Source organism: Aegilops tauschii, chromosome 3 (genome assembly GCF_002575655.3).
Source record: "Aegilops tauschii subsp. strangulata cultivar AL8/78 chromosome 3, Aet v6.0, whole genome shotgun sequence".
NCBI classification, from domain to species: domain Eukaryota; kingdom Viridiplantae; phylum Streptophyta; class Magnoliopsida; order Poales; family Poaceae; genus Aegilops; species Aegilops tauschii.
In genome coordinates this window covers 225,535,511-225,607,599 of record NC_053037.3, presented here as the reverse complement: position 1 = coordinate 225,607,599, position 72,089 = coordinate 225,535,511, and the positions used below count along the sequence as shown (strand labels likewise).

Here is a 72,089-nt window from a genome sequence, read left to right as displayed (position 1 = left end):
CTGGGACCCCTGGCCCACCTGTCAGCCTCTGGTACACTTCTGTGTACGCAGAGCTGGGTGCACCTAGCATTTAGCTATTTAATTTCGAATTTATAATGATTCCAGAATATTACTAAAACTTGGAAAAATCATAATAAATAATCCGTAACTCGGATGAAAATACTTTGTACATGAAAGTTGCTCAGAACGACGAGACGAATCCGAATGCGTAGCCCGTTCATCCGCCACCCATCCCTAGCATATCAAACATGCAACTTTCCCCCTCTGGTTCATATGTTCGAAAACGTGAAACACCGGGAATACCTTCCCGGATGTTTCCCCCCTTCCCCGGTATCACCTCCTACCGCGTTAGGGCACACCTGGCACTGCTACTTGTTATGTCATGCATCGATATGCATTGTATTCATTGTTTCTTCCCCCTCTTCTCTCCGGTATACTATGAGACTGACGATGCTGCTGGTACCCCGATCGACTACGGTGTTGACGACCCCTCCTTCTTGCCAGGGCAACCAGGCAAGCCCCCCCCCTTTGATCACCAGATATCGCCTATTCCTTCTCTCTACTGCTTGCATTAGAGTAGTGTAGCATGTTACTGCTTTCGGCTAATCCTATTCTGATGCATAGCCTGTCATTGTTGCTACAGTTGTTACCCTTACCTACTATCCTACTGCCTAGTATAGGATGCTAGTGTTCCATCAGTGGCCCTACACTCTTGTCCGTTTGCCATGCTATACTACTGGGCCGTGATCACTTCGGGAGGTGATCACGGGCATATGTTATATACTTTATACTGTTACATTACTTATGATACTGTTCGGAGATGGGGGCTGAAGGGGCAGGTGGCTCCATCCCGGTAGAGGTGGGCCTGGGTTCCCGATGACCCCCGACTGTTACTTTGTGGTGGAGCGACAGGGCAGGTTGAGACCACCTAGGAGATAGGTGGGCCTGGCCCAGGTCGGCGTTCGCGGTTACTTTAATAACACGCTTAATGAGATCTTGGTATTTGATCTGAGTTGGGTCGTTGACCTTATACGCACTAACCGCCACGTGGGACAAGATATGGGCAACCGGCGTCGTGGTATCAACCGAAGCTCTTTTTGACGTCAGCGACTCAGCAGCGCGCGCCGGATTGGACTGGAACGCGTGCTAGGCTAGGTCTGCTTCCGGTGATCGCTCTCTCACAGGTCGACAAGGAGAGGATCGTCGGGTAGGAGTATGCTATACGATGCTACTTGCTGAACTTCAATCTACTCTCTTCTACATGCTGCAAGATGGAGGCTGCCAGAAGCGTAGTCTTCAACAGGACTAGCTATCCCCCTCTTATTCTGGCATTCTGCAGTTCAGTCCACCGATATTGCCTCTTTACACATATACCCATGCATATGTAGTGTAGATCCTTGCTTGCGATTACTTTGGATGAGTACTCATGGTTGCTTTTCTCCCTCTTTTCCCCCTTTCCATTCTACCTGGTTGTCGCAACCAGATGCTGGAGCCCAGGAGCCAGACGCCACCATCGATGATGACTCCTACTACACCGGAGGTGCCTACTACTACGTGCAGGCCGCTGACGACGACCAGGAGTAGTTTATTAGGATCCCAGGTAGGAGGCCTGCGCCTCTTTCGATCTGTATCCCATTTTGTGCTAGCCTTCTTAAGGCAAACTTGTTTACTTATGTCTGTTCTCAGATATTGTTGCTTCCGCTGACTCGTCTATGATCGAGCACTTGTATTCGAGCCCTCAAGGCCCCTGGCTTGTATTATGATGCTTGTATGACTTATTTATGTTTTAGAGTTGTGTTGTGATATCTTCCCGTGAGTCCCTGATCTTGATCGTACATGTTTGCGTGCATGATTAGTGTACGATTGAATCGGGGGCGTCACAAGTTGGTATCAGAGCTGACTGCCTGTAGGAATCCCCCTTTCCAACTCCTTGGCCAAAGTCGAGTCTAGTCATTGCAAAACTTTTACTAACATGGATGTGTGGCTTACGGGCCCACGTCGCCATTTGGGTGGTATTAGGATCTTTTATTCCTCGTCTATACTCTGGGACTCTGATCTCTCTTCTATTCGGGTTAAATGATTTTACTAATTCTGACTCTAGGTTCTCGTAAATACTTTCTCCCGGAGAGCTCCTTCATTCCAGATGATGGCCGGCTTCACCAGAAGATTCCGAAGATACTCTTCCGTATTCTCTCGAGACCTTGTGCCCACCGCTTTTGCTATTCCCGACCATCGATAAACCCTTATGGATAACTACATACACTTGTCGTCCATAGCTTCACTTCCAATTGTTCTTGTTATTACAAGATACCCTGAAATACTTTGAATATTCCGAGAATACTTTGTGCCTACTGCCTTGCAGTTAGTAGCCACATAAATACCCCAACGGATAATTCCTGGCACTTGCCGAGTATCTGCTCATCCCTAGCCGTTCATGTGTTTCACTTAAGTCCTTGAAATACCATTAGATTTTTTGAAAATCCTCACCAGCCCATTGCTCTTGATTTCCTTGCCTTCCTGCATTATGGTTAATTCCATACTTCTATTAATCTCCATTGACATCCTCTATCACTATCATTTCGAGTCACTTGATTCGATATGTTGCGAATGCTCGCAATCCTCAATCAGATCCTAGAATTCATCCTTCCAGCTCAGACGTCATTTTGAACAGGAGCTGGTTCTTGACCAATCAAATTGCCGTCGATTGTGCCCCTAAGTCTATTCAACTTATCCATCCTTGATCAGAGCATCTGCTTCTAATCCTTTGATCTGGAATCATAATTCCTTTGCATTGAAGCTTCGAATTATTTAGATGATTCCATAAGCTGTTGCATTTGCATTCTTCCCTCTTCTGGTTGAGTACCGATACTCACATCAGATCCTTTGTTGACCATCAAGTCCATTGTTGGATTGTTATCCGACAGTTTCCTTCACATTTGATCACCTTGTGAGTTCTTTCCCTGATACATAATGTTTTTTGTAAACTGTATCCTCTCCCTTGGTCAACCATGCTCTGCTTTCGAGCTATTGTTCATTACTCCTGAAGCTCGTGCTATATGTTCCTAAGATGCCCCGATGGGTTGAATCAATGCCTTTCCTAATCTGTGTGAACCCAAAAGATTTCACGGGTCATACTCCTCTGGTAATTCACCAGGTAATTCTTCACCTCAGTTAACTTTAACAGAGCAGTGAGTGAATGGTTATGCATTGGAGAAGTGGGAGTCGACCTTGAACTTTGTGTTCATGCCCATAGACACGATGTAGATCTTATCATGAAAGCTTCTCTTAAAAATAAATTTTCCCCTTGGTATAAGTTCATCTTACATCCGGGATTTGGTCCTTTACAATTGTGGTTCCGACCATATTGTTCTTCTTTGATCCCATTTCTCGGACAAGTTGAAGTACTTGTCTTCTGCAAAGCAATACCCCAGTCCACCTTCTACTTTGGTTTGTCATCGAGTATTACCCCTCTGGTATCTCGAGAGTATCACGGAACTACATAATTCCTTATGAGTTCTTCATCTACTATTATTCTCAGCGATTCCAATTTTTCCTCGGGTTTTGAGTTGTTAGACACTCAAGGACACCGATAACGGAATCGAGTCTGCACTACGATTCAACGAGGAATAGAGATCTTCAATGCTTACAAGTTTAATACTCCATCATGTCTTTTCTAGCCTGATTGGCTATATTCATTATTGTGCCAAAATTTTAAACTGTGCTACCTGGTCCTTCTTCCCGTAGCACAATTTTGGACGATGAGATAACCTTATGTCGATCTTCCTCGTCGTATCATTTTGCCTTGAACACCAAGCTTGATTTTGAGTTTGTGTAATACCCTTGGTTCCAATAACCTTTCGCCTCATCATTCCTTTGACTTGATGTCGTCGCCGATCGATTACATCTTCATGAAATCTCTCGACAAATGTGTCGTGATCATCATCAGCATTCAGAGCTCTTCCAAGATATCAATCAAACTCATTATGACAAATACCTTCCTTGCCCCTCGATGATTTGTGTTATCATCGACAACATTATTGCCTTCCGTCCGACACAAACTTGTTCGTGTTTTGTGTTGTACCTTGAGTTCCTTGATATCCAGCTTCTGTTGTGTTCTACCTTGGAGTATTACCATCTTTGATGTCAAGGATGTTGTGAGAATTGCTCCACCCATCATTTCTTGAAATACTATTACTTCTCGCCATCTCTATTCATTTCTTGGTCCCCGTGTTGTTTCTAACCGGAATACCGACAATTTAACTATGATGTGTGAATTCGAAACTTCTAGCAGCCCCATTTGCTTTGAAGTGAATGATCGATAGTTTCATTATAAATTCTTTTGTTCATTAAGTCACCATTCTAACATTGTTCGTGCGATCCAGCCCATATTTTAGGTGCACCTTTCAACCAATGTTTAAATTGGGTATGTTTCCTCTAGCATACCGCATTGTATCATTGTATTTGACAATTGTTATCTCCTTGTTCACCTAATTGTGGAGATCCATCTTTTGGAAATCTCAATGAATTGTCACTGAGTTCATCAGCCACCCCTTCATCCTCTCCTTGGTTAAATGGTGAACTCATGATTCGGAACTTGCCTTCATAGTTCATTTCCCGAGAATCTTGCAACGCCATCTCGTCAATTGTGTTGCACCTCTTCTTCTCATCCTGTGTCTGAGTTATCTTGACACCAATCAGATCTGAATCTCGGTCAGATATGATGGTTAGAACATATTTTCAAGAGTTATAACATTGATCCTCATATGACCCGGTAAGGTGATGTCATGCACACCTGACCGGAGGACCAAGTGGTAAAGTTTCCTTTTTAACAATGTTAACTATTTTTCCATGAGGAAATTGAATGCCTTGTTTAATAAGTTTATCCCGATGGATCCTTTGTGTATCCAAAGTCCGACCTTTGCTTGAAAACCATGTCAATGCTATCTAGAAGCATGTCACTTGTACTCCGATTTTGAATAAGAACTTTTGAAGCACCATGCTAAATTTCCTTTGTCAATTATTTAAACACCGTTGTATGGGTAATGTCATGAAATTTCTCTCCCCTTACCTAAAGGGTTTTCTACATTATATCCTGTCGCGGATATCATGCTCTGTTTGTCCTTGGGAAGGAAATACCCCTGAAATATGTGTTTTAACACATTTTCCTTTCCATTGTTCTGTTTAATATGGTAATCATATTTTACTTTCCATTGTTTGTTTGAACCTTTCTTGTGATCTATACGATCTAAGCAGCAATATTCTCCTGCTTATGTAAACACCTCGGTGTACAATTCTGTCAGCAAGAACCTGTTACTATTGTTGATGACATTCCGGTAGCCACCGATGGACGAGAACTTTGCCTATTGGTCCGCCTTGTTCAACGAGCAGGAAAGTGGTTCTCTTCGTCCCTCGCCCTTGGAAACCGACATTGTTGCCGACATAACTGATAGGCTATCCTCTGACATGGCTTGCTATCGTGACCGTGCAAGATGCCAGCGCCTTTTCTACTTTTAACCCACAAGGTGGGCCCATAACCCACAGGTCCCATGATCGAAACCTGACTCTCCTGTACACCCCTGTTCCCAAAGTCAATCCTCACGTTTGGCTTCGTATGTAATTCATGGGTCACCTTCCTAGTGATCTATTCTAGGATCTGCACAATACTTATTCCCGTTGTTTTGAACCCCTTTCACGCCCTGTTTCAGGCACCAGACGATTGCCTGCCCGCTCAAAACTTCCCACGATACCTCCTTTATTTACTCTCGATATTTTCTTAAGTTTCAATTCGAGAGTTACTTTCTACCACATTCCCTGAGTTAGCCAACCTTGTAAGGTCCATTCTTCCGAAGTTATCCCTTCTCCTTTCGTAAGTACGATGAAATTTCCGAAGAAAGGATGATGACTTCATCATGATGACCTGAAGCAGAGAAATGAAGACATCAATGTAATGGATCGACCTCTTCGAGAAGAGCAGCCAAGATCGAGAAGATCTGTTAGAATATCGTAACCAGACCTTCCCCCTTAGTCTACCTCTTAAATCTCGGGACGAGATTTCTTGTAGTGGAGGAGAATTGTGACGCCCGGATAATTAAGCTACAGTGAACCTCTGCTAAAGATGCCACGTCACCTCTGTTACTATCGCTAATCTCACGTTAGTTCGAAACCGATTCAAATTCAAAATCAAGCAAACAATAAAAATTTTCAAAAATTAAAACTAAAATGTTCGGAGTGAACCAAATAATGCATAGGTAATCATGGTGGAGAAACCACACCTTTATAAAATATTCAAATACTATAAAATGAATAAAACAGGGGCTAAATCAATTATTTAAATGCTTTTAGGATAGTAAATGAATACAAGCTAATTAATTAATGTGCCAAATTATTTGGGGCAGGGGTATGTTTTGAAACACTAATTTAGGTGCTACTGTGGTATTTTATAAAACTAAGTTTATTGGAATATAAATAGAAAACAGTAAAAGACAATAAACAAAAGAAAAATAAAAAACTAAAACAAAAGACAAAAGGCCCCCCCTCCTCCTGGGCCGTTCGGCCCAACTAGGCCTCCGGGCGCCGAACCAACCGGGCCAGCTGCCGGACCAGTTGGCCCAGGGCCCACCTAACTCCCTCTTAACCCTAGCCTGCGCCGACCCCCACTCTCTCTCGCTCGATTCCCTCCCCATCTTCCTCGCGCCGCCACACACTCAGCGGCGAGGGCCCTCGTGCCCGAACCCCCCTCGCAACCTCTCCTCTCCAGTGCTCCCCCGCGGCTCTCCGGTGCTCCTCAGGTAGGACGCAGTTGCCGTTCATCGGCGAGGTAACCACCGCGCTGCTGGTCTTCTTCTCTGCTCGTTCTGGATCGGGCACGACCCCGCCGACACCAGGACGTCATCGCCATCCCCGGTCGCTGGAGCCGCCCCCTCGTCTACCTCCACCTCGTCGGACGCCTCGCGACCTCGACCTCATCGCCGACCGGCCTCCTCGAGCCATGTCGCCCCCGCTTCCCTCCATCGCTGGTGAGGCCCACGGCCTCCCCTTTTCCCTCTGCCAGCGCCTCGCACCTGCCGTGCTGCTACTGCTAGCGTCGCGCACGCGTTGCTCCGCGCCCGCGTAGGCTCGCCTGCCGTTCATTCCCGCTCAAACCGCGGCCACCGGTCAGCTCGGGCCACAGCGCCCGTTCGATGGGTCGTCTCCACGCGGCGTTTGGTCGTCGGAGCGACGAGATCGGTGTACGCCGCCCCGTCGGGTGGTTGCCGGCGTGCACCACCGCGCGGGCGTGCGTTTTGGCCGCTCGGTTCCCCCCTGACATGTGGGGCCGCCCCCTGAGAACGTTAACAATACATATAATAGAAAGAAAAAATTAAAGAGTTAATTAACTTAATTAACCTGTGTTAGTTAATCTAATAACCTAATTAGTCTATTTAATCTGTTAGGTTAGTAAAACAGTCAATGATAGGGGGGCGCCACCCCCTGTTGACCATTCAAACGTTGACTGGTCAACTGGGACCCCTGGCCCACCTGTCAGCCTCTGGTACACTTCTGTGTACGCAGAGCTGGCTGCAACTAGCATTTGGCTATTTAATTTTGAATTAATAATGATTCCAGAATATTACTAAAACTTGGAAAAATCATAATAAATAATCCGTAACTAGGATGAAAATACTTTGTACATGAAAGTTTCTCAGAACGAAGAGACGAATCCGAATACGTAGGCCGTTCATCCGCCACACATCCCTAGCATATCAAACACGCAAGTTTCCCCCTCCGGTTCATCTGTCCGAAAACGTGAAACACTGGGAATACCTTCCCGGATGTTTCCCCCTTCACCGGTATCACCTCCTACCACGTTAGGGCACACCTGGCACCGCTACTTTTTATGTCATGCATCGATATGAATTGTATTCATTGTTTCTTCCCCCTCTTCTCTCTGGTAGACTATGAGACTGACGCTGCTGCTGGTACCCCGATTGACTACGGTGTTGACGACCCCTCCTTCTTGCCAGGGCAACTAGGCAAGCCCCCCCTTGATCACCAGATATCACCTATTCCTTCTCTCTACTGCTTGCATTAGAGAAGTGTAGCATGTTACTGCTTTCGGTTAATCCTATTCTGATGCATAGCCTGTCATTGTTGCTACAGTTGTTACCCTTACCTGCTATCCTACTGCTTAGTATAGGATGCTAGTGTTCCATCAGTGGCCCTACACTCTTGTCCGTCTGCCATGCTATACTACTGGGCCGTGATCACTTCGGGAGGTGATCACGGGCATATGTTATATACTTTATACTGTTACATTACTTATGATACTGTTCGGAGATGGGGGCTAAAGGGGCAGGTGGCTTCATCCCGGTAGAGGTGGGCCTAGGTTCCCAACGGCCCCCGATTGTTACTTTGTGGTGGAGCGACAGCGCAGGTTGAGACCACCTAGGAGAGAGGTGGGCCTGGCACTGGTCGGCGTCCGCGGTTACTTTAATAACACGCTTAACGAGATCTTGGTATTTGATCTGAGTTGGGTCGTTGACCTTATACGCACTAACCGCCACGTGGGACAAGATATGGGCAACCGACGTCGTCGTATCAGCCGAAGCTCTTTTTGACGTCAGCGACTGAGCAGCGCGCGCCGGATTGGACTAGAACGCCTACTAGGCTAGGTCTGCTTCCGGCCGCGTACGCAATGTGCAGGTGTGCAATGGGCGATGGGCCTAGACCCCTGCGCGCATAGGATTTAGACCGGCGTGCAGACCTCTCTGTTGAGCCTAGGTGGGGCTGCGACGTGTTGATCTTCCGAGGCCGGACATGACCCAGGAAAGTGTGCCCGGCCAGAGGGATCGAGCGTGTCGGGTAATGTGGTGCACCCCTGCAGGGAAGTTTATCTATTCGAATAGTCGTGATCTTCGGTAATAGGATGACTTGGAGTTGTACCTTGACCTTATGACAACTAGAACCGGATACTTAATAAAACACACCCTTCCAAGTGCCAGATACAACCCGGTGATCTCTCTCTCACAGGTCGACGAGGAGAGGATCGACGGGTAGGAGTATGCTATACGGTGCTACTTGGTGAACTTCAATCTACTCTCTTCTACATGCTGCAAGATGGAGGCTGCCAGAAGTGTAGTCTTCGACAGGACTAGCTATCCCCCTCTTATTCTGGCATTCTGCAGTTCAGTCCATCGATATTGCCTCTTTACACATATACCCATGCATATGTAGTGTAGATCCTTGCTTGCGAGTACTTTGGATGAGTACTCACGGTTGCTTTTCTCCCTCTTTTTCCCCTTTCCATTCTACCTAGTTGTCGCAACCAGATGCTGGAGCCCAGGAGCCAGACGCCACCGTCGATCATGGCTCCTACTACACCGGAGGTGCCTACTACTACGTGCAGGCCGCTGACGACGACCAGGAGTAGTTTAGGAGGATCCCAGGCAGGAGGCCTGCGCCTCTTTCGATCTGTATCCCAGTTTGTGCTAGCGTTCTTAAGGCAAACTTGTTTACTTATGTCTGTTCTCAGATATTGTTGCTTCCGCTGACTCGTCTATGATTGAGCACTTGTATTCGAGCCCTCGAGGCCCCTTGCTTGTATTATGATGCTTGTATGACTTATTTATGTTTTAGAGTTGTTGTCACAGCCCTAGAATTGCTTGTAGTTAGTTGCATGAAAGCATTCATGTCATCATGTCTAATTCAAATGAATTTGAATTGGGGATGACCAAACCCTAGCACCAAATGAATTCAACTAGGTTCAAAATAAAAATATTTTCATTAAACCCAAAATGCCCTTCAAAAATGTTCATTATTTATGGAAAAAGGTTAAAACCTTTACCAGAGGTCACGCACATTTTTCCAAGGCATTTATGGTCTTTGAAATTAATTCAAACATATTTGAATTGGAGCTATTTAAATGCTATATACATTTTAGGTGCTCCAAAAATGTTGGAAATTGTTATGGGTCACTGGAATGATTCAGACAGTACCCCTAATTATTTCCAGGATTTTATAAAATGGTTTAGTATTTTACTAAATCAAAACAAAACAAATTAAACTAGAAAACAGAAACAATTAAGTAAGAGAGAGAGAGAAGGCCACTGGGCCCCTCACCTGGACATACCTGGCGCCCCACCACGGCCCAGGAGCTGGCCCAGCCCACCAGAGCCGCCACCGTCTCCCACCTCGCGCCAGAAGGACGCCAGAGGGACGCCGGGCGTGTGGTCGCCGCGCGCGAGGCCACCTCCTGCTTCCGCCGCTTCTGGACGCCTCCACGAGTGCCACGACACCTCCCCGACCCCCTCTCACTTCTCCCTCACTCGCTGCACTCCCTCCCCTCCCCTGTCTCTCTCCCCGCAGCACCACCGAACGGAGCCGTCGCCACCGTCGCCGTTGCCGTGGCCACCGGCCACCCCTCGCCCCGCCGATGAGTCCACGAGCTCCGCCTCGACGCCTTGAAGCTCCCCCTCAACGCGAGCATCGCCGGACGCCCTGTCGCCTCGCCATCGACCCGTCGTCTCCGCGCACGGCCGTGCATCGCCGCCGCCAAATTCCGACGCCATCCGTGCCTCCCCGAGCTCGCCGAGAACCTCTTCGTGACCGCGGTGAGCACCCGGTCATTTCCCCCCTAACCCTGCTCCCCGTTTGGTTGCCGTAGCACCGTTCCCCACGAGCACCGAACCACGCCGCCGCCCGAGCTTCTCGCCGCCGTGGCCACAGTCGTCATAGCTCCCAACCGAGCACACCCACGTACTCACCGCGCCGCGTAGGTGCTGTAGGAGCTAAGCACGCCACTCCACGGCCACCGCAGCCCCGTTCCCGAGTGCGCCCGAGCTCCGGCCGCCGCGGTCGAGCTCCTCGCCATCGCCTCCGGCCACCCCAGGCCCGACTGGCGCCACCGCCCGACGCGCGCTGGTCTGGGCTCTCGAACGAGCCCAGCCACGCTGTGAACGGGGCACCACAGCCCGCGCCCGAGTGCCCCGCCGCGTCTGGCCTCGCCGGCGTCACGACGCCGGTGGGTTTGACCCTGCTTGACCGGGGTTTGACTTCCCCCCTGACCCACTGACGTGTGGGGCCAGCCCCTGTTAAAAGTTAGTTTAGTTTAAACCTAAACTTAGTAAGGCACTGAGAGACTGACAGGCAGGTCCCACGGGTCAGGTTTGACCCTGGCCAGCCCGTTGACTCGCTGACGCAGTGATGACGTCAGGCTAATGCAGTATTACATTTTCTGGATTTATTTTTATTCAGGAAATTCCAGAAAATAGTATAAACTTCTAAAAATCATATAAAATCAACCGTAGCTCAGAATGAAATAATTTATATATGAAAAATTATCAGAAAAATGCAATCTATCCATCTGTATCATTTTCATGCATGTCAAACTAAGTTATACCTGCTGTATAGGTGAAAACATGATAATGCACTATTTGAATTCATAGTTTGAATTTGAATTTGAACCTTGAGTTCAAATCAACCCAAACCTTTCTGTTGCTAGTTGCATTAGGCCAAATCATGTCATATTGCCATGTCATAATCATGCATCATAATTGTTGCATTGCATTGATTGTGCTCTTCCTTGTTTGCCGGTGATTGTCCCCTCTCGATAGCCGTGATTCCGACGACGTGATCGATGACACCGATGAAGAACTATAAGATCTTCAGAAGTGCCAGGCAAGCAAAACCCCCTTGTTCATTCCGATACAATCCCATTCTCTCGCTCCTGCTCTCTTCTACTGCATTAGGACAATCGATTCAACTGTTACATGTTGCGGTAGTTGAACCCCTTTTCCTCTGCATGACCTGTCATTGCCACAGTAAATAGATGAAACCCACTAGCATGAGTAGGAGTTGTTTGAGCCCTGATGTGCCTACTCATTCATGCTTGTTTGTCATGCCTGCTACTGCTTAGAGTTGAGTCGGGTCTGATTCGTCGGGGATGAATTGGAATGGTGATGAACATGTCCTACTGTGTGTGAGCTAAGTGTGTGAACACGATTTGGTAAAGGTAGCGGTGAGAGGCCATGTAGGAGTACATGGTGGGTTGTCTCATTGAAGCCGTCCTCAGGAACTGAGTTCTGTGTTTGTGATCCATGATACAGTTACTACCACGCATTGGGCCCGAAACCAATGGACCCTCTCGGCTTCTTAATCACCCTTGTCCTCTGTCCAGGAGTTGCAAGTAGTTTCTGGTGTTAGTAGTATGCTGGAGGCCGTGGACAGCGCTGACCGAGGGGTGGGTTGTGATGCGGTAGGCACGTGGCACGGTGTACCGGGCGCCCGTTTGGTGTCTCGGGAACCCTGCACACATCGTTCGGGGCCGTATGTGGAAACCTCGGCCGGACTCCCTGCGGTTGGAACCTGAATAGGCGATAAACCTGGACTAGAGACTTGAGTGTTTAGGTAGGCTGTGGCCGACTCCCTCGCCAGGCTTCCGCTTGAAGGTTGCCGAGGTACACGACGTGTACATGGTGGTAAGTGGCGAGAGCGTGTGTGACGAAGTACACCCCTGCAGGGTTAACATCATCTATTCGAATAGCCGTGTCCGCGGAAATGGACTTCTGGGTTGCCTATAACAGTTCATAGACAAGTGAAAGTGGATACTCTAAAATGCGCAAGATAAGCGTGAGTGCTATGGATGGCGTTCTCGTAGGGAGACGGGAGCGGATCCATAGTGGAGTATTGATATGGTGATTAGGTGGACTCGTGTGCGCCACCTCAAAAGAGTTGCTTGCAGTCGTAGTTAGGATAGCCACCAAGTCAAAGCTGGCTTGCTGTAGTTAAACTCCACCACCCCCCTTTGTTGATACCGATGCATATGTAGCTAGTTCTGATGTAAGTCTTGCTGGGTACATTTGTACTCACGTTTGCCTATTTTATGTTTTGCAGAGAGACGCCAGTCTCGCTAGTAGTTTCGTGTGGACTTCGACGTTTAGCTTGATACCTCAGCTACGATCTTGTGCCCTCGGCAGGAACTGGTAGATAGTCAGGCTTCTCAGCCTTTTTCATTTGTAGATGTCTGTACTCAGACATGTTAAGCTTCCGCATGTGCTTTGACTTGTATGCTCTGAATGTTGGGTCATGAGACCCATGTTTGTAATATCTGGCTCTTCGGAGCCTAATGAATAAATACTCTGAGTCGTAGAGTCTTGTTGTGATGCCATGTTGTATTTGCACATATCGAGCATATTGTGTGTATGATTGAAATGCTTGGTATGTGTGGGATCCGACAACCTAGTTGTTTATCCTTGGTAGCCTCTCCTATGGGGAAATGTAGTCTTGTGCTCCCATGAGCCATAGTAGTCCGCTACAGCCCGGTTCACCGGAGTCCTGCTAGCCCAGCACTACTGCTCCGGAACACTTGACTGGCCGGCATGTGTTTCATATCGTTCCTGTGTCTGTCCCTTCGAGGAAATGTCACGCGGTGACATCCGGAGTCCTGCCTAGCCTGCTACAGCCAGGGTTCCCGGAGTCCTGTTAGCCCAGTGCTACAGCCCGGATTCGCACGCTGCTGACCGACACGTTCGATGTTGATTCAGGTATGCCTGTCCCCATACGTTAGTGCCGCTTTGGGTTCACGACTAGCCATGTCGGCCCGGGTTCTCTGTCATATGGATGCTAGCGACATTGTCATATACGTGAGCCAAAAGGCGCAAACGGTCCCGGGCCATGGTAAGGCGACACCCGTGGGGGGTACCGTGCGTGAGGCCGCAAAGTGATATGAGGTGTTACAGGCTAGATCGGTGTGACTTGGAATCGGGGTCCCGACAGTTGTGTTGTGATATCTTCCCATGAGTCCCTGATCTTGATCGTACACGTTTGCGTGCATGATTAGTGTACGATTGAATCGGGGGCGTCACAGCTATCAAACGTCACAACGTAACTGGGTGATTATAAAGATGCTTTACAGGTATCTCCGAAGGTCTTTGTTGGGTTGGCATAGACCGAGATTAGGATGTGTCACTCCGAGTATCGGAGAGGTATCTCTGGGCCCTCTCGGTGATACACATCATAAGAAGCCTTCTAAGCAATGTGACTAATGAGTTAGTTGTGGGATGATGTATTACGGAATGAGTAAAGAGACTTGCTGGTAACGAGATTGAACTAAGTATGAAGATACCGATGATCGAATCTCGGGGAAGTAACATACCAATGACAAAGGGAATAACGTATGTTGTCATTATGGTACGACTGATAATGATCTTTGTAGAATATGTGGGAACCAATATGAGCACCCAGGTTCCGCTATTGGTTATTGACCTGAGAGTTGTCTCGGTCATGTCTACATATTTCTAGAACCCGTAGGGTCCGCACGCTTAACGTTCGGAGTCCCGGATGAGATCATGGACATGATGTGGAGTATCGAAATGGTCGAGAGGTAAAGATTGATATATAGGACGATAGTATTCGGACACCGGAAGTGTTCCGCAGAGTACCGGGTACATATCGGGTTAAGGGAAGGGGTTTCGGGCACCCCCGGCAAAGATATGGGCCCAATGGGCCAAGAGGGGAAATGCAGCAGCCCGCAGGGGCTGCATCGCCCCAATACGGGCTGCACCTTAGGAGGAAGGAAAGGGGGGAAGAGAGAGGGAAGGGGAGGGATTCGACCTCCCCCTTCCTTCCCTCCTCCCTCTTCTTTCCTCCCCCCTCCGGTGGATATGGTAAGGGGGGAGAAGGCCCCCAGGTAGGATTCCTCCTACTTGGGGCGCCCCTTGGTTGTCCCCCTCCCCCTCCCACCTATATATATGTGGGGAGGGGGTGCCTAGAACACACACCAACAATTGTTAGCCGTGTGCAGCGCCCCCCTCCACAGTTTACGCCTCCGGTCATATTTTCGTAGTGCTTAGGCGAAGCCCTGCGCGGATCACTTCACCATCACTGTCACCACGCCAACATGCTGATGGAACTCTCGCTCGATACTTTGCTGGATCAAGAGTTCGAGGGACTTCATCGAGCTGAACGTGTGCAGAACTCGAAGGTGCCGTACGTTCGGTGCTTGATCGGTCGGAACGAGAAGAAGTTCGACTACATCAACCACGTTGTCAAACGCTTCCGCTTTTGGTCTACGAGGGTACGTGGGCACACTCTCCCCTTCTCGTTGCTATGCATCTCCTAGATAGATCTTGCGTGAGCGTAGGAATTTTTTTCAAATTGCATGCTACATTTCCCAACACTAAGAACAAGATATGTGGCTCGTATCGGGATTGTCGACACTTCAGGAGGTCTTGCTGGTTTAGTTTTATCTTTGACGAGCGGGTTGTCCACCGGGATTCCTTATCGTAAGCATCGTGTTATCATGGTGTATGGTTTTCCATCAGATGCATCTGGTATTTTATCATGGACTACTTGGAGCACCCCTACAGGGTTAAATCTTTTGGAAAGCCGTGCCAACGGTTATGTGGCGACTTGGAAATTTATAATACCAAATTTTAGGGAACTTGACACTAAACCTAAATAAAATACACCAACCGTGTGTGTAACCTTGATCGTCTCTTTTCGATGGAGTTCGGGAGGAGAACACGGTGGGGTTATGTTTGACTCATAAGTAGGTGTTCAGGGTCACTTCTTGATCATATTAATTTGCACCCTATTCTATGTAGTTCAATCTTCTTATTCTTGTACTCGTAAGCTAGCCACATACAAATTCTTAGTGTTTGCTGCAACCTCACCACTTAACCATTCCATGCCCATTAAGCTTTGCAAGTTTTGATACGCACGAAAATGAGATTGATGAGTCCCCATGGCTCACATATTAGTACAACAACAGGTGCAGGTACAGGTAAAGTAATGCCTAGACGTGAGAGCGATGCTTGTTTGCTTTTGGAGTTCTTATTCGTCCTCTTCAACAATCATAGGATGGTTTCGGGTCAGGAGCCTGGGATTAGGAGGGTGGATGTCGTTCTTCTTTTTTGCTTGATTTCATCCATAGTCGGATCCTGCTCTTTTGTATGATGATTACTATGTATGATGTACATATTGACGTATTCATGTTGTAGTTGTGGTGAGTGTAAGCCTTTATATGGTATTCTTACCTGTTCAGTACATGGTATGTTGTAGTGATATCCGCCTTGTGAAGCGTCTTCGATATGCGCTTCTACCCTTAGTGGGACTTTCGAGTTCCTTGAGGATAGAACTACATATTGGACGTGACAGCGCGTCAGGCACGGTGTGGAGCCTCCAGAGGCATGGCGAATGCGACTTCCATCAGCACGGGAGTGAATCATCTGCTTGCACATGTGTGAATTCTCTAGAGCCACGGGTGTGTGGCCACCAGAGGCATGGGTGGGAATCCTCGATAGCCACTGGTGTGAGGCATCTAGACTAACAGGCGTGAGGTCCCAAGAGGCACGGGCGTGTGGCCTCCAGATCCATGGGTGCGAATCCTCTAGAGGCACTGTCTTGAATGCAGCAAAGGCATGGTTCTGCCTTTGTTCTTCAAAATGTTTTTGTGACTAGTTCAGTTAGAGAGGCACAGTTGTACATAGACTAGTGGCACAATCATCATATGCACAAGAGAGGCCAACACTATCAAATGTAAGCTTTCATGTAAGAAACATGAACTTTATATAATATTACGGCGCCACTGGAACACGGCTCCTGCTCGCCTTCGGCTCTTTAAATTTTCATACACATATTGAAGGGGGCATAGGTCAAATTGTTTGTTTATTGTGCAGCGCATTGGTCTTGAAGCGTGTTGGTCATGCAACCTAGTGCATGCGGCTTAGTGTTTTTGATCAGTGAGGGTGTTGCACCTAATGAGGAGCAGAAGGAAATGACAAGTGGTTTTCAGCAAGGTATTTTCTACAAGCATTGCAATTATCGGTACCAGTTAGTTTGATCACAAGATAATTCATAACAAGTGACAAGTAACAATAGTAACAAAGGTGCAGCAAGGTAGACTAGTCCTTTTTATAGCAAGTACAGGCTAGAACTTTCTCTTATAGCAAGCAAAGCGTTGTTGCGGACACATGGGAATTCATATAGTAACTTTCAACATGTTTATTTGATTCGCGTTCGCTACTTTGATAATTTGATATGTGGGTGGACCAGTGCTTGGGTGCTATTCTTACTTGAACAAACCTCCCAGTGATGATTACCCCCCCCCCCTCGCAAGCATCCGCCACTACGAACGAAGAATTAAGATAAATATAACCATAACATGAAACATATGGATCCAAATCAGCCCCTTACGGAATAGCGCATAAACTAGGGTTTAAGCTTCTGTCACTCTAGCAACCCATCATCTAATTACTACTCCACAATGCCTTCCCTTAGGAACAAGTATGGTGAAGTTTCATGTAGTCGACGTTCACATGATACCACTAAAGGAAGCAACAACATACATATCATCAAAATATCGAACGAATACAAAATTCACAGGATTACTTATAACCAGACTTCTCCCATGTCCTCAAGAACAAAAGTAACTACTTAAAAATCATATTCATGTTCAAGATCAGAGGGGTATTGAATATCATTAATGATCTGAACATATAATCTTCCACCAAATAAACCAGCTAGCATCAACTGCAAGATGTAATCAACACTACTAGCAACCCACAGGTACCAATCTGAGGTTTTGAGACAAAGATTGAATACAAGCGATGAACTAGGGTTTGAGATGAGATGGTGCTGGTGAATATGTTGAGGAAGATTGGTCCTCCCATGATGAGAGGATCGTTGGTGATGTCGATGGCTTTGATTTCCCCCTCCCGGAGGGAAGTTTCCGAGATGGCTGCTACCTCTTGAGCATGCGTTGATTTTCCCTTGAAGAGGAAAGGGTGATGCAGCAAAGTAGCGTAAGTATTTCCCTCAGTTTTTGAGAACCAAGGTATCAATCCAGTAGGAGGCCACACGCAAGTCCCTCGTACCTACGCAAACAAATAAGAACCTTGCAACCAACGCGATAATGGGTTGCCAATCCCTTCACGGCCACTTGCAAAAGTGAGATCTGATAGAGATGATAAGATAATATTTTTGGTATTTTTATGATAAAGATTGAAAGCAAAGATTGCAAAATAAACGGCGATAGAAATAGCTAGTTGACGGGAGATTAATATGATGGAAAATAGACCCGGGGGCCATAGGTTTCACTAGTGGCTTCTCTCAAGATAGCATAAGTATTACGGTGGGTGAACAAATTGCTGCCGAGCAATTGATAGAATAGTGCATAATTATGAGAATATCTAGGAATGATCATGTATATAGGCATCATGTCCGCGACAAGTAGACCGAAACGATTCTGCATCTACTACTATTACTCCACACATTGACCGCTATCCAACATGCATCTAGAGTATTAAGTTCATAAGAACAGAGGAACGCATTAGGCAAGATGACATGATGTAGAGGGATAAACTCAAGCAATATGATATAAACCCCATCTTTTTATCCTCGATGGCAACAATACAATATGTGTCGTTTCCCCTTCTGTCATTGGGATCGAGCACCGCATGATTGAACCCAAAGCTAAGCACTTCTCCCATTACAAGAAAGATCAATCTAGTAGGCCAAACCAAACTGATAATTCGAAGAGACTTGCAAAGATAACAAATCATACATAAAAGAATTAAGAGGAGATTCAAATATTGTTCATAGATAATCTTGATCATAAACCCACAATTCATCGGATCTCGACAAACACACCGCAAAAAGAGTTACATCGAATAGATTGATATGTCTCCAACGTATCTATAATTTTTGATTGCTTCATGCTATATTATATTCTGTTTTGGATGATTAATGGGCTTTGTTATACACTTTTATATTATTTTTCGGACTAACCTATTAACCGGAGGCCCAGCCCAAATTGCTATTTTTTTGCCTATTTCAGAGTTTCGCAGAAAAAGAATATCAAACGGAGTCCAAACGGAATGAAACCTTCGGGAACGTGATTTTTGGAACAAACGTGATCCAGAGAACTTGGAGTCTACGTCAAGAAATCAGCCAGGAGAGCACGAGGCAGGGGCGCGCCTACCCCCCTGGGCGCGCCCTCCACTCTCGTGGGGCCCATGTTGCTCCACCGACATACTTCTTCCTCCTATATATACCTACGTACCCCCAAAGCAACAGAAGCATCCACGAAAACCTAATTCCACCACCGCAACCTTCTGTACTCGTGAGATCCCATCTTGGGGCCTTTTCCGGTGTATTGCCGGAGGGGGCGTTGATCACGGAGGGCTTCTACATCAACACCATAGCCTCTCCGATGATGTGTGAGTAGTTTACCTCAGACCTTCGGGTCCATAGTTTTTAGGTAGATGGCTTCTTCTCTCTCTTTGGATCTCAATACAAAGTTCTCCACGATTCTCGTGGAGATCTATTCGATGTAATCTTCTTTTGCGGTGTGTTTGTTGAGACCGATGAATTGTGGGTTTATGATCAAGTTTATCTATGAACAATATTTGAATCTTCTCTGAATTCTTTTATGTATGATTGGTTATCTTTGCAAGTCTCTTCGAATTATCAGTTTGGTTTGGCCTACTAGATTGATCTTTCTTGCAATGGGAGAAGTGCTTAGCTTTGGGTTCAATCTTGCGGTGTCCTTTCCCAGTGACAGCAGGGGCAGCAAGGCACGTATTGTATTGTTGCCCTCGAGGATAACAAGATGGGGTTTATATCATATTGCATGAGTTTATACCTCTACATCATGTCATCTTACTTAAAGCATTACTCCGTTCTTTTGAACTTAATACTCTAGATGCATGCTGGATAGCGGTCGATGTGTGGAGTAATAGTAGTAGATGCAGGCAGGAGTTGGTCTACTAGTCACGGACGTGATGCCTATATACATGATCATACCTAGATATTCTCATAACTATGGTCAATTCTATCAATTGCTCAACAGTAATTTGTTCACCCACCGTAATACTTATGCTCTTGAGAGAAGCCACTAGTGAAACCTATGGCCCCGGGGTCTATTTTCCATCATATTAATCTTCCAACACTTAGCTATTGTTATTGCCTTTTATTTTACTTTGCATATTTATTATAAAAATACCAAAAATATTATCTTATCATATCTATCAGATCTCACTTTCGTAAGTGACCGTGAAGGGATTGACAACCCCTTTATTGCATTGGTTGCGAGGTTTTTATTTGTTTGTGTAGGTGCGAGGGACTTGAGCGTGGCCTCCTACTGGATTGATACCTTGGTTCTCAAAAACTGAGGGAAATACTTACGCTACTTTACTGCATCACCCTTTCCTCTTCAAGGGAAAACCAATGCAGTGCTCAAGAGGTAGCATAGATCTCCAAGAAGATCGAGGAGAACTTTGTATTGAGATCCAAAGAGAGAGAAGAAGACATCTAGCTAATAACTATCGACCCGAAGGTCTGAGGTAAACTACTCACACATCATCGGAGAGGCTATGGTGTTGATGTGGAAGCCCTCCATGATCGATTCCCCCTCCGGCGGAGCGTCGGAAAAGGCCCCAAGATGGGATCTCACGGGTACAGAAGGTTGCGATGGTGGGAATAGGGTTTCGTGGTGCTCCTGGATGTTTTCGGGGTATATGAGTATATATAGGAGGAAGAAGTAGGTCGGTGGAGCTGCGAGGGGCCCATGAGGGTGGGGGCCGCGCCCAGGGGGGCAGGTGCCTCCCTGGCTCGTGGCCTCCATGTTCCTTTCTTGACGTCCACTCCAAGTCCTCTGGATCACGTTTGTTCCAAAAATCACTCTCCCGAAGGTTTCATTCTGTTTGGATTCCGTTTGATATTCCTTTTCTGCGAAACACTGAAATAGGCAAAAAAACAGCAATTTGCACTGGGCCTTGGGTTAGTAGGTTAGTCCCGAAAATAATATAAAAGTGTATAATAAAGCCCATTAAACATCCAAAACAGATAATATAATAGCATGGAACAATCAAAAATTATAGATACGTTGGAGACGTATCAAGCATCCCCAAGCTTAATTCCTGCTCGTCCTCGAGTAGGTAAATGTAAAAACAGAATTTTTGATGTGGAATGCTACCTAGCATATTCTTCAATGTAATCTTCTTTATTGTGGCATGAATGTTCAGATCCGAAAGATTCAAGATAAAAGTTTAATATTGACATAAAAATAATAATACTTCAAGCATACTAACTAAGCAATCATGTCTTCTCAAAATAACATGGCCAAAGAAAGTTCATCCCTACAAAATCATATAGTTTGGTCATGCTCCATTTTCGTCACACAAGAATGCTCTCATCATGCACAACCCCGATGACAAGCCAAGCAATTGTCTCATACTTTAGTAATCTCAAACTTTTTTCAACTTTCACGGAATATATGAGCGTGAGCCATGGATATAGCACTATGGGTGGAATAGAATATAATGATGGGGGTTATGTGGAGAAGACAAAAAAGGAGAAAGTCTCACATTGACGCGGCTAATAAACGGGCTAGGGAGATACCCATCAATTGATGTCAATGCAAGGAGTAGGGATTACCATACAACGCATGCACTTGAGCTATAAATGTATGAAAGCTCAACAAAAGAAACTAAGTGGGTGTGCATCCAACTTCCTTGCTCACGGAGACCTAGGGAATTTGAGGAAGCCCATTGTTGGAATATACAAGCCAAGTTCTATAGTGTAAAATTCCCACTAATATATGAAAATGACAAAAAAAGAGACTCTCTATCATAAAGATCATGGTGATACTTTGATGCAAAAGTGTGCAAAAAGGATAGTAGCATTGTCCCTTTTTATTTCTTTTTTTTGGGCCTTCCTTTTTTTATTTGGCCTTTCTTCTTTTTTCTTATATTTTTTGGGGACAATGCTCTATTAATGATGATCATCACACTTCTATTTATTTACAACTCAATGATTACAACTCGATACTAGAGCAAAATATGACTCTATATGAATGCCGCCGGCGGTGTACCGGGATGGGCAATGAATCAAGAGTGACATGTATGAAATAATATGCATGGTGGGTTTGCCACAAATACGATGTCAACTACATGATCATGCAAGGAAATATGACAATGATGAAGCGCGTCATAATAAACAGAACGGTGGAAAGTTGCATGGCAATATATCTCGGAATGGCTATGGAAATGCCATAATAGGTAGGTATGGTGGCTGTTTTGAGGAAGATATAAGGAGGTTTATGTGTGATAGAGCGTAAATCCACATATCGTATGTGTGTCTTTCTTTATCTTTATCGATCGGGAGTAGTGAAAAAAAAAATCCTATATGCCTTCCCTCCCTCTTTAATGAGAGATGCAAAATAAAAAAGTGAAGTAAGGGTGCCCTGTGGGCATTTGCATAAGCTATCTTGCCCACTATAATACAGTTACATTGAAGTCCACTACTTAACAAAATGCAGCACACTAGAAACATATGCCAAAACTGCAACAATAAAATCAAAGTAATACATGTCCAGACATGTAGGAGACTAACAGAGGTGCCAATACCACTCAAAATTCGATAAGTGGCCAAAACATTGCGCAACCACTCAAAATTGAAGAATTACACACCAAAAAAAACATCAAACCCACTACCACTGCGATGAACAGCATGATCTATTCTTTAAAACTGCACACCAAAAAGACGAACATTACAGGCGCAATACAGTGAATTCAAACCAAAAGGAGAAAGTAATTACAAGATTCAAAACGAATCAACATACAAAATCCAAAAAGAACAACAAGAACAAACAAGCGGACGAAGCTCACACGCTCAGACAATCGATTTCGTAGAAATTGAAAACTAACTCCTAAAAATTAGAGAAATTGTATAGTAAAAGACCGATTAAAAAGAACGCAATCAAATAATTCCTACTAACAAACAACATCTGAGCACGAAAAAGTCGCATCCGACGCGAACACGAACGAACAGAGAAAGCTCGTCCGCCAAATCGCTCGATTTGCAAAGATTCTAGTCGCTTTTCATGTAAATTACAAAGAACAAAGGTCAAATGATATCCAGAAACAAATTAAATCATCCCGCAACACCCGATTCCATAGAGAAAACGCGGGCGGATCGCTAGAAAATGAAGCAGTTCAACTGTGAAGCAGTGCAGTGCCCATCGTAAAGAGGATGCAGTTCACTTCTGTTGAGCGTCAAGTGCGGAAGTGTTATCAAAATAGTTACTCTGCTAATATTAGCAGAATAGACCGGCTGAATCAAAATCGTTGACGGATCTCGATCCACCAACCACCTGACCGACCACTGGTAGCTGCAGGTAGGAGACGGCGCCCACTAGCGACGGCGGCAGCCGGAGAAAGGGAGCGGGCGACGGAGGTGGCGGCTTCGCCCTGGTTAACCTGTAGCTTCTCCTTGCCTTGCGCAAGCGAGCGACGACGGCAGCGGAGCAAGGGGGTGCGCGGCGGCAGGGCGACCAGTTTTGCCTCGGTTAACCTGTAGCTTCTCCTTGCGCCGCGCAAGCGAGCGATGGCGGCAGCGAAGCGAGAGGGTGCGCGGCGGCAGCGGCGCACAAGTTTCGCCCCGGTTAACCTGTAGCTTCTCCCCGCCTCACGCCAGGGAGCGACGGCGGCAGCCGGAGCGAGGGAGTGCGCGATGGCAGCGGCGCACAAGTTTCACCCCAGATGGAATAAAGTGAGAAGACTACTGCAACTGTTGGCCCCTCGTCGAGGATGAAGCCGACGAAATCAACAGATTGATTTGGTACAATTCCGCTAGCATCCTGACTGTCTCGCGTCAAAAACTTCTCAGTCATCCATTCTGAAGCTCCGGGCAACAAGCGGAAGGTGCCTCTGTCGCAGATGAACGTACTCGGCGCTTTTCACACGCAATGTGGAGCTGCTGGACGACGGTGACCTCCTCTCTCTAATTCAGCTCAGGTGCTTTTTTGCTTCAACTATGAACATAACTGCTATGCTACATTTACATAACTGCTATCTTCTCTCTACATAACTGCTTAATGATTTGACCATGCTGGGTGTTACAACATAACTGCCGAAAATGGTCTTCTATATACTAGTACTAGTTAATGTAATTAACTGTTTCCCCCTGTTTGCCCGTGCTATCAAACAAAATTTGAGCACTAGAAAAACTTTTTTGCACATGCTCAGTTAGGATTGGAGTGTGCAACAGTTAACTGTTCCCCTTATTTTGTGGTATCTAGTCAAAAAAGTTGGATGTTAATTCATTGTTTGTCCATGCTCAGTTAGCATTCGGTGTGCCGGCAGTTAACTATATGTTTTTATGCTGTGCACTTACAGATAAACATATCAACTGTGGAAGAAAGCCCATTAAACATCCAAAACAGATAATATAATAGCATGGAACAATCAAAAATTATAGATACGTTGGAGACGTATCAAGCATCCCCAAGCTTAATTCCTGCTCGTCCTCGAGTAGGTAAATGTAAAAACAGAATTTTTGATGTGGAATGCTACCTAGCATATTCTTCAATGTAATCTTCTTTATTGTGGCATGAATGTTCAGATCCGAAAGATTCAAGATAAAAGTTTAATATTGACATAAAAATAATAATACTTCAATCATACTAACTAAGCAATCATGTCTTCTCAAAATAACATGGCCAAAGAAAGTTCATCCCTACAAAATCATATAGTTTGGTCATGCTCCATTTTCGTCACACAAGAATGCTCTCATCATGCACAACCCCGATGACAAGCCAAGCAATTGTCTCATACTTTAGTAATCTCAAACTTTTTTCAACTTTCACGGAATATATGAGCGTGAGCCATGGATATAGCACTATGGGTGGAATAGAATATAATGATGGGGGTTATGTGGAGAAGACAAAAAAGGAGAAAGTCTCACATTGACGCGGCTAATAAACGGGCTAGGGAGATACCCATCAATTGATGTCAATGCAAGGAGTAGGGATTACCATACAACGCATGCACTTGAGCTATAAATGTATGAAAGCTCAACAAAAGAAACTAAGTGGGTGTGCATCCAACTTCCTTGCTCACGGAGACCTAGGGAATTTGAGGAAGCCCATTGTTGGAATATACAAGCCAAGTTCTATAGTGTAAAATTCCCACTAATATATGAAAATGACAAAACAAGAGACTCTCTATCATAAAGATCATGGTGATACTTTGATGCACAAGTGTGCAAAAAGGATAGTAGCATTGTCCCTTTTTATTTCTTTTTTTTGGGCCTTCCTTTTTTTATTTGGCCTTTCTTCTTTTTTCTTATATTTTTTGGGGACAATGCTCTATTAATGATGATCATCACACTTCTATTTATTTACAACTCAATGATTACAACTCGATACTAGAGCAAAATATGACTCTATATGAATGCCGCCGGCGGTGTACCGGGATGGGCAATGAATCAAGAGTGACATGTATGAAATAATATGCATGGTGGGTTTGCCACAAATACGATGTCAACTACATGATCATGCAAGGAAATATGACAATGATGAAGCGCGTCATAATAAACAGAACGGTGGAAAGTTGCATGGCAATATATCTCGGAATGGCTATGGAAATGCCATAATAGGTAGGTATGGTGGCTGTTTTGAGGAAGATATAAGGAGGTTTATGTGTGATAGAGCGTAAATCCACATATCGTATGTGTGTCTTTCTTTATCTTTATCGATCGGGAGTAGTGAAAAAAAAATTCCTATATGCCTTCCCTCCCTCTTTAATGAGAGATGCAAAATAAAAAAGTGAAGTAAGGGTGCCCTGTGGGCATTTGCATAAGCTATCTTGCCCACTATAATACAGTTACATTGAAGTCCACTACTTAACAAAATGCAGCACACTAGAAACATATGCCAAAACTGCAACAATAAAATCAAAGTAATACATGTCCAGACATGTAGGAGACTAACAGAGGTGCCAATACCACTCAAAATTCGATAAGTGGCCAAAACATTGCGCAACCACTCAAAATTGAAGAATTACACACCAAAAAAAACATCAAACCCACTACCACTGCGATGAACAGCATGATCTATTCTTTAAAACTGCACACCAAAAAGACGAACATTACAGGCGCAATACAGTGAATTCAAACCAAAAGGAGAAAGTAATTACAAGATTCAAAACGAATCAACATACAAAATCCAAAAAAAACAACAAGAACAAACAAGCGGACGAAGCTCACACGCTCAGACAATCGATTTCGTAGAAATTGAAAACTAACTCCTAAAAATTAGAGAAATTGTATAGTAAAAGACCGATTAAAAAGAACGCAATCAAATAATTCCTACTAACAAACAACATCTGAGCACGAAAAAGTCGCATCCGACGCGAACACGAACGAACAGAGAAAGCTCGTCCGCCAAATCGCTCGATTTGCAAAGATTCTAGTCGCTTTTCATGTAAATTACAAAGAACAAAGGTCAAATGATATCCAGAAACAAATTAAATCATCCCGCAACACCCGATTCCATAGAGAAAACGCGGGCGGATCGCTAGAAAATGAAGCAGTTCAACTGTGAAGCAGTGCAGTGCCCATCGTAAAGAGGATGCAGTTCACTTCTGTTGAGCGTAAAGTGCGGAAGTGTTATCAAAATAGTTACTCTGCTAATATTAGCAGAATAGACCGGCTGAATCAAAATCATTGACGGATCTCGATCCACCAACCACCTGACCGACCACTGGTAGCTGCAGGTAGGAGACGGCGCCCACTAGCGACGGCGGCAGCCGGAGAAAGGGAGCGGGCGACGGAGGTGGCGGCTTCGCCCTGGTTAACCTGTAGCTTCTCCTTGCCTTGCGCAAGCGAGCGACGACGGCAGCGGAGCAAGGGGGTGCGCGGCGGCAGGGCGACCAGTTTTGCCTCGGTTAACCTGTAGCTTCTCCTTGCGCCGCGCAAGCGAGCGATGGCGGCAGCGAAGCGAGAGGGTGCGTGGCGGCAGCGGCGCACAAGTTTCGCCCCGGTTAACCTGTAGCTTCTCCCCGCCTCACGCCAGGGAGCGACGGCGGCAGCCGGAGCGAGGGAGTGCGCGATGGCAGCGGCGCACAAGTTTCACCCCAGATGGAATAAAGTGAGAAGACTACTGCAACTGTTGGCCCCCCGTCGAGGATGAAGCCGACGAAATCAACAGATTGATTTGGTACAATTCCGCTAGCATCCCGACTGTCTCGCGTCAAAAACTTCTCAGTCATCCATTCTGAAGCTCCGGGCAACAAGCGGAAGGTGCCTCTGTCGTAGATGAACGTACTCGGCGCTTTTCACACGCAATGTGGAGCTGCTGGACGACGGTGACCTCCTCTCTCTAATTCAGCTCAGGTGCTTTTTTGCTTCAACTATGAACATAACTGCTATGCTACATTTACATAACTGCTATCTTCTCTCTGCATAACTGCTTAATGATTTGACCATGCTGGGTGTTACAACATAACTGCCGAAAATGGTCTTCTATATACTAGTACTAGTTAATGTAATTAACTGTTTCCCCCTGTTTGCCCGTGCTATCAAACAAAATTTGAGCACTAGAAAAACTTTTTTGCACATGCTCAGTTAGGATTGGAGTGTGCAACAGTTAACTGTTCCCCTTATTTTGTGGTATCTAGTCAAAAAAGTTGGATGTTAATTCATTGTTTGTCCATGCTCAGTTAGCATTCGGTGTGCCGGCAGTTAACTATATGTTTTTATGCTGTGCACTTACAGATAAACATATCAACTGTGGAAGAAAGCCCATTAAACATCCAAAACAGATAATATAATAGCATGGAACAATCAAAAATTATAGATACGTTGGAGACGTATCAAGCATCCCCAAGCTTAATTCCTGCTCGTCCTCGAGTAGGTAAATGTAAAAACAGAATTTTTGATGTGGAATGCTACCTAGCATATTCTTCAATGTAATCTTCTTTATTGTGGCATGAATGTTCAGATCCGAAAGATTCAAGATAAAAGTTTAATATTGACATAAAAATAATAATACTTCAAGCATACTAACTAAGCAATCATGTCTTCTCAAAATAACATGGCCAAAGAAAGTTCATCCCTACAAAATCATATAGTTTGGTCATGCTCCATTTTCGTCACACAAGAATGCTCTCATCATGCACAACCCCGATGACAAGCCAAGCAATTGTCTCATACTTTAGTAATCTCAAACTTTTTTCAACTTTCACGGAATATATGAGCGTGAGCCATGGATATAGCACTATGGGTGGAATAGAATATAATGATGGGGGTTATGTGGAGAAGACAAAAAAGGAGAAAGTCTCACATTGACGCGGCTAATAAACGGGCTAGGGAGATACCCATCAATTGATGTCAATGCAAGGAGTAGGGATTACCATACAACGCATGCACTTGAGCTATAAATGTATGAAAGCTCAACAAAAGAAACTAAGTGGGTGTGCATCCAACTTCCTTGCTCACGGAGACCTAGGGAATTTGAGGAAGCCCATTGTTGGAATATACAAGCCAAGTTCTATAGTGTAAAATTCCCACTAATATATGAAAATGACAAAACAAGAGACTCTCTATCATAAAGATCATGGTGATACTTTGATGCACAAGTGTGCAAAAAGGATAGTAGCATTGTCCCTTTTTATTTCTTTTTTTTGGGCCTTCCTTTTTTTATTTGGCCTTTCTTCTTTTTTCTTATATTTTTTTGGGACAATGCTCTATTAATGATGATCATCACACTTCTATTTATTTACAACTCAATGATTACAACTCGATACTAGAGCAAAATATGACTCTATATGAATGCCGCCGGCGGTGTACCGGGATGGGCAATGAATCAAGAGTGACATGTATGAAATAATATGCATGGTGGGTTTGCCACAAATACGATGTCAACTACATGATCATGCAAGGAAATATGACAATGATGAAGCGCGTCATAATAAACAGAACGGTGGAAAGTTGCATGGCAATATATCTCGGAATGGCTATGGAAATGCCATAATAGGTAGGTATGGTGGCTGTTTTGAGGAAGATATAAGGAGGTTTATGTGTGATAGAGCGTAAATCCACATATCGTATGTGTGTCTTTCTTTATCTTTATCGATCGGGAGTAGTGAAAAAAAAATTCCTATATGCCTTCCCTCCCTCTTTAATGAGAGATGCAAAATAAAAAAGTGAAGTAAGGGTGCCCTGTGGGCATTTGCATAAGCTGTCTTGCCCACTATAATACAGTTACATTGAAGTCCACTACTTAACAAAATGCAGCACACTAGAAACATATGCCAAAACTGCAACAATAAAATCAAAGTAATACATGTCCAGACATGTAGGAGACTAACAGAGGTGCCAATACCACTCAAAATTCGATAAGTGGCCAAAACATTGCGCAACCACTCAAAATTGAAGAATTACACACCAAAGAAAACATCAAACCCACTACCACTGCGATGAACAGCATGATCTATTCTTTAAAACTGCACACCAAAAAGACGAACATTACAGGCGCAATACGGTGAATTCAAACCAAAAGGAGAAAGTAATTACAAGATTCAAAACGAATCAGCATACAAAATCCAAAAAAACAACAAGAACAAACAAGCGGACGAAGCTCACACGCTCAGACAATCGATTTCGTAGAAATTGAAAACTAACTCCTAAAAATTAGAGAAATTGTATAGTAAAAGACCGATTAAAAAGAACGCAATCAAATAATTCCTACTAACAAACAACATCTGAGCACGAAAAAGTCGCATCCGACGCGAACACGAACGAACAGAGAAAGCTCGTCCGCCAAATCGCTCGATTTGCAAAGATTCTAGTCGCTTTTCATGTAAATTACAAAGAACAAAGGTCAAATGATATCCAGAAACAAATTAAATCATCCCGCAACACCCGATTCCATAGAGAAAACGCGGGCGGATCGCTAGAAAATGAAGCAGTTCTCCTGTGAAGCAGTGCAGTGCCCATCGTAAAGAGGATGCAGTTCACTTCTATTGAGCGTCAAGTGCGGAAGTGTTATCAAAATAGTTACTCTGCTAATATTAGCAGAATAGACCGGCTGAATCAAAATCGTTGACGGATCTCGATCCACCAACCACCTGACCGACCACTGGTAGCTGCAGGTAGGAGACGGCGCCCGCTAGCGACGGCGGCAGCCGGAGCAAGGGAGCGGGCGACGGAGGTGGCGGCTTCGCCCTGGTTAACCTGTAGCTTCTCCTTGCCTTGCGCAAGCGAGCGACGACGGCAGCGGAGCAAGGGGGTGCGCGGCGGCAGGGCAACCAGTTTTGCCTCGGTTAACCTGTAGCTTCTCCTTGCGCCGCGCAAGCGAGCGATGGCGGCAGCGAAGCGAGAGGGTGCGCGGCGGTAGCGGCGCACAAGTTTCGCCCCGGTTAACCTGTAGCTTCTCCCCGCCTCACGCCAAGGAGCGACGGCGGCAGCCGGAGCGAGGGAGTGCGCGATGGCAGCGGCGCACAAGTTTCACCCCAGATGGAATAAAGTGAGAAGACTACTACAACTATTGGCCCCTCGTCGAGGATGAAGCCGACGAAATCAACAGATTGATTTGGTACAATTCCGCTAGCATCCCGACTGTCTCGCGTCATAAACTTCTCAGTCATCCATTCTGAAGCTCCGGGCAACAAGCGGAAGGTGCCTCTGTCGCAGATGAACGTACTCGGCGCTTTTCACACGCAATGTGGAGCTGCTGGACGACGGTGACCTCCTCTCTCTAATTCAGCTCAGGTGCTTTTTTGCTTCAACTATGAACATAACTGCTATGCTACATTTACATAACTGCTATCTTCTCTCTGCATAACTGCTTAATGATTTGACCATGCTGGGTGTTACAACATAACTGCCGAAAATGGTCTTCTATATACTAGTACTAGTTAATGTAATTAACTGTTTCCCCCTGTTTGCCCGTGCTATCAAACAAAATTTGAGCACTAGAAAAACTTTTTTGCACATGCTCAGTTAGGATTGGAGTGTGCAACAGTTAACTGTTCCCCTTATTTTGTGGTATCTAGTCAAAAAAGTTGGATGTTAATTCACTGTTTGTCCATGCTCAGTTAGCATTCTGTGTGCCGGCAGTTAACTATATGTTTTTATGCTGTGCACTTACAGATAAACATATCAACTGTGGAAGAAAGCCTAGAACTAGGAAATGCTGGTACCACAAACGGTGATGAGATTACCTGCTGGACTGTTCAAATAGACACCCCGCATTCCCTAGAAAAGAATGAGCAAGTGTACATCTTGAAGCCAGAGGTACGAAAAACTACAAGATACCCACCACCATCAACAACGGGTGATGAGAGCAGTGTACCGCATCATCGACCTATGGTGCGTGCTGCTATGCATAAACGACGACACCACACAAGCATGCTGGAACCAATCATAGAGAGAGTGAGGTAAAAGACAAAAACTATTGGACCTAACACTAGTGCACACCTCCCCTTGTGCACATGTCAGTTTACCTCTCCCCATGCCATTAATGTTTACCCCTATTTTCAGTTTGACATTTTGCTCGCTACTTGAATACAGATAACTGTCTGTTAATTAACTAGTATTTTAATGAGAACAAGAAAAAAAATGTTTGTTAACACAAGTAGAAAATGGAGCTGCCAATGGCACGGACACTGGCTGCATTTAAAGCTGGACTAAAGTTGTTGATCAACAAACCTACGATCAAGACTACGAGCCTGTCTATGTTCTCAAACCAAAAACACGAGATCATGCGCAAGCTGCACCGCGCGTGCAAGCAGAACACTCATTGACATGTGGTGTTCCGCCAATGAAAGATGAAGACAGTGCCAACACCAAAACTGGGCATCCGCAATTTTCTTTCAGCAAATCAACTTCAGCAACAAAGGTTCTGCTCAGAACGGTCTCCTCACAGAAGCCATTATGGAGCCAACATCCCGTGAGGAAACGCAGCAACAGACCGACCTCATCACGACTGCTACCACCGCGACATCCACTACTCCGTGTGCCTATCGTCACACCACCATGCCCAATACAACATGGACACTTGCAAACACTAGCAGAGCTCCGATCATACACGCATGTGAGTTATCACACATCTTTATTTATTCATTTTTTTAATACAAAAAGTTGCTGATGTGAAAGCAAAAAAATCACTTATGGTCTTTATTTGCATTTTTTTTCAGAGCCCAGACATTCCTGCTCAACTAATTCCAGTGCTAGGACAGGAATTCAATTCATATGACGATGCATTCAATTTTTTTTAGTGACTACGCCAAACATGCTGGGTTCAGGATAAGGAAAGGACGGAAAAATAAGAAGAAACACTACTTATATTGAGTACACTCTGGCAAATACATATCCTTTGTTCACGATGCAGATCATCAGTGCAACAAAGTAACAAAAAGAACTTAGTGCAAGACAATGATGCTCTTGAAACAAAGAGACGATGGGAGACATTGTGATTGAACACAACCACAGGCTCCTCAACAGCCCGTCCGCGCTCGTGTTTCCGCATTCACACAAGACGACAGATCCAACAGTGAAAGAAAACATAAATGACCTGCATAAGACAAATGTTAAGCATGTGAATATCATGAGTCTCCTTCCTTCGTTATCTGGTGGGCGCGACTAATTGCCTTTCACAGATAAGGACGTGCTTAACATGTAAGTATCACTTATGTTGTTGTGTTCATTCTTTGCATTTATCTATACAATCATGGTGCACTTGTCTCATGGGAACTAAGCTAAAAAGTTTGATCATTTTCGCAGCAAAGCAGAATTTGCGAGGACTGATTCGCAAGATGACGTGGAAAAATTGTTTGCATTCTTTGAGGAGATGAAGAATGAGAATGAGAACTTCTTCTTTGATGCAGATGTTGGAATTGATGACGATGGTAAGAAAATTATTATAATATATTCTGGTCCAATGCTAGCTGCCAGGCTGCATGCGCAGATTTTGGTGACTGCGTCACGCTTGACACCACATACAAAACGAACAAGTATCACATGCCTTTGGGGGTTTTCGTCGGTGTGAATAATCATCTTCAATCTACAATTTTTGGAGTTGCCTTGGTGGGGAATGAGAGTAGCGACTCATTCGAATGGATTTTTAATGCTTTTAAACGGTGCATGCGAAAAGACCCGACTTGCATACTAACAGGTATTGACTCCAACGCCTCCAAGCCCTAAAACTTTCTCCTTTATTACGCATACTACTTTTTTAATAACAAAAACAACCCAAGAAATGAGGAAAAACATTGTTTTGTAGATCAATGCCCTACCATGAAAGCAGCTATACCTAAGATCTTCCTCAGAACTCATCACCGCCTCTGCCGATGGCACATTATGAAAAAAATATCATTTGTCAAAATTATACTCAGAACATGACACATTTAAGGAAGACCTCACAGCAGTCCTTAACCATCCACTCATGCCAGCAGAGTTTGAAGCGGCATGGCGCGACCTCATGGGCAGATACAACTTACAGAATGAGACCATCCTACTGGGCCTATGGGAAGAGAGAACAACATGGATATCTGCATACTGGAAGGAGATATTCTGCGCCAGAATGACATCAACACAGAGAAGCGAAAGCATGAATCATATCCTGAAGAAAGGTTTCGCGAAAGAAACACAAGTGCTTCACATATTTTCCAGACAGGTGAGTGAATGCATACAAAGGAGGCACCAGCTTGAGGTTGCCGAGACAATAGCTTCAACAGTAAGAGCAACTCCTACATTGTAAAACCTTGCAACAGTTATCTTTCAATAGCTGCTGCAGTTGTACTTAAAAATAAAAATAGGGCCCTCGGACAGTTAATTCATAACTCTACCATTTCTAAGTAGCAAAATTGTATTGCTAACGACAATGCTTGTCCCATGTTACAGGGTGTCAGGAACCCTCTCACTAGGTACTTTTTTGAGAAACAGCTGACGGACATGTACACACGCGCTGTCTACAACTTATTTCGTGAAAGACTCTTTGAAAGCGGTACCTTCCGAATCAAACAGTCTATTGAGCATCCAACGAAGTACTACGTACACCACTACAACCAGGAGAAAAAATTCGCATGGTCAAGGCACGAATTCCAGGTGGTTGCTGATGAAACAAATGCCAAATACGAATGCGAGTGCAAACTCTTTAATCACACAGGTAAGAAAAAAGAACTTCTAATCATGCATATATTCTTCCTTGGCAAATAAGAAGATAAGATCAAACTGACAAACTCTGTCAGGACTATTCTGCCATCACATAATTGCGCTGCTGGAACACCTCCGAGTAGCTATAATACCAGATCGGTATATACTGCAACGGTACACAAGGGATGCAAACATTGACTCAGCATTCATCCGCAGATACTACGGGAATACAACTTCAGATGGTACACTAATTCAATACCGCCGCACAATGCTGCTGAACAAGACACTGAAGACTGTGCAGAAGGGGATAAAGATGGATGGAGCTTACATCAGGCTGATGACATGCCTGAAACAAGTGCAACCATAGCTGGATGCTTTGAACGGTGATGACATGGAGTCAACGGGATGCAAACAATCATCTATAGATGAAAATGAAGATTCCCCTCATATGGCTGAACAAAAAGATCCAGCGATTGAGAAGTCAAGTATGGATGATGATCGCAACAAAATACGCCCACCCCTAGTGTGCAAAAAAGGGTAGAAACAAACTGAGTGCATCCATGAAACAAGAACAAAAGCCAGCTGAAATCAGTGAGAAAAGCAGTTCAAAACCTGCTAGGCCAGAGCCAGTTATTGGAAAAGATGGCATGCCACTAGGGAGCAGAGTTTGCAGCAACTGCAATATGATTAGTGGGCAAAACAAAAGAACTTGCGTGAAAAGTGTAACACCCCGGATGTAACTTTCCATATTTGTAACTCCAACTCTTGTCATTTTCGGCTAGGTGTATGATATTCCCTTCGTGGTCGGGTTTTGTCTTTCGTTTTGTATTTTTTTTCTTGTCATGCATTTCATATCATGTCATCATGTGCATTGCATTAGCATACATGTTCATCTCTTGCATCCGAGCATTTTCCCCGTTGTCCGTTTTGCAATCCGGCGCTCCCACCTCCTCCGGCGCATCCCTCTAGTTTTCTTTTCATGAGCGGGTGTTGAACGTTCTTGGAATGGACCGAGGCTTGTCATGTGGCCTTGGTATACCACCGGTAGACCACCGGTCAAGTTTCGTTCCATTTGGAGGTAGTTTGGTACTCCAACGGTTAACCGGGTAACCGCAAAGTCCATTTGTGTGTGCAGCAAAAACCCCTCTCTAAACAGCCCAAAACCCACCAAACTTTCTTCCATGCTCTAGGTCGTTCGATCACGATCGTGTGGGCAAAAACCGCACCTCATTTGGACTCTCCTAGCTCCCTCTAGCTATATATATGCATCCCCTCCCGAATACATTCGTAGTCCAAAAACCCTAGAAAAATCCCCGCCGCCACCGGACGTGTCCGGTCGCCGCCCGACGGATCCCGCCGCCGCCCGCGTCCAACCGGAAGCCGCCACCTGTCACCGCCGCCCTCCCCACCGCGCGGCCCGCGAGGGCCCAGCGCCGGCCCCCGAGCCCGGTCGCGCCCTGCCGCCCAGCGCCCGCGCCTCTGCCGCCGCCTCGCCGCCGCCTCGCCGCCGCCGCCGCGCGCCTTTGCCGCCGTTCCCACGGGCCCGCGCCGGCCGGCCCCGCCGCCTCGCCGCCTCCACGTCGCCGCCGCCTCGCCGCCACCGCAGCTCACCGCCGGCGCCGCCTCCGCCCTGGACCCGGGCGCCTCGCCTCCTCTCCCTCCGAAGCCGGCCGCCATCCCCTCCCCGTCCTCAACTCTGGCCAGCTCCATCGCTGGCGACCTCGGCCCGATCGGATCTGAGATTCCCGAAGGGTTGACTTTTCCTTCACCTCTCCCGGAAATATTTCTATGTCTTTTATTTTCACAGTATGTGCCCATGTTCATAGCATCGTAACTCTCTGCATATAGCTCCGTTTCGCGCGTCTGATATATCGAAATGTTCGTCTCGTGGTGCTCTACATTTTGTTCCATTGCACCATGTTCATTAGAGTCCATCTTGATGCCCAAATCTCTGGTGCAAGAGTGCTAGTTGCTGTTATCTGCTGTTACTTATTAGAACTTGGAGATTTGTTATTTTTGTTGCATTTAATCTGTGCATCTTATGGGCATGAGCTCTACATGTGTTTTGTTGTATTCCACGCCATATTTACAGAGGTGTATGCCATGTATTTTTGTGATCTCTGTGGTGACTAGAACAAGCATGCAAACTAGGCTCCGTAATGTTTCTGATTTCAGGGACTTAGGGTTTTCTCTGTCTTTGTCTGCTGTTATTTTGTTGACATGTAAACTTGATGCTACAGAGAGATCCATGCATATTTTGGAGATGTTCATTAAGGATGTTTTTTAGATATTGTTGTAATTGATCCATTCCTGCCCTTGTTTGCAATTATGGAGTGTCGTAGCATGACTCAATCTTGCTCTACTTTTGCTATAAAATATTTCTGGCAGATTGTTTACGTGTTATTCAATTTTGCCAAGCTTGTTGTAGTTGTTCCATACATGGTATGTACTTGATTTTGCCATGGATAGCTTCATATACATGCCATCTTGCTGTAGGTATGCTTTTTTTTGTCATGCATTGCTTTGTGGTGAGTGCATCAAGCTCACCAAGATGCCTTCATATTATTGTATCTGCCATGATCTATTTTCTGCTAAGTCTGAAACCTATTAACGAAACTTGCTATGTTTACATGGTTGCCATCATATCTTATGGTCCTTTTTGGCTTATGGTCAGTAAGGGACTTTTGTCATATGCATTTAGTAGAATACTTCCATGACTTTTTTTGCCATGTTAAGTTCATGTAGCATGTTGATTTGGTGCTCTCAACATTGCTACCTGATGCTGTTTCAGGCATGTCCAGTAATTTCATTAAGTCTGTAAACCTGATATCTTTTGCACTTTTGCCATGCTTGTTTGAGTTAGTTATGTTGTGATCTATCCGTAGCTCAGTGTTCATCTTTTGTCAAGAATCTGCTGTAGATTACTGCCATATGCTTTGTTGCTATGTTGGAGTGCTGTAGCATTGTTACTTGTTGCATTTTAAGTGCTATCATGCTGTTAATCGCAGATTCGTGTCATTTTTGTCTTTGCCATTTGCAAACCGTGCATCCGTTTCCGGTGATCTTTATATCGATTTCAACCGAAATCATCTCATCTTTCCAGTGGCATGCTTGGTTTGTCAAGTTACTGGCTTGTTCATCTTTTCCCTTCCGGAGCACGCGTATGCATTGCATATCATATCTTGCATATCATTCATGTTTTGCATCTTGTTGCTTGTGCATTTCCCGTGATTGATTGTGGTTCCATTGCTTGTGTTCTTGTCTTGGGTAGAGCCGGGAGACGAGTTCGTGAACGAGGAACTTGTTGAGTACGCTTACGAGGATCAAGTTTTCGTCAACCTTGAGAACCTTGCAGGCAAGATGACCATACCCTCGAAATCACTTCTATCTTTGCTTTGCTAGTTGTTCGTTCTATTGCCATGCTGCGCTACCTACCACTTGCTATATCATGCCTCCCATGTTGCCATGTTTAGCCCCTGACCATCTCTTCCTAGCAAACCGTTTTTTGGCTAAGTTACCGCTTTTGCTCAGCCCTTCTTATAGCGTTGTTAGTTGCAGGTGAAGTTGAAGTTGGTTCCATGTTGGAACATGGATATGTTGGGATATCACAATATCTCTTATTTAATTAATGCATCTATATATTTGGGAAAGGGTGGAAGGCTCGGCCTTATGCCTGGTGTTTTGTTCCACTCTTACCGCCCTAGTTCCCGTCATACCGGTTTTATGTTCCTTGAGTTTGCATCCCTTAAGAGGTTGGGTGATTTATGGGACCCCCTTGAGAGTTCGCCTTGAATAAAACTCCTCCAGCAAGGCCCAACCTTGGTTTTACCATTTACCACCTAAGCCTTTTCCCCCGGGTTTTCCCGAGCCCGAGGGTCATCTTTATTTAAACCCCGGGCCAGTGCTCCTCTGAGTATTGGTCCAACCTGTCAGTCGCCGGTGGCCACCAGGGGCAACTCTGGGCTCGCCTATCGGAAGCTTGGACAATCCGGTGTGCCCTGAGAACGAGATATGTGCAGCTCCTATCGGGATTTTTCGGCACATTCAGGTGGCTTTGCTGGTCTTGTTTTACCATTGTCGAAATGTCTTGTAAAACCGGGATTCCGAGACTGATCGGGTCTTTCCGGGAGAAGGTTTATCCTTCGTTGACCGTGAGAGCTTATGATGGGCTAAGTTGGGACACCCCTGCAGGGTATTATCTTTCGAAAGCCGTGCCCGCGGTTATGAGGCAGATGGGAATTTGTTAATGTCCGGTTGTAGAGAACTTGTCACTTGACTTAATTAAAATACATCAGCCGCGTGTGTAGCCGTGATGGTCTCTTCTCGGCGGAGTCCGGGAAGTGAACACGGTTTGAGTTATGAATGACGTAAGTAGGAGTTTAGGATCACTTCTTGGTCATTACTAGTTGACGACCGTTCCGTTGCTTCTCTTCTCGCTCTCTTTTGCGTATGTTAGCCACCATATATGCTTAGTGCCTGCTGCAGCTCCACCTCATTACACCATCCGTTCCTATAAGCTTAAATAGTCTTGATCTCGCGGGTGTGAGATTGCTGAGTCCTCGTGACTCACAGATTCTACCAAAACAGTTGCAGGTGCCGACGATGCCATTGCAGATGATGGGATCGACCTCAAGTGGGAGTTCGACGAGGAACGTGGTCGTTACTATGTGTCTTTTCCTGATGATCATTAGTGGAGCCCAGTTGGGACGATCGGGGATCTAGCATTTGGGGTTATCTTATTTTCATTTGGATCTTGACCGTAGTCGGTCGATGTGTGTATTTTGGATGATGTATGAATTATATTTATGTATTGTGTGAAGTGGCGATTGTAAGCCAACTCTTGTTATCCCATTCTTGTTCTTTACATGGGATTGTGTGAAGATGACCCTTCTTGCGACAAAACCACAATGCGGTTATGCCTCTAAGTCGTGCCTCGACACGTGGGAGATATAGCCGCATCGGGGGCGTTACAGAAAGGCAGCTAGAGCAAAAGCTACTGCAAGCACATGAGAAAATATATGGGCCTGTGGACAATTCCAAGGTCGCCGCAACTATCAAGAAATTGTTGTCGAAAGAAACTATGAAGGAGGAAGCTATCAACGACAGCGAAAATATGAGTGACGACGGTAATGAAACAAGTGATAGTGACGAAGACGCAGAGCCTTCACCAAAGAGGATGCGCACGAACAAAGATGTTGGGCAAGGCAAGATCTTCAAGAAAAGATGCAAAAAATGTAACAAGGTCGAAGGGCACAACACTCGTACGTGCGATGTAGTCAGAATAGGCAATGAGATTCTAGAAATGACAGAGTAGATGGTTCAACAGTAACAGGACGGGGCAAGTAATAGAAAGCACAATACAATGTCTTGGAAGCTTGCAGGGGCAAAAGGAGGTCAGTAGCCAACCAGACGGAGCAGCTGGCTCAAAAACTGAAAAAAATACATAGATACACATGTGAAACATATATATATATATATATAGCACTTGAAAAAACATTCAAATTATGGTATGCTGGTTACACCCCCTATATATTTTGCAAAAACATGTCATTTTTTGCATGTCAAACTATTCCACTCTGTTACAATTTCAGAATTATGCAATTAGCTTCCCCCTCCCCTCTCCTTTCTCATCATGATTTTTTTAAAGGTCCAGTTAGCATGAGTGTGTTCCTGCGGTTAGCATGTACAAATCCTCAAGAAAATAAATTCCTTACAAGCTTGCATGGCTACAGTTATCATGCATAAAACTAATCGTAAAAATAGGCTTCAGTTAGCTCCCGTAAAATAATGCAGTTAACTTCATGCAGTCAGTGCAATTAACTGGTAGTCCTCCTGACTACTAGTTTAGTTGCTAAAAAGCATTTAGTAGAAGGAAAAAAATGCAGTTAATTTCCTCCACGACATGAAGTTACCATCTTCAGATAGTGCAGTTAACTACCTCCACGATAGGCAAGTTAACTTCACTGTACAATTGCCTTTTTGTTACTCCACGACATGAAGTTACCATCTTGAGACAGTGCAGTTAGCTTCATAAATGTGATTTGTTTTTTTGTCTCCTACAATTACGTTTGGTTATATAATAAATCTTGCAGTTAGCATGCTGTAACTACGTCCGTTAGCATCCTCTATGGCAGTTAACTTCATGCATTCGTGCACCTAGTTTCTTAAAATAAAATAAAAAAGAAGTTACCATTTGAAAACAGTGCAGTTAACTTCCTCCTTTAAAGGAAGTTACCATCTTTAGACAGTGCAGTTAACTTCACTTTGTGATTAGCTTATTTGCTAGTCCACGGCGTGAAGTTAGCATCTTGAGACAGTGAAGTTATATTGCAGTTTGCCTCCTACACAATTACGTTTGGCTATATAACAAATATTGCAGTTAGCATGCTGTAACTACATCCGTTAGCTTCCTATGTGGCACTTAACTTCACGCACTCGTGCACCTAGTTTTCTTTAAAAAAATAAAATAAAAAGTAAGGTACCATTTGAACAGTGCAGTTAACTTCATCCTTTACGGGAAGTTACCATCTTTAGACAGTGCAGTTAGCTCCACTATGTGATAGGCTTTTTTATCCCATACACAATTACACTTGACTATACGATAATCTTGCAGTTAGCATGCTATAACTATGTCCGTTACCTTCCTCCTACAAATAGAAAAATGGTTATTTTCACAACTCCCAAAAATTTGGGCCCCCTACAAACAGACTTCCTCCCGACTAGTAGTTAACTTGCTGGGAAACATTTAGTAGAAATCGAATAAAAATGTGCTGTCAAGTATAGTTAACTTCCTCCACGACATGAAGTTACCATCTTGAAAATAGTGCAGTTAACTTCAATGTGTGATTTGCTTTTTGTCTTTGTAGTTAGCAAAGCTGTAACTATAGCCGTTTACAGCATCCTCAATAGCAGCTAACTTGATGCACGAATGTAAACTACCCATCGGAGCAAAGGCTTGCACGTGCATAATGATGCAATTAGCATGCTTCCTACAAATACAGCAAACTGACAAAACAATCATAAACACATCGACACATTCATCTACTTGCACCGCTGTCCTGCGATTCCGCTTGTAACAACTTAGCAATGTTAGCCATCTCCCCCGGCCACTGGTCGCGTCGAACCTCATTATTATGGTGAAAAAGAACATAAAAAAGGCAGTCGGCCTTCTAATAGACAGAATGTGGCTGCATAAAAACAAGATTGTTGTATCATTTAGCATTTTACTATATCTCATAATAAGAAATGGAAATCAAGACAAAAACATGAAAAAAACACAGTTAATTGAAATAATAGAAATGATCCAGCAAAAATTACATCACACTTCTTCACTTCCTCTACTAGCTTGGTGCGATCATACAGATAAGCAGCTTTTAACATGTAAAAGCCGCATACGTTAACGCCTTGCTCTGGCATTTTTGCATAGCTACATCTCTCTGCCAGATGATCCCAACGGGGCTGCCTTGAAGAGTTGTATGCAGCTTCGCCATACACCTCCTTCATCAACAACGACATCCTGGACATCTGTGCGAAACAGAAAAATTTGAGACTTGCAAATACTTTAAAGAACAGCACGCACGTGGAACGTAAAAAGGAAAAACAGTGGAAAAAAGACCACTTACGATTTTGACACGTTCTCCATGGAATCTGTTCCTTGAAAGGTTACGCCCAGTGTATCTCCACGAGTCATGGATATTGAGGGACTCACGATACTTGTTCATAGTATACAGTGTGAAATGATTCCGATTCCAAGATGGGAGCATGATTTGTCAACATGCGAATTAGACGACGAAAGAGCCTAGGAAGTTAGCTACAATTGTCTCAGCAGTTTAGATGACCACACTACAAAAAAGGTAACTTGGCGACAAAAGCGACATGCAGTAACCAGGTTTGCAGCGAGCAGGTTCTCTTTAATGTATAACTTGAACTTCTGAGCAGCAAGTTTAACATTGAAGGGCGGCCACGGGACCTCCTGCCCATCTTCATCTACTGGCCGATGGTATGGATCAATTTCCAGAAGATACTAGCAAAAATAACGAACACATGATGAGAATTTACGATGATCCGTGAGCGGGCAGGGCGTGGTGCGGTGGCTAAGCCGAAAATGAACATAGAAAAAACAAAAAGAACGATTCATAATAAATCATCGAACATTTATCACATACGGGCTGAGAAACACCCTATCTCCGGATTTATACACATGACTGCACTCATGGCTTCCCTTCCAATAGCTGATCACAACATCCATCAACTCAGTATCAGTGCAGCCAGCGGGACCAAAGCAGGTAACCAGATATTTAGCATCAACTATAAATTCATTGCCAGTTGGAGCAGCGAACAGAGGCACCCTATGGGCACAAAAACAAATATGAAAAAAGATCCATGAAGTAGCACAAAAAAAACGAAAAAAGAATTTTGAAAAAAAACTTGGACTCACTGTGGATACTTGTCAAGAAACTCCTTGCTAAGTATTAGGTCCAAAATTTGTTTTGCAACAGCCGCGAATGGAAACTTGAATGGCTTGAGCGCGCACACACGCATTCTCAGCCTAGTTGATAGAGCATCTGGCCTTTTATTAGACACTACCAGTGGCTCCTCCACTGATTTGCTCCTGGTGAACACTGTTCTCTCACCACGCAAAACAAAATCATCATCATCACTCAGAACAAGAGGTGACTTCACTGCCACTTTAATAGGACTAGCAACTTTGGGCGGCAAACACTTTTTAGGTGCCGGAGGCATAAAAGAATCATCATCACTCTGCACACCATGATCCACGGCCTTCGGGGCAGCACAAGTCACCCCCTTTGATTTTGATTCCACACCACCATTCTTTACTTTAATATCTTGAACTGACTTCAATATGTCATCATCCGATATTACCTGAATTTCCGGCGTCTCACACTGGCTCTCGAACAAGCTAAATTTAGGCTCGTCTAGCACTAGATCTGCAACACAAAAACCACAAAAAAAGGGCACACGGGGAAGACAGTTGAGCGCGGGAACAAAAAATATAGAAAGGGGCCTTGTGCTGAGAATAAAATAGGACGGCCACTACAAAAATAAAAAATATATTCAAACCAACAAAAAGCAAACAAAAAAGAAAGGGCAATACCTCCAGAATAACCCCGCAAGTAATCCACCTGTACAGGGTTTGAACCCTCACCATATATATATATATATATATATATCTTTTTGAGAAAGCGCAGCATAACTCTCACCATCATATGTCTCGAGCAGTTCATTCATGAAAAAACAGCAGTCGGTGCTGTATCAAATAATTATTAAACCATTATCAGCATACACACAGGAGAAAAAGTCAGGATTTGCAAGTTAGTTCAGTACAGCTGTGCGGTTACCAGCTATATCAACATGTTATGTGACAGTTGGCTTGAAAAGATACATGAAAAAATAGTTCAAGAATAACAGGTGAATATAAAAAAAATATGATGACCACGGATATAAAACACATGTACGAAGTTAGGTCAATGAATGCGCATGGATAGACCATGCATGAAGGATATAAATGATAACAGCATTATCTAAGATCTTTCAGTTCACTTATAATACTTGCCCAGTTAGTTCACACAGACCTAATTTACAGACATGGGAAAAATGAGCATATAAATAACACAATTATGGCAGTTAGGTTTAATCCGGTTGAGCAGATTCCACAAAAGTTAAAAAGACAACAAAACAAAAAAGAGTAGAAACGATAATTCTAATCGTCAGTTAGATTTAAAATTAGATAAAACACGAGCTATGCAAAAAAGAAGAAGCAAAAAGATGTATTACGGGTTTTCCTGCTAGGGCACAATGGCGTGGTGCAAACGGAAATGGTCAATGTTTACCAGATCCAACTTCTTCTTCTTGCGATCAGACGAGCCATTCCTCCAAAGCTGCTTAATGTTCTTCACCATCCTATTTATGACCCTTATGCCACTCTCACTACCGGGGAGGTGCCAAGATCAAGCAGCTCAAAACGACGATACTTGATGTTTAACACAACAACACAATAGTGCCCCGCACCTTCCCTGGTATCTGGAGGATCAAAGACACCAAAGAGTACAATGTATTTCTTATCCAGCGGTTCATCGGCATAGGCAGAGAAAAAACTGATTAATTGCCTATTATCAAAGGACCCCATCCAGATAGATTGCTGCAAATGAAGAAACATCTCTGTTAACTATAAAAGCTCATGAAAAAACAAGAAAAAAACATGAACACTATAATAATGTATATAAGATCTTACCGAAATATGAAATGGAGCCACCATCTTAGAAGAATTTTGGTATTTCGAATGAAGAAGACAAATTCCTACAACAGCAACCGTAGTGTACAGCACCTCATCAACCTGCTTGACAGTTGCTTTGCAAAACTCATTCTCAAACAGCACCTCATCCCTAGTATTGAAAAAACAACACGAAAAACTTTTACCAAAGGAAAAAAAGAAAAATGTTGGCAACAAATCAGAAACGGGGGAAGGACGAACCACAAGGATGTTGGTACATACTTTTTATTATTGTCCTTCCTTAACCTCATAACAGCAAAGTATAAGTCCTTCATGCGTTGCACCGCTTCCGGTGTGGCCGGGGTTTGCGTAAAACTAGAGACTATTAAAGGGCAAAAAAGTTTGGCAGTTAGCAAAATGATACTAAACAGTTAATAAAAAGGAAAAAAGCAAACAACCCATACACCAAGAAGCAGCAAGAAAATCACTACCTATCTCATTTATTGACACTCCCAAGTCATCACTATTTGTCTCCTCGGAAGCGCCATCAGCACCAACTTCGTCAACGTTGGGTTCAACTTCAGGCTGGGGCTCAGCACTATAATTACCGCGCAATGCGGCTTTTGAAATTATATCTTTCAACTTCGCAGCTAACCCCTCGAGAACTTGTACAGGATTCCCAGAAAGTGTCGCAGGAGCAGATGCACCACCATCAACATTTGATTTATCTATCACATGAGACACATTTAAACCACCTGCGTCCTCGGGGTCTGCTACACTAGCATGAGCATCACTGCCTGGCTGGGTGTCCACAACTGCAGCATCCTTTCGAAATTCAGAAACAACAGCAGGCTTCGCGTCCTTGTTCGATGCACGTGCTCCGTCAACAACATGCACTTCGCACACCGAAATAGAAAATAGATCACCTCCGGCTCCAATGCTTTCAGGCATAGGTGTATCCCTCAGCACTTGTTTTCCTTCACAACTTGCTGCATGATTGACACCATCACCAACGCCATCCATGACAACCACACCCGCACAAGCACCTTCAGGCGCCTGTCTAGCATCAAGCAAACATGAACCACAATCAACAATGTCAGGGAAAAAATGGCTTGAATCATCTGAAGCGTGGTCTTTAACTTCTAAACCACCTTCAATAGTAACTGACACGCCGCCTTGGCAATCAAACCCAACTTGCTTCCCTTCAGAAATGTAAACACTACCAACATGGAATTGCTGCCCAAGCTCTGGCTCATTAGATTTGTCGCAATCACCTTGGGCTACAGGCTAGTGTGACGCCCGGATAATTAAGCTACAGTAATTCTTTGCTAACGATGCCACGTCATCACTGTTACTGTTGCTAATCTCGCATAGATTCAAATCGGTTCAAATTCAAATTTAAATTAAAGTCGAAAATAAAAGTTTTCAAATGTCAAAACTAAAATGTTCAAATATTCTACAAATTCACCTGATCATTGTAATTTTGAATCCATCCTCATTTTTATTCTCATTTGAAAGGCCCCTGGAATTTAATATGGTGGTTCAGCAGCAATTAAATTGATGTTTTGAATTTCTAAAAATAGTTGAACACTCCCAAATGCTTTGGAACTTTTTGTACCAACACAGGTTATTGCCCTGTATTTTTGTGCCAAACTTTGTATCAAACAAAACTCTTTTAGTAGCTCAAATAAAATGCAAAGTGGTAAAGAAATAAATAAAACATAAAAAAGGTAAAAGGCCTATTTTACTGGGCACTATGGCCCGTCTAGCAAACAGGTCGGCCCGGGCGATTGCCTCCCCCGCTCCTTGTTCATGGGGGATCGTGGGCACCGTCGATGCCCGCCACGGCACCGACCGGCGCCGTGGCGGCCATCCGGCGGCTACCCCGGCGACCTCCCCTCGCCTACTTATACCGGCGGCGCCGCCCACCCCCCTGGAACCCTAACCCTCACCCTCTTCCCTCTCCCAAATCCACTCCACCCTTTCCGCTCGCTCTCCTCCTTGATCTGGGGATGCCCCCATATGCTACCGTCGCAGCCGCCTTCGTCGATTCCCCCGCCACCGCGCTCGTGCCCGATCTCGTCGCCGTCCTCAATCGCCTTCCCGTCGTCCTCATGTCCTCCCCGGGCCGTCTACGCCGAGGCATGAGGACCCGGACGCCCCCACGACACCGCCCCGAGCTTAACTTCTTCCTCGGGCCGCCGCCCGTCGTCTCGTCTCCGGCCGCTTCGACGCCTCCCCGACCCCTCCTCGAGCTCGTTTTGCTCGACTACAGGGCCCGGTGAGATCCCCTCGCCCGTTCCCTTGTGTTTCCTCCCTGTTTCCCTAGTTCCTCATTGCAGTATTTGTTGCCGCTGCTCCATTGCTGTTGCTGCTCCTAGTCGAGCCCCGTGCTCGCCCCGCCACGACCTCACGCGCGCTCACCAGTGCATCGCCGCGCCCGTGCTGTCCTACGCCGCGCGAGCTCCGTCCGAGCTCGTGGTCAGCCTGACCGCTGGCACGCGCGTAGCCCGTCCCGCTGCTGTTGGACATGCTACTGCTGCTTGCTGCCTCACTACGGCCCGCATACGTTCGCCGCTCGGCTCCACTGGCCCATGGTCGCGCACGCGCTGCCGCCAATCGCCTACTCCTCGTGCTACCGCCTGCTGCGCCCCCCTCCTCCTGCCAGCGCGCTCGTACCCCCCCAACCGATGCACGCCCCGCGCCCTCCAGCGCTCCATCCCGCACGCAAGGCCGTCGCCGGAGCTGTTCTCCCGAGCACCTCAGCCGCCTCTGTACCTCGCCGGCGTGAGCCCCCCTGCCCGCGTCGTTCCCCTCCGGCCACGCCCGCTCCGCCTCGCTCCACCCCGCTGCTGCCCGCCGGCGCCTCGCCGCTCGCTCGCCCGCGGCCGCGTCCGCCGATGCCCCACCCGCCGCCGCTGCCTCACGGTGCCGGTCGGGGCACCGCTCGGCCTCCGCCCCGTACGGTTCCACCACCAGCACGAGGTCGGGCCACTGCCCGATAGCATACGCCCGAGTGGCTCCTCTGCCACTTGCAACTGGGGCCCTCAGACCCTTTAAAAAAGATATTTAAAATAAAAATAATTGAATTAGGTAATTAATTAGTTAGTTAAATAGATATTTAATTAATTAATTAACTTGAGCTACTCAAACTAAGCAGTGTATGACAGGGGGCCCCACCCCCTGTTGACCAGTCAAACGTTGACTGGTCAACTGGGTCCCCCTGGCCCGCATGTCACCCTCTGGTACACCTCTGTGTACACAGAGCTAGGTGCACATAGCATTTTAGCTATTTAAATTCGAATTAATAACAAATACAGAATACTGTTAAAACTTTGGAAAATCATATAAAATAATCCGTAACTCGAATGAAAAAGTCTTATAAATGAATGTTGCTTAGAAAAACAAGACGATTCCGAATACGTAGTCCGTTTGTTTGCCACCGTCCCCCTGCGTTTGATTTGTCCGAAAATAACACTGGGGATACTTTTCGGATGTTATCCCCCTTCGCCGGTATCGCGTAGTACCGCGTTAGAACACCCCTAGTCCCGCGTGTTACCGCCGTCATGCATCTGTGTTGCATCTGTTTGCATTATATTTACTGTTTCTTCCCCCTCTTCTCTCCAGTAGACTCCGAGACTGCTGCTGATGCCCCTGTGATCGACTACGTCGACGACGACCCTTCTTCCCTTTCAGCGGAGCTTCCAGGCAAGCCTCCCCCCTTTGATCATCCCGATATCGCCCATTCCTTTCTCTCATCCTTGCATTAGATTTTGCTACTGTTATTGATTGCTCCTATTATGATGCATACCCTCTTTTGTACCTGCTATTGTTACCTACCTGCTTATCCTAAACTGCTTAGTATAGGTTGGATAGTGATCCATCAGTGACCTCCACCTTGTCCTTGTTGCCCCTCCTTCATCATCGACGACTCGATCAACGTGATCGACGACGAGAGCACGACACCTCACATCACATCACGCCCCTTTTGTTGCTCGACTCTGCAGAGCTACTATCGAGTGTCGAGGGTGATCCCTCATAACGCACTCCTGATGATAATTCTGTAGTGTAGCTATTCGATCATGGTCATCGAGGGTGATTTCCTCTTTCACCATTCCCGATACGGCTCTGTCGTGCAACACCTCAAGTGTGAACCTCGAGGGTGGTCTCTCTTATGTTCACCTTGATGATTACATTGAGTGGAATCCACCGTTGGTGGTTCCTCGGGTTTTCCCCTTGATGTCTAGACACACAGTTACCTTGACTTTACTTGAGACCGTTGTGAAAGCCGGGGGGGGCCCGGAGAGCACCCGAGGAGTTACGGTGGCGGTTGGCTGTTTAGCGGTATCACCTAGGAGGGGGTGATTGCTCCGGACTTGTCCCGACAGCCGTCACTTCTTTTAATAATGCACTAACAGGTTTGGTATTAGTTCTGAATTGGCCTTTGGCCTTTACGCACTAACCACCACGCGAGAATAGTTATGGGCTTCGACATCGCAGTATCAGCCAAAGCTTTGTGAGACGTCCAGTTCAGCATTGTGGCACGGTCGGATCATGCTGGCCATCCGAGGCGGTGCTGGTATCCACCATGCTCGCAACGACCCGGAGTGCAACGGGCGATGGGCCCAAGACCCCGGGGCGCTTAGGATGTAGACCGGCGGGGACCTCTCTGCTGAGCCTAGGTAGGGTTGCGACGTGTTGATCTTCCGAGGCCGGGCATTGACCCCAGAAAGGTGTGAAGGTGTGTCCGGCCAGAGTGATCGAGCGTGTTGAAAAACGTGGTGCACCCCTGCAGGGAAGATATATATTCGAATACCGTGTCCACGGTAATGGACGTTCAGACTTGTATCCTGATCTTATATAACTAGAAATGGATACTTGAGACATGTGATGGATATGTGGCTCCGGGATTGCTTTCTCGCAGGGAGTTGAGGAAGGATCTCTAGGCATTAATTCTACAACATGCTTGTTAATTATAAACTGCTATTCTTTACTCTTCTACATGCTGCAAGATGCTCAGAGCTGCTTGAAGATGCTAGTCTTCGATAGGCTAGGCCTTCCCCTCTATTCTGGCATTCTGCAGTTCAGTCCATAGATACAACCCTTCCTTTTGATACTAATGCATACTTAGTATAGATCTGATGCTTGCGAGTATTTTGGATGAGTACTCATGGTTCCTTTGCTACCCCTTTTCCCCCTTCCTTCTTCTTTCCGGTTGATGCAACCAGATGGTGCATCCCTGGAGCCAGATGCCACCGTCGACGGATACTACTACATGGAGGCTGTCGAAGACCTGGAGTAGTTAGGAGGTCCCAGGCAGGAGGCCATGCCTCTTCGATCGAGTTGCTTTTGTGCTAGCCTTCTTAAGGCAGTCTTGTCTAACTTTATGTCTGTACTCAGATATTGTTGCTTCCGCTGACTCTCTTGTGTTTCGACCTTGTATTCGAGCCCTCGAGGCCCCTGGCTTGTAATATGAAGCTTGTATTATTTTATTTGTGTCTAGAGTTGTGTTGTGATATCTTCACGTGAGTTCCTGATCTTGATCGTACACATTTGCGTGTATGATTACTGTACGGTCGAACCGGGGGCGTCACAAGTTGGTATCAGAGCCGACTGCCTGTAGGATCCCCCTTTCCAACTCCTTTGCCGAAGTTGAGTCTAGTCTTTGAAAAACTGTTTTACTAACATGGATGTGTGGCTTACGGGCCCACGTCGCAATTGGGTGGTATTAGGATCTTTTACTCCTCGTCTATACTCTGGGATTCTGATCTCTCCTCTATTCGGGTTAAATGATTTGCTAACTCTAACATTAGGTTCTCATGATCACATCCACCTGGAGGTTTGTGTTATCCTTTATCGAATTGAGGGACAAGATCTGCTTCACAATATTCACTGACCGCAGGATCCTCTTATCGAGGGCACCCTGCATCGTCACTTGCAAATCCCCCGCTCCGGTGGTTATTTTTTACGATGACGTAGCCTTTGCTATGTCTCGTTGTTGTATCCGTCCATCTCGTGCATGCGTGCCGCCAAGTATGTCTAGGATATTTCTCTTGTCCGAACTCATTCGAACAATATGTAACTGGCTCTATATATGTATCAGTATCTCTTTAATGACTACTGCCTTGTACATACTGCGCCTTTGCTCACTGTTCAAGTTACATCATGAATGACTCCTTAAACTTGCTCCACCCCTTGCTATACTACCCCTTGTTGCATTTAAGTTGGATGGTTAGACCCGCTGGTCGTGGCCGTCATGTCGATAGTCCACCACCTCCCGAATACATGGCCGGAATGATACATCAGTTTGATGCTGAATCACGAGTTCATGGTACGAGTCATGGCTCAGTTCCCACGCCCTAAAATGAATTAGCAACTAGCCCAGTGCCTTTGCAAGACTTTGCACGTATCAACCCTGTCTTTTACCACAGCTCAACTCAGCCCTTTGATGCCGATGACTGGCTCCGTGACATCACTTTCGAGTGGGAGTCCGCTCATGTAGCCGCTGCCAACTGTGTCACCTTCGCGGCTTACTACCTAAAGGTCCCGCTGCTCAATGGTGGGACAGCTACAAGCATTCCTTACTTGTTGGAACCGCCATCACTTTTGCTGAAATTCCAAGTTGCATTTCGCGGACCAATGTCGAACCACCATGGTTAGTCACAACGTCCCAACTGAACTTGAAGAATTGGAATTCCATGTTTCCCCCATTGTTTTGAAGTCGTCCAATATCGACCTCATTCTGGAAATGGAATGGTTGAAAACGCATACGCTTCTATCATTTGCGCCACTGAAACGGTCCATCTACTACATCCGTCAAGTGAGATAGTGAGCTACCATGCTCATCTTGATCGAAATGTTAAAGCACGGATTTCTTGCTTGAATGCGTGAAACGCTTCTCCTTTTGTGAGAATTGAAAACACTCCAGTTGTTTGTGAATTCCAAGATGTCTTTCCAAAAGAACTACGCACTCCATACCTTGAACTTGCTGCAGTTAAGTTTGCACTGAAGTTGTGGCAGCATTTCCTTCTTGGTAATCGTTGCGAGACCTTCACCGATCATCAACGTCTGAAGTAATTGTTAACTCAGCTAGATCTGGATCTTCGTCAACAGCAATGTATGAAAACAATCACAAACTACGACTATGGTATTTCTTATACCCCTGGCAAGGATAGTGACATAGCCGATGCCCTGAGTCACAAGTCTTACCGCAACAAGCACATGGTTTATAAAGCTCACCCCCTGCAAGATGATCTCACTAACAGAGAGCATCCGACCTGCATTCTCGTTCAAGCTGAACGTCGCACCTGTCTGAGGGCGATCAAATTATTTAAAGTTTAGTGGTCAAATCCTTCTGAAGATGAAGCCACTTGGGACCGAGGATCGTCTTCGTGATGAATACCCTGCATTGTTTCCGTCTGCCTCCTAAAATCTCGGGACGAGATTTCTTGTAGTGGAGGAGAATTGTGACGCCCGAATAATTAAGCTACAATGAAGTAATTCTTTGCTAATGATGCCACATCATCACTGTTACTGTTCCTAATCTTGTTTAGATTCAAATCGGTTCAAATTCAAATTTAAATTAAAGTGAAAAATAAAAGTTTTCAAATGTCAAAACTAAAATGTTCACAATATTCTAAAATTCACCTGATCATTGTAATTTTGAATCCATCCTCATTTTAATTCTCAAAAGGCCCCTGGAATTTAATTTGGTGGTCCATCAACAATTAAATTGACGTTTTCAATTTCTAAAAATAGTTGAACACTCCCAAATGCTTTGGAACTTTTTGTACCAACCCAGGTTATTGCCCTGTAGTTTGGTGCCAAACTTTGTATCAAATAAAACTATTTTAGTAGCTCAAATAAAATGCAAAGTAGTAAAGAAATAAATAAAACATAAAAAAGGTAAAAGGCCTATTTTACTGGGCACTATGGCCCGTCTAGCAAACAGGTCGGCCCGGGCGATTGCCTCCCCCGCTCCCTGTCATGGGGGATCGTGGGCATCGTCGTTGCCCGCCACGGCACCGACTGGCGCCGTGGCGGCCATCCGGCGGCTACCCCGGCGACTCCACTCGCCTACTTATACCCGTGGCACCGCCCACCCTATGGTGGTGCACCCCTGCATGGAAGATATATATTCGAATACCGTGTCCACGGTAATGGACGTTCAGACTTGTATCCTGATCTTATATACCTAGAAATGGATACTTGAGACATGTGATGGATATGTGGCTCCGGGATTGCTTTCCCGCAGGGAGTCTAGGAAGGATCTATGGGCATTAATTCTACAACATGCTTGTTAATTATAAACTGCTATTCTTTACTCTTCTACATGCTGCAAGATGCTCGGAGCTGCTTGAAGATGCTAGTCTTTGATAGGCTAGGCCTTCCCCTCTATTCTGACATTCTGCAGTTCAGTCCACAAATACAGCCCTTCCTTTTGATACTAATGCATACTTAGTATAGATCTGATGCTTGCGAGTATTTTGGATGAGTACTCACGGTTGCTTTGTTACCCCTTTTCCCCCTTCCTTCTTCTTTCCGGTTTATGCAACCAGATGGTGGATCCCTAGAGCCAGATGCCACCGCCGACGGATACTACTACATGCAGGCCGCCGAAGACTAGGAGTAGTTAGGAGGTCCCAGGCAGGAGGCCTTGCCTCTTCAATCGTGTTGCTTTTGTGCTAGCCTTCTTAAGGCAGTCTTGTCTAACTTTATGTCTGTACTCAGGTATAGTTGCTTCCGCTGACTCTCTTGTGTTTCGAGCTTGTATTCGAGCCCTCGAGGCCCCTGGCTTGTAATATGAATCTTGTATTGTTTTATTTGTGTCTAGAGTTGTGTTGTGATATCTTCCCGTGAGTCCCTGATCTTGATCGTACACATTTGCGTGTATGATTAGTGTACAGTCAAATCGGGGGCGTCACAGCTAGTCTGGTGCAAAAACTCCCTCCATATAATCAACATTGTCATCAACACCCTTGCAACCCCCATCAGAATCACCACCCAACCGGTCGTCATCAATGACATCGTCATCACTAAAATCATGCGGAGGAGATTCAGCAGGGGGCTCTTGCTTCTCATCTTCATCGTCATTTGACGCATCAACAACAACCTGAAAAAAAGCATGCAGGCATGATGTTGAGGGGAATAAGGTCAGCAGTTAGCTATCTAGTACAAGAGAGTTAATCACCATGCGTAAAAGATGGAAGAGAGAAAAAAATAGAAAAGATCACCTCACCTCCTCACCCCATTGCCCAGTATAATCATTGCCACGTACGGGGGCAGACGCGTCATTCTTCTGCTTGCTAATCTGACTCACAATAATACGAGCAACATTTTCAAAGCCTTTGCATATCGCATCTTGTTTCTTCTTCAAATGATTAAAAGCGGTGCGAATGTGTGATGTCGCGCTCCGGAGACTATCAATGATAGCAACATCATGCTCTATAGCCTCCTTCATTGGTTCTTCTCTTGGTCCATGGGCTTCAGGGAAAATGCCAGCAATGCAGCCCAGACGATTAGACGTCGTGGGAACTTCAGTAGCCAACTCATTCACCTTCCATAGTGAGTCATCAATCTTCTCGAATACACCATCATCTTCCATGGCGTTACTAGATTTTTTACTTTAAAGGTTATATCTGCATTCTGGCTACAGCCAGCCTCATCTTGTGCATGTTGTTTTGGAGCGCAGGTAGGGACATGCACATCAGGAAGTCGCGATCACGACTTTGCCCAGGTAAAACTTGCTGGCTATATGCAATCTGGTTACGGGATTTCCACTCAGCACATGTAAACAAACAAAAATCAAAAACCAGTGAGTACTTTGTATTAAAAAAATGAAGATAATGCATCAATTAGACAAAACAGCACACACAAAAAAAAGTCAGCTGCAGAATTTAAGAACAAGACTTCAAGCAGTTAAATATTTGTAAAAAACTAAAAACAAAGTAGTTACGTACATACATAATTTAAAAAAAAGGGTTAAAATAATGTTAACTTCTAGCGAAAAACATTTTGAGAGATAGCAGTTAGCTCCACATAATAGGTAAAGTTAGCTAAACTTTATACACGTAAGAAGACTTACTAAAAAGACAATTACTAAAAATAGAAAAGAACACATTTAAGTTGAGAAACTCACCCAAGTTTTCCGAAAACATAGCCATCCAAAATTTTCCCACCCTTCTTTATAATGTCTTTCAAGAAAATTGAATTCAGCACCTTCTCTATCAGGAAATTTGCACGCAGAGTCTGCACATGCATCACACACATGCCCTTCAGTAGGCAACAATCAAGATACATAAGGACTAGCACTACTCCACAACCTTCTGGACCTGCTTGAATGATATTTGGATCTAGCCATCTGATAGCTGCAAGCTTTAACTCATCCACTACTAACTGGCAAAAATCCATCATTGCCATATCTTCAAAAACAATACCATCTAGCATTGCCGCCTGCCTGCCTACACGGACAGCGGGACCTGGGCATATCATCTTTGAAAAAAGGATAGCAAAGAAAACCTTTACAACAAGGGCGTCCTTTGACTCATCGACTACAAGCTGCTTCAACACTTTCCTCGGGTCTTTCGTGTCAACAACAGAAGCTTTGTTGAAACCAAACTCTGCCTTAAATCTAGCCATTGACTCGTCATGGCCACTATCAGCTGGCATGGGAACTGTGTCATCACCCATCAGGAACCCAAAAGCCTGATGCACGGTTTCTCTGCTGACTACAAGAACTTTATTAGGTCCACAGTCAATGCGCATCGTGGTCGTGTCAATCTTCTTCATCAAGTGACACATCATAAGACGCGACACATTGGCCTTCAAAACCCAGTTAAATACACAGCCAAACCCAGCCTTACGAACAATATCTTTAGGTTGTGTCTCAAGAAGAGCAACTGCCTCAGAAACCTCTCCCAAAGAACAACGAACAGTTACATTGATCCTATCACAAGTACCAGCATTTGACGCTGCGGACTTTGCCGCCTTTTTCATTGGTCCACCCCAGCAACCTTAGGCCGACGCTTCCTAGAAACAACCTACCGAGAAAAACAGGCGAAAAGAAGGCAGTTAGCATGCAGACAAAAGATCAGTTATGTACCAAAAAAGGAAAAAAGAACAAACAAACAAACAAAGATTAGAACAGGTACATTATTCCTGTCGATCCCAATGCCATCAACAGAAGGACCTCCACAACCACTTCCAGCCTCTGAACCCTCGAAATAAACATGCTTTCAATCAAGATTAACACTCGGATAGACACGCTCAAAACAAAATCAATTGCCCCGCAGCCATAGTACCCAGGTGAATTCGGGAGAACTAATACTAATGCACACCCACACAGCCACTCCCTCCCGCGCTGAAAACCCTAAGAAAACATACCCGAAGAACAGGCGAGATCCCCTTGCAGATCCAACAGCGGGGATGAAGACGACTTCTGCTGCGCGAGGTAGAACAAAAACACGCCGTCTCCTGCTTCCGACGAATACCACCGCCCGACGGCCGGTTGGTTAGGGTTAGAAGTGATCGTTGGTGGCGGCGCTGCGGCGTCTGCCCTAGGGCAAAGGAAGGAGTTCCAGCGAGAGAAAATAAAGACAAAGGGCCGCAAATGGAGCAGTTAAGACAGAGAGACCATAGGAGACGGCGGTGGTAGCAGACAGACAAATAGACGAAAATGACGCATAAAAATAGAAAGCCCATATAGGCCCACAAGCGCACACGCTTGTTAGCCCAACCCCCCAACCCCCTCTCCCCTCGCAGTTAGCCCAACTATACCCCATTAGTTAGCTCAACCTAACTAATTAAAAGCTGATCATCCACGTCCGTTAGCACAAAACAAAACACTAGCAGTTAGCTTGCGCTAAACAAATAGTTACTACTCGTAAAAAATGAGTTACAAGTTAACCCAGTGAATCAATTGCGGTTAGCGCAATAAAAAATCATATAAAAAACAGATGATTTGCGAATTGTATAAAAAATAGAAAACCAAAAATAATTTATATAGAAAATGTTGGGGGAGTCCCCCCCACACCAATCCCCCTCCCCCCATTGCAGTCAGCCCAAACGTATCCCGTCAGTTAGTAAACGAAAAAACCCAATCACTTGCAGTTAACTCATACTTAACCCCCCCCCCCCAACAGCCCCGCGGCGGGCAGTTAGCATTCTGCTACATTAACAGTTAACAACCACGTGCTCATTGTTTGTTACATGTGGTTGTCTATTCGGTTAGCATGCTGTAAAAACAGCTCTTAGCTTCCTTCACAAATCAAAAACAACTTTATGCACCCCCAAAAACAAAAGCTGCCAACATCGCCTCATAAGTTGATTATAAGCAGGTTTGCAACACTCTTAAAAAGAAAATAGCAGTTAGCTTTCAGTTCATGGGCCATTAGGTTCTTCCAAGTGAGTGGTTTAACTCTGTTTTCTTTCAACCACCACGCTAAAATCGATCAAATTCGATTATCGGGACAACAAATTGAGCGCCCACACAAAACAAAAAAAGTGCTACTAATGTCTGCCAAACAAACCACGTTAACAAACTAAATCATATACCAAGAAAAATCGACCAAGATTTACATCCGCGGATACACGCCGAAGAGCACCACTTCCGCCGCCACCAGCAGCATTCCATCAAAATTCGACCACGCGAGAAAGAATTGAGCGCCGCTCATTACAGAAATTAAAATAGTGATGCAAACGTCCACTGACCAAACTACAACAACAAAAGGAATAAACAACAAAAATAATTTCAACCACCGTTACTCTCCCCGCGGCTACGGTCCAAGAACACTAGATCGACCACCGACCAAACCGACCGGATTTTTTGAACATAGGCACTGAAAATATCCAAGATGCGTAGAATTTCTGCAAAGAATAGGATCAAAATCGTGCACAACAACAAATCTCGATGTGTGCCCGCACTCGATTGCAAGTTCATTCGCTGAGCACGTCTTCAGACCACTCAACCATTCAACACACGAGAAATCACGCTCCAAAAGCACATGTGCTACTTTTACGCGGAAAATCATATTAGTACTGTATCATATCGACTCAAACAAAGTTTCAACTACGACAACTCACGAGATAGGTAGAATTAAGAATCTAAACAAGAGCGACGACAGCAGTTTTGTTTACGACAGCGGGCAGTTAGGTTGTTCATATGTGACAGTTAGGAACGGTTCCTGAATAGCTTATTCCCGAATGGGTTTCAGAATAGCTGGGCTATATATATATGTGTGTGTGTGTGTGTGTGTATATATATACCACATGATGCTTGCCACTAAATAGTACACAGAGCAAAATTAGAATAATCATTATTGACTCTTGCATACAAATATATACATGAAAGTAAAAGACAAGCCCTCCGCAGAGGGAAGCAGAGGTTGTCATGCGCTTTTTTGGATGTGCAAGCTCTTAATGTAAAGGAACACCACTTTATATTGCCCCTTCTGATAGAAACCTTTATTATGCAGTCGGTCGCTTTTATTTCTTTACCATCACAAGATCGTACAAAGCTTATTTTCCCTTATAATAAAAGAACATACATATTAGAAGCAATTTTTATTGCTTTATGCACCATTGATAACTTACTTGAAGGATCTTATTCAATCCATAGGTAGATATGGTGGACACTCATGGCAAGATACTTAGTTTAAGGGTTTTGGATGCTCAAGTAGTATCTCTACTTAGTGCGAATTTTGGCTAGCAAAAGATCCTAGAAAAGCACCACATGTTAGAGGATCCATGACAATAACTTCTATGCGAATATAAGCAACCATAACTCATTGCGTTTTCTTCCTTGTCCAATGTCAACTAATTGATATAAAATATTTTATGGGGGCTCACATTCATAAAAGATGTCCAACATAGTGTATTTATAAGTGATGCCTCTCTTTCTTTATATCTTTTTCATGGATTGCACCAATGACCAATGCTATGTTTGTGAACTTCCAACTAATTGAAGGATTCATCGTGTTTTACGATACAGAGCCGCCGCCAAGCCCTAATCTTCCTCGGGAGGGCTGATCTGGAGTCCGTTCGGGGCTCCGGAGAGGGGAATCCGTCGCCATCATCATCATCAACCATCCTCCATCGCCAATTTAATGATGCTCACCGCCGTGCGTGAGTAATCCCGTCGTAGGCTTGCTGGACGGTGATGGGTTGGATGAGATTTACCATGTAATCGAGTTAGTTTTGTTAGGGTTTGATCCCTACACTACAAAAAAATACACTTCCGTGATGATACGTGTTTGTCACAGTAGGTCACGTTTTTTGTCATGCATGTACATCCATGACGATTTTATGACAGAATCAAGATAGTCATACCTATGCTGTCGTAGAAGTGTTCCATGACATTACCAAAATTATCATCACGGAAGTGTCCACTTCCATGACGATAAATCACGCGTCACAGAAGTGCTTTCGTCAAGGGTGACCGACACGTGGCATCCACCGCAACGGAACACCGTTAAGCTATCGGGTCCGGTTTGGGATCCGATAACCCGTTAACAGCCCCGACCAATGGGATTTTCCATGTGTAAAATCATCATTGGCTGGAGGAAACACGTGTCGGCTCACCGTTGGACAGATGTCATCCACTCATTGGACCCAAAGCGCCTATGATACATCGACACGTGGCATGGCCCAACAGAGGCCCATTCCTGTGAAATGGTCGGCCGTTTGACTTGGTCAAAAGGTGGCGGGCCGGCCCACGGCAAGCCTGTTAACGGCCTGTTCGCATATAGCCCATTTACAGCCCGCTAACCCAGGGCCCGTTTACAACCTATCCGAATTAGGCCCAGTAGCGTCATCTGGGTCGTCCAATATAATTCCAGCCCATTTTAACTTCCGGCCCATGTATGGCCCATGACGTCTTTCAGACCATATGAGGCCCTTAGTAACTCTCGGCCCATTGACGGCCCGTGGTAAAACTGGCCCGTAATGAATAGTGTATCACTTTATACCCATTAATGGCACGTGGTGAAGCTGGCCCGTAATGAACTGTGTATCACTTTATACCCATTAATGGCCCATTATTCCGTTGGGCCATTTCCAGCCCATGTTATCTTTTGGCCTTCTCAGGGCCCATTTATTCTTGGGCTCATTTCCAGCATTCGTTTACTTACGGCCCGTTAATGTCATTTTCTGCTTGTGGGCCAAATTCAGCCCGTGGTAACAGTCAGCCCGTTTGTGGCCCATTAATACGTTGGGCCATTTTCATAGCGTCATCAAATACGGCCGATTAATGACGGCCCGTTATGGTCGGCCCATGAACGGACGATTTCAACTCTAGCCCATTTACGTCCATAATGTGGTCTGTTATTGGCCCATGTTTGGCCAACCGATCATACGTCCCGTAGAAGGCCCATTGATGATACGGCCCGTAGAAGGCCCATTGTGTCTACGACCCGTATAAGGCCCATTGTTTCTACGCCCCATAGAAGGCCCATTGTTTCTACGACTCATAGGAGGCCCATGTTAACTACAGTAAATATGTAGCCCATGGTTATTGTGGCCTAGTTTTAAAAAATAGGTTCTTGTGGCCACTAGCAAACCGCGGAAAAAGAACTGCACTGACTACAAGAAAACAAATAAACAAGACAATAAGGAAATAAATAAGCAAGCAACTTACGCTAGGCTATCATGGCTATTACACATATTACATCTACTGGGCATCAAAGTTCGCCACCAGTGCAAATATAGGGAACACCCAACACTATACAAAAATGGCTTGCTGTTTTCTTCAGCCAGTGGCTGCACGTTAAGAACAAATTTTGTATCGCACCAAAACAAATTACAACTATAAAACAAAAGGAAGGTTGGCATAAAAGTTAACAGTCTAGCAGATAAATGCACCACCAGAAGTTCAGAAGCTCGGTTCATTTGACCTGACTGTTACGTTTTCATGCTGTATTGTCCGATGAAGCACCATAACCTTCACCTTCAGTTCTCCTAGGCTCCTGAACAACATAGCAAATGTCTGATAGTCTGGTTTCAGAACCATGCATAACTTGACAACATCGAACAATGTCTCTCCTTGTTTCACAAAGGGTCTCTGTTAGGGAATGGACTTGTGTCTGGAGCGCAGATACAACATTGTTTCCAGCTTGCATATCTTGATCATGAGGCAGTTTGGATGAGATTGCCTTAACAACCAACCCAGTATTACGTAGGAACGTGCTTTTGGCACTGTTAGTGGACAGGTACTCACCCACTGCAGCAAGAGCTGACATTGCGGTTATAGTTGCCTCGCCACCTTCAGAAGGTGGCGGTTCCACCATTTTTTCCATAGCTCGCTGAAAAGTTGAGTTTTTACATTAGTAGTACCAGAACAGAAGATATTAAGGAGGCAGCAAAACCAAACAAAATATCTTTGGTCTATATACAGAACTTATTCTGGTGAACCCATGTAAAATATTAGTTGTATTTTATTGCAAAGTACATAATAAAACCAGGTTCCAAATATAGGACCATGTACCATCGCTAATGTATTGTCTATTTCTTCACATTGTATTGAGGGCTAAGGATAAAGATACGAAGTTTATAATACGGTAAGCATAGTATGACATCATTCATATCACAAAACAACTGAGAACAGACAAACAGGCAATTGTAACGTTGTGTGGGCAAGTCTAGCACGGAACTAGATTACATGTCAAGATCAAAGGAACATCACTCCTCTCTTTTCAACCTTGTAAGGTGCAATGATATGCTAAGACAATTGTGTATAAAATTGAAAAGAGTAATAGACATTGGCTGCAAACCATGCAGTTCAAGGCACAAGTCAGAGTAAGTAGTAGTTAAAAGGCATGAGGATTAAGGACTTACAACAGCGGCTTTGACTGGTGTAGTCATGCCCTTCTTCTTGCTGGTGTGACAGTCCTTGAAAATTTCCACGACATTTGGTTCACGTACTTTTTGGTCCTTGCGGGCTTTCCTCTGCATTTGGAACAAGTCAATATAGATCTGATAATATGGTACATCGAAAAGAGTGAAACAACAGCTAATTACAAGAGCCTCGCAGTGTGTAATATAGCTACGAGACCCTGTCGTCTGTTGGAATTTCACTTTCGTACGGTTGGCCTTGTTATTTGAACAATTCACTTACAAGAAGATAGATTTGTGTGGCACATGCGTAAATAGGACTTCAACATGTGATCTGTCACATATATATAATGTACCTGATACTTCGGATCAGACCAGTGTTTAACGAGGCCCCTCCAGTCTTCATCTGATATATTTTCCACTCGAGATGTTTGGGAAAGTTCACTGTTAGCTTTGCCTTCAAAGTGAGTTTTCCTCAAGTTATACCAATATTGTCGCAGAGCAGACTTGAAAACATGGGTGCAAGCTTGTCTGGTTGCATCATCTTGGCTATCCAACTTGAACCTCATCTGTTGAAAATTATGGGAGTCTCATTATCAGCAACCTAGAAAGTATGGGATAGAGTAAGATGATATTACTAGTTTCCATACATAACCATACTTAAAGATAAATGGTCGAGGAAGGTGTTGAACTGGGTTTCGTCTTTGTCATCCTGTACTGAATCCATGTTGGGAGGATATGTACATGACACCTAATGGCAACCGCTGCCTCTGATACTAACTTGGCTGACTCTGTAGCATCACGTGGCCTTTTTAAACCTGCCTCAAAACGGATCTCCATTCTTCCTCCTCTAGATTTATATAACCTATCGAGCATTATCCCTGATGTTTATTTCCTCTTGCGCCTAGGTGCTAGTCCAACAACAAACATAGGAAGTGTTAGTGTACATCAAACTGTGAGACTACATATAAAGAAGCATGCAACTGTAACTTGACTCCAGCAACTACCTTCTTGTTGTTTAAGCTCACAAGGTTCATCTGGTCTTGCCAACTCGTCTTGTGTCAAGAGTGCTTGGGAAGTAGCGTCAGGTGGCAAGGGAGCTTGGGAACGTGCTGCTAGCTCAGTTGACGCACGAGTAACTCGTGCATCTGGTAGTATTGTGGAAGGTGTTTCAAGAACTAGGGCTGTCTTTGCTTGTTTGGTGGCAGCTATTTGTTTCTGTTTGGCTTTTTCTGCAGCTCGTGTAGCATGGGATACCCTGTTTGTAGAATTTTCCGCTAGACATTGACCTTCTATTGCACCATCAGTACCATCAGAATCTGCAGGATTCTTATGGTTCCCATTCCCTGCCATTCTATTTTTCTTCCTCTTTCTCTGTGCCATGTTAAGTCAAGCCGACAAGAAAAACGAATAACAATTTAGTTCTTCAGAACAAATTGATGCGTGATACAGACGAACTGAACTTTGATGTTAGAAAACCACATGATAGGAGGATGTAATGTGTACGAAAAACAAGACGGAAGAGATAACCAAAACTATGATGTGTAAACTAAGCAGAAGACATTTCACTAAATTAGAAGCAATGCAATGGAAGGTAGACACCATATGAAAGATGCTACAAATAACGCTCTGCCAAGTTAACAGTGTCTCATCATAAATGGCATTTAAACAAATGTGAAGCAGTACAAGAAATAAATCATATGCAAGATGCAAACAACATCACACTACCAAGTTAGAGGTCTCTCGTCATTAGTGCCATTGCATATTCACAGCTTATGATGTGTAAACTAAGGAGAAGACATTTCAACAAATTAGAAGCAATGAAAGCTAGACACCATATGAAAGATGCAACGAATATCACTCTACCAAGTTAAAACTGCCTCGTCATAAGTGCCATTTCAACAAATTAGTAGTACAAGATAGAAAAGAATGCGCGATGGAACCTATATCACACTCCAAAGTCAAACGTGTCTTATGATAAGTGATTGTTGCAGGTTACACAACGGTAGTAATTTGATGTAATAACATGGTGTGATAGCCAGATATTGTATGTTCTAGAAAAAGGAACACGTGTCCTATTCAAGTATAATGTGTAAAGTAAGCAGATGGAATTCAACAAAATTAGAAGCAATACAAGCTAGACATCACACATAACATGCAACCACATATAACAGTGCGAAGTTAGAGGGAGCACTAGTGATGGTGCACTAGGGGAGACGTGCTCATCATAAACACAACTACGTTGAGTGTCTATGCATGTGTTGTCTAGGAAATCATCTTGGGGGGATGGAGGAGTAGAAACTGTAGAGGCCCTCCGTTTGGAAGGAGCACCTTTATCCGCTGCCTTGCTAACTTCCTTGCGCTTTATTGATTTTGAATTGTCAAGTAAAACCGACAAGAAAAAGCAATAAAATTCTCTCTTCAGAACTCATTCATGCATGATACTGACAATCACTACTTTGATGTAAGGCAAACACATGATACCAGGATGGAATATGTACGAAAAACAGGATGGCATGGCATGTTCACAACTGCTTGTGTAAACTAAGCAGAAACCATTCCAAAAAATAAGAAGCAATGCAAGCTAGACACCACATGAAAATGCAACCAATATGACTCTGCCAAGTTAAAAGCGTCCCATCATAAATGGAATTTCAACAAATTAGAAGCAGCGCATGCTATAAATCATATGAAAGATGCAACTGATATCGCACTGCATATACTAAAGGTGTCTCGTCATATTGATTGATGCGGGATACAAAAAAACAATAGTTTTACGTAAGGACATGCTTAACAGACAGATGTACTATGTACTAAATACAGGAAGGCATGTCACATTAACAGGTATAATGTATAAGCTAAGCAGAATATCACATGCAGTTTAACCAGATTGGAAGAATTACAATCTAGACACCATATGCAACATGCAACCACATATCACGCTGCCAAGTTAGAGCAAGCACATGCGATGCTAGTGTAGGGGAAATGCGGTAATCAACTAGAGAGATACGTTCACTATCTTCATCTAGCCTTGCTGTTTCTTGAGAATCATGTCGGGAGGCTGACGCTGCATTCTTTAAATGAGGAGTAGTCCACATGCCTGACTGCCTCATCATAAGTGACTGATGAGGGATACACAAGAACATTAGTTTGATGTAAGAACATGGTTAATACACAGATGTACTAGTATGTACCAAAACCATAAAAGACACGTCATATTCAAAGGTATAATGTGTAAGCTAAGCAGATGCAATTTAACCAAATTGGAAGCAATACAAGCTAGACATCCGGCTGGAGTGGTGAGCATGATCATCTAGGACCTGAGAGCCTGGTGGGAGGTGGGCTGCTTCGCCACCATCGCGGCTTTTTAGTTGGCTTCCAGGTGATGCCTGTCTTTGCTGGGCTTGTCACTGACTCAGCCAGTGCCCTGACTAGCTATTTGTCTTCTGGTGCTCACGGGATGGTGGTTCATGTAAAAAATATCTTTCCTTATCTTAATAAAGACCGACTTCGGCCTTTCGAATACAAGCTAGACACCATATGGAACATGCAACCACATATGACACCGCGAAGTTAAAGCAAGCACCTGGGATGGTGGTTCATTGCGAGCGAGGTCATCAACTCCAGAGCTACGTTTACCGTCTCCATCTGCTGACACTGCACCCTTTATAGCGCTGTAACATGCCGTGCTTACCCACGTAGAAAGCTGGAGCAACTTCTCTGTTTTCTTTTCTGCTTCTCTCGAGGCAGACTCTGAAATACCCTTGCATAAAAACACAATAGTGAGAGTATGGGTGAAGTGTGTGCAGAACTAGTGCACTGTAAAAGTAGCAGATAGCAAGTGGCTGAAAAATAAATGACAGGAGACATATGATAGCTCTACAACATTGCATGGAAAACAAAATTAGATTCTACTCCGTATGATTTTGTAATATATGAGCACAGGAAATGCAGGTACTCCTCCAGCACACCACCACATGTGGTCATATCAAGATAACAGTCGACTGAAAATAAATAGGTCAGTCGATTTTTTTAATGAACCGTCCGATCTATAAGGAACGGGCAGATGGCCTTCGTCTACCTCCCGCCAGTCACTGTTGACGATCTTTCTCGAACCGCCAGCGACCACTGGCCCAGACCCCTGCCTCCGCCGCCCCGCCCTCCCCTCGACCTCACACCACCGTCGTGCTTGGCAGCGCCCCCAGGCCATCCCTTTAATCCCGGCCGACCTCCAGATCGGGCGCCAGTAGCTCTAGGCCCCACACGCCCTAAGATAAACACCGAGGCACTGCTTCCCCAGCGTAATAGGCGGACTAGCGCCTGTTACGCCGGGGAATGCTTCCGTTAATTGGGAATCAACTGGCCAGGAATTGAAATTCAGGGGGGCGACGGACCTCTAGCTAAGGTGAAATAGTATATGAGGAGAAACCTTGTGCATCTCGAGTTACTAGGAACATCTAGTATCAAGAAGAAGCTTTCAACTAGTGTCTTCTGTGGGATGAATACCGTGAAAGCAGACACGTAAGATTTGCACGAATAAGGGAAGAGGAGTACCCTTATCGGTTGCCAGTGTGGTCTCCTCCATATGTCGTGGCGATCTTCTTTTTTTCCCGGGGGAACCGATGTTTTGGAGAACCGTGGATCCTTCGACAAACCCATGGCCAAATTGTTGACTGTGTTGTTGTGGCCGTATATCGGCGGAGGGGAAGCAGATCCGAGGCGGCGAAGGACCGTGTAGCAGGAACAACTCCGGTGCGGTGGAGGGTGGAGAAGTTGGAGCGGCAGCGGTGAGGCGCAGGACGGCGTGGTTGAACTGGCTCGGGTACGAACGGCTCGGCCTCGGCTTCAACTACTAGCCGTGGAGGGCGTTCCGGTAGACGACGACGTCGGGGTATCGGCTCCGGCGTGATGGAGGAGGGCGGCGGTTGATGGGTGGGATGGGGTGGCGGACGGAGGACGCCGGGGTTTCGTGGCTGGTGGAGAGGTAGTTTTTGCACCCACGGAGTACGAATGGGGAATCGGACGGGTGGGCGGGGGGAGGGGGGAGAACCATGTTTCGGCCTAGGACGCGCTTGTTTTTGGCTTTTTTGAACAGAAGATGGGACGCGCTTGTTTGAAATTTGGGGAAAGTACAAAATTTGCCCCCCTCTTAAATTTCGGACCTACTGCGGGTTGGGGGTAGGATGGTAATCCCAGGTGTACCAAATAGTGGGCGGGAGCGATTTCGGCCGCGCGCATGTGTGCTTAGGCGGCCATTGTGTATGAATGTTTTTCAGAGGCGGTTGTGTGGCGTCTAGATGAAGCGACAAACCTTCCCAGGTTTAGACCTTTGGACGTCGGGCCGGTAGGTTTCATGGGTCGGAGTTATTAGAAAAGTAATTTCCTTGTACTACCAAACATTGGTCTCACGCGGTTTCAGGCGAGTAGAGGCTCTTTTGGCGCTTCGTTCAAAATTTTGAAACACAAGCATTCACGTTTAGAGTATTCTTGAACTTTGAGGATTGACCTAAATAGACAACGTTAAATTTGACCTTGTATGTTTGAAAACCTCATTAAATTATCCGCATCTTTTTGAAATTTTGACACTTGAAAATCCTATAACTACGATTATTTTGGAATGGAGGAGCTAAATTTGAATCTATTTTGTACACGACTACAAATGCTATTATGTACAAAATCAGAGCAAAGATTGGTGCCCCCATAATTTAGGTATGATTTACAAATGCCATGATATCAAATTCAAATAATTGAATGGACTTCATGTTGAATTCGATTTTTTAAACCACCTTAAGTTGAATTCAAATGTATGCTAGTTCATAGGTAGCTATTTATAATGTTCATTGTGTAACTTTCGTATGGATAATGTGCTTTACACACACAACATGAACTATACTCACGTTTATATTCGATTGCTAAAGGGATGCATTGTATGGAGTTCAAAATACTAACTATGTGGATCAACTGTGTCGAATAATAACATAGACATGCTCAAATTCGATAGAATCTAGATGTCTGATGGATCAATGACCGTTCCTTACGCGAATTGCAAATATCATGATCCCATCCTAATATTTGGATACAATTTATATCTTTAATCAATGTGTACAATAGTCTTTACGTGTAGTTTCACTCTCCATCGGTGGTCTCTCACACATGCTCACACACTCTCTCCCGAGGTGTCTTTCTCGCACACATGCTCTCGATATAACCCTCCCTCCCTCTCGTAACCATTTACGACTGTTTTCACTAACGTTTATCACAAGCACTCTTCCTCTCGCAAGCATATACATAGACCTGCCTATGTGTCTCCTGTACACACGTTATCTTTAGGCCTGTCTCTCACGCATTGTCTCACACCTCTCTTCCTAATCGACGAGTATGATTCTAGTAGAGCATTCTATAGGATGCCCCTTAAAGTTAGGTTGGATGAATAGTAATATCAGAGATAAAGGGGTTACGTTAGTCCGAGAACCTAAGGTTACAAACCCTAGCCGGCTTTGTTAGTGGACACAGAGTCCTTCACACTTATGCTATCATTGTCTTGTAAGACTAGTCATCCATGGGTCTCCCTAAATGCGTCACGGGCCGACCAATGTGGTGCAGGACGGAACCGAACGAAGGGCCTCACCTCGACCCACTGGATCTCACGCGTTGACATACCCTCTTCCCCCACGTCTCGTTATCTTCTCACACCCACACATACAAACACAAACACCACACACACACAAAATATTCTCTTGGTGCCTCTATAAACTCCCCCCTTGCATATACACACTCAAGGGAATCTCTCGCCGTGATGTCGTATTCGTCTCTCTCTCTCTCTCTAGACCACTCTCATTTCTCGTGCTATCTCTCCCACCCCCCCCCCCCCCCCCCCGCCGGCCCCTCTATCCATGCCTCTCTCGAATACGTAATACACACACATACCTCTCTAGGCCCTGCCAAATGCATCAACTACACATTCACACATGTTACATCATGTACCCCATTGATCTAAAAAGCCCTCTCTTCACGTTTATTTCGCATACAACATTCCTTTTGAATAAAGTGTGGCAAAAAATTATATACAACATTACAAAGTTGCATGGTGCCCACAATGATATTTATTCCGCACTGTGAATTTGTATATTTTTATACTAAATATAAAGTTAGTCATAATAAAGAGAAACGTAGAGCATCTCTCTCTCCATCGCATACCCCCCCTACACCCCTTTCACGTACGCACACAAACTATCTCCAGGTCCTCTAAAAGTAAGCCCCCAGCACATTCACGCATGTTTCATCTTTCTCTCGCGATATATACAGTGACGATCATTGTATTTGAAGCGAAAGCACGATACGTACATTGGACTTCAGAGTCCACTCATTACGGTCACCATTTACGTTTTGTGGTTATTATACAGTCACGGGCTCAGCGTACAACTCTGTATTTGCTCAAGAACGACTAGTTGACCAGTTAAACGTTCCACGTGGCACCTCTAGTGTTGCATCACATTATCTCACTACCATCGGGCCCACCTATCGGCTTGTATCTACTCTACAACTACACTCTTATAAAATACACTCTTATAAAAAACAGAGTTGGTGATGATGGTGTGCATGCCATCCTGCAATATAGGCCGTCCGATTTATATCTGACGGATAGGAAAGAAATTGGCAATTTTGCAAAAAGGTACCCACACACCTCTCCACATTTGCAAATAAGGCCTTCCCTCGTTCATCCTTTTCTCTCACAAGATAAACTAGTCATACAAATGCATCTTGATGTTACGTGCAACTTACGGGCAACTTGCTAGTAAGAATGAAAACAAATGACAAAAAAATATTGGACGGTGGTTCGAAGTCATGACCGCAGGCACAGCGGACAAGGTGGCCTTGTATTGGTATGCTGAGCCGTCTGTTTTAACACACAGGAGCTGGTGTGGTGATTATACACACATGCACGCATGCACACGAACTGAATGCACGCAACACTCACATGAACACATGCACCCACGCACGCACGCAACACAGACACGTACACACGCAGCCACGCACGCACGCAACACTCACATGCACACACGCACGCATGCATGCACACACCAGTACACCACACGACCAACACGCACTCTCACGCTCAAGTGCTCAACCTACACGTGCATGCGCACACATCAGGCCCTGACAGACACATACACAACCAGGTGATTCCCGCACACGGGTTGGAGTCTTGTCGCGCCTGCGTAAATTTGTGTTTATCTGACCTTTTCCCTATGCGAGCTGACAGGTGGGAGCCACAAGGAACGTGGTCAATTTAACTAGTCAACATGGTGCCACGCAGACTATTTGGCCGGTCAGCAGAGTGCAATCCGATGCTGAACCGTGAGCAAGTGACTGTATAATCACCGCAAAACGTATATAGTGACCGTAATCAGCTTATTCTGAAGTTCGGTGACCGTATTACACTTTTCTCTCTGTAGGCCCTCCAAAACTACATCTCTACATGTTCTCGCATGTTACATCTAACAACTATGCAATACAGCACTACACTCTAACACAATAAATCATATGTGTTTTTAGTTTTACTAGATATCATATTGTTACTTAATTATTCAGTTTGCATACACTAAAATTGACTTTGAAATGTATGGACAGTATCATATACCGCGCGGGAAAAATCCGACCCTTTCCTGTTTAATAGGGTTTGTCTCAATGGATCGTGCGAAACAGCAAAACTATAGTACTATACAGTACAAGTGACAGTTCACTGGGTTGTCATGTTGTGTACTCCTCCGTCGTAAGTGTGGAGCGCTCGCTTTCATAAATCTTCTAGTCCCTTTCGCCGACATGTGGGACATCAAGCTACCGGGTCCACGGGCCATACCGGAATACAGTGCAGAGCAGCCGGGGTGAAGCACCCAGTCATGGCGCCGGCGTAGTAATGAGCAATGAGGCGTCAAATCACAAAGCTGAACCTTTCCCGCAGTTAAGTTGGAGGGACGAAGTAATAATGCTAAAAAAAGAAGTTGGATGGACGAAGCAACCATCATTTCACTCGTTGTTGAATCCGGTTCTCCCTCATCTTCTTCAAGTTAACCACGTGTTGCTTCTGCCGTTGTTATGCCTCATGTGGGACGCGGATCGGCTTGGTAAAGCACTGACACATTGCACCACATGTTAGCAAACCGCCAGGACAACGTCCTCTAAAAATAAGAAACCTCCCCCGCCATCGGCGCGGCAAAATCACCTCCTTTTTACTAATCTTGATTCTATAATTTTTTAGATCAATATAATTGAGATTTGTATAGATAGCACACAGGAGCAAAACCAAGTGGTATGGGTAAGGGCATGCACAATGTGTAGCCAAATGTGAAAATAGCTTTTGGCATCGTGGGAACCATTGTGGACGGTGTTGCCAGAGCCAAAAGGATGGAACCGAAGCTCCCTGATTGATTGATTGAAGGAATAGAAAAATGCAACGTCTCTCCTCTTTCTCCCGTGCTTGGACTCATGTACAGTATAGAGCACAGAGTCTACTCCCCTGTCCCTTCTATCACAAATCATAAAGCAGTGAGGCGTCAAATCACAAAGCACGGACGAAGCAACCATCATTTCACTCTTCGCCGACTCCGCTTATCCATCATCTTCTTCGAGAAACCATCTCACCGCACTAAGCTGGACGGATGACGCTATTGTGTACTAGTAGTAATACACGCGTCCTTTGGTTAAACGGACTTCCTGGATGCAAATAAGGTGGTTGTCTCGTCTTGCAGGCGGCACTTGTGAACGACTTACCGTGGTCTCCCTCAATGGTGTTCTCTGTCGAACGCACTTCGCCAAACCACAATGTTCGACATATCGTCGATGTCACCGCAATGGGGAAGGAAGTCAAATATAGTTACTACCTCCATTTTTTTGTACACAAGGCCAGTATATCAAAATTACAATTTGCAAAAGGCCACTAACACTAATCGAGGAAAAATTGATGGGGTTTGCCTCGTACTAGCAACCAAGGATAGTAATATCCCCTGCATGCATGCGGAAGTGAGAAGGTTGGTTTGCATGGCGCTGCATTAATCAAGCGATGAGGAGTGAGATGGTTAGCTCTTTGGGCTTTGGAGGAAAAAATACGCATTAATTGACACGTGAAACAAGGATTTGTATCGATTAATCCCGCGAAGGAAAACTCCGCCCTTCTTTTTTAACACTAGTACTCCTAGTACGAAGTACGTACTTATCCTGTTTGGGTCTAGGCCTTGCATTGCCATACTTCGCCACACATTTTTGCCAAGCTTGCCTAAAGTTTTCAAAATGAAAAGGAGGTACACTCGCGCATGGCTGTCGTGCTCGCAGCGCACCCTCACACGGTCGCTCCTGCATGTCGCGGTCGCACCGCACCCTCACACAGTCGCTCCTGCACGCCACAAACCCAACCAAGGGAACGCACCCTCACTGACACGTGCTGTCGCATGTGAACAAACCAAACTCAGCCATCCTACCGCTGGCACATAATTTTCGTTCATATAGTATGTTTACCCAACCGCATGTTGGGGAGTATCCGTACGGCCCGTGCGGTGGTCTGTTGGGGAAGAAGAAGAGGTGAGGAAGAAGGGTTAGGAGACGTAGGATATTCATCCAACCGCCTGAAATGGTAGACTGACCCAAGTCAGGCGACTTGCATAACAATATATGTTTTTACACAACAAAAGATCCATAAAAACAACAACATAAAGAAAAACTATCACTGCTCACGGAACGAGACGGCCTTGTCGTCTTTGGCTGCCGGCGCGAACAAGCCGTAGCTGCCGACGTGTGTCTCCGCACTGTGGTTTTCTCCGGCCTCCAACTACTCGTTCACGCGGAGCGTGCGGGCGCTCTGCACGGACGAGAGCACCGCCCAGTTCAAGTCGAGGACGTTGATACGTCTCCAACGTATCTATAATTTATGAAGTATTCATGCTGTTATATTATCTATCTTGGATGTTTAATGGGCTTTTATATGTTGTTTTATATGATTTTTGGGACTAACCTATTAACCTAGATCCCAGTGCCAGTTTCTATTTTCTCCTTGTTTTTGAGTTTTGCAGAAAAGGAATACCAAACGGAGTCCAATTGACGTGCCAATTTTTGATGATTTTTTATG

At 44.9% G+C, this 72,089-nt stretch overlaps 1 protein-coding gene across 1 annotated transcript; it reads right to left on the bottom strand.

The window, feature by feature from the left end:
* Positions 1 to 52,367: 52,367 nt before the first annotated feature.
* On the bottom strand, positions 52,368 to 55,779 carry LOC120976628 (uncharacterized). The gene is made up of 3 exons (XM_040403798.3): positions 55,529 to 55,779; positions 53,385 to 55,185; positions 52,368 to 53,258 (listed from the first exon to the last, which is right to left on the bottom strand). The coding sequence occupies exons 2-3, from the start codon at positions 53,748 to 53,750 to the stop codon at positions 53,073 to 53,075; spliced, it is 552 nt and encodes a 183-aa protein (XP_040259732.1). The 5' UTR covers positions 53,751 to 55,185; positions 55,529 to 55,779; the 3' UTR covers positions 52,368 to 53,072.
* Between the last annotated feature and the right edge of the window lie 16,310 nt (positions 55,780 to 72,089).

Excerpts from the sequence above, each read along its gene's own strand:
- LOC120976628 (XM_040403798.3), bottom strand. The coding sequence starts at position 53,750 with ATGGAAGATGATGGTGTATTCGAGAAGATTGATGACTCACTATGGAAG. Across the intron at positions 53,259-53,384 it reads CTGGGCAATGGGGTGAGGAG|GTTGTTGTTGATGCGTCAAA; the intron begins GTGAGGTGATCT and ends GCTTTTTTTCAG.